General features: G+C 43.4%; 2 protein-coding genes across 2 annotated transcripts; one reads left to right on the forward strand and one right to left on the reverse strand.

Moving 5' to 3' along the window:
- The first annotated feature begins 1,582 nt into the window (after window positions 1-1,582).
- Window positions 1,583-25,943, forward strand: GCNA (germ cell nuclear acidic peptidase). The gene is made up of 11 exons (XM_058536170.1): window positions 1,583-1,669; window positions 3,843-3,897; window positions 11,098-11,144; window positions 11,550-11,586; window positions 15,278-15,360; window positions 17,894-18,262; window positions 19,270-19,345; window positions 22,571-22,715; window positions 23,926-24,064; window positions 25,142-25,346; window positions 25,649-25,943. Exons 2-11 carry the CDS (start codon window positions 3,851-3,853, stop codon window positions 25,896-25,898), a joined length of 1,398 nt encoding a protein of 465 aa, XP_058392153.1. The 5' UTR covers window positions 1,583-1,669; window positions 3,843-3,850; the 3' UTR covers window positions 25,899-25,943.
- Window positions 25,944-28,663: 2,720 nt separating this feature from the next.
- CXCR3 (C-X-C motif chemokine receptor 3) lies at window positions 28,664-31,061 on the reverse strand. Its single transcript, XM_058535228.1, has 2 exons — window positions 30,914-31,061; window positions 28,664-29,922 (listed from the first exon to the last, which is right to left on the reverse strand). Exons 1-2 carry the CDS (start codon window positions 30,923-30,925, stop codon window positions 28,825-28,827), a joined length of 1,110 nt encoding a protein of 369 aa, XP_058391211.1. The 5' UTR covers window positions 30,926-31,061; the 3' UTR covers window positions 28,664-28,824.
- Between the last annotated feature and the right edge of the window lie 41,028 nt (window positions 31,062-72,089).

Here is a 72,089-nt window from a genome sequence, read left to right on the forward strand (position 1 = left end):
CTGACGGCTCTGGCTTCACCTACCCTTGTAGTCTGATTCTTTATGTGGACTATTCCTTCCTGCTCTGTATGGTGGTTGAACTCAGCCACGGGTATGACGGAGGAGGATATCAACGCATCAGGGACCAGAACAGGCTCTTTAGCTGCCTGTTTTCTCAGATATTAATGAGAATATTTTTCAATAAAATTTCAGGTGATTTACCTCTCAACTTCTGTGGGTTGTGACCCTCAAAGCCCTAATGTGAATTAGTGTTTGTTTCCTAAAAGATGGTGGGGGAAGAAAGGTGTCCAGTAGCCTCCTCATGAAGGTTCTTACCCCCACCCTCTTCTATTTGTTAGGAATCAGCATCAGTTATTTCCAGTCTACTTCAGCTCCTCCTGCCTTCAGTCTAAAGGAGTTGCTTGTGCACCTTGAATGAACTTGTAACTTATGATTCGATTCCAGTCCTAACTCACTCTACTTGAAGCACATGCCTCTTAATATTAACTGCAGCTAACATTCAGGTTCTTTGCCCAAATGTCTGAGGCACACAGTTACATCATCCCCATTTTTATAGAAAAGGCTCATGGAGGTAAACTTCCAAGTTTGTTGTAGAGATAGGGTTATAATGGTAAGCCCGTTTTATCTAATTCTCTCTCAGCTCAGAAAGTACTTTTACGTATGTATGTAGGCAGTTTGGTGCTTAACAGTTTAGGTTTTGAAACTAGTGCTGCTGGAGTTTGAATCCCAGCTCTGCTACTTTCTAGCCACGTGAGCTCTGTAAAATGAGTGCTAACATTCCCTACTTTTTAAAGTGTCATAAGGATTAAATCACTTGGAATAAACACATCAAACACTTGGAATAGTGCCTAGCATGAAATAAACTAAATATTATTAATAACTTGAAATGCAGGGACATTTTATTTGTATTCTGGTGGCCAAATGCTTAAATTATGAAATAGGTGTCTGCCAGAGAAATGGGCACAATCTAAAAAGCATCTGCTTTCCCCGTTTGTGTTTTTCTTGGTGTGTTTGGAGCAAGTGCCAAAAATCTTAAGTAACAACCCCTCTTTATCTTCAGGGTTCCAGCGAATGTCGTAGCTCCGCGTTGCTAGGTGCTGTTGGGTTGCTGCCTTGGTCTAGGTGGCCTCCCCCGTGTGTCATTCCCCACCCCCACCACACCCCCCGCCCCACCTCAGAGTAGTTTGGAGGGCAGGCAAACGGACGTAAGGGTTTGCACAGTTCAAGCAAGGAACGGCCCGCTTATCCAAGTCCTCACAAGGATGGAACTTTGTTGGGGAGGACTCAGCTGAGTTTTTCCCTGTCACCCAAAAAGTTAATTTAGGGATCGCCGAAGTACAAAAACAGGCTTGGGGCCCTGAGCTCTGCATGAAATGGCACTTTTGGAACAAATAAGCAATACCCGGTGGAAGTGAGACATTCTGGAAGCACTGCGGCTGAGCGCTAAATTTGAGTTCATAGTTGCGAAGTTTAAATTTGCTTGGTGACCACGCTGTGATTGGTGGGTACAGGGAGGGCGGGAACACGTCAGTTCCTACGTCACACTGAGCTTGGGCTCTATAAAAGGTCTCGCGATTGCCGCCCCTCACAGTTGCTCGGGATCTCGCACTCCTTCCACGCGCAGTGGGAGTTGAACGGCAATCGGCCACGCCAGAGGCGGCCAGAGCAGGTAGGTGACTGGTGGGGCTGAGGTGGGTACTGAAGCGGGAACAATCTTGAAGCTCATCCTAGTTGAGCGGACTTAATTAAAACCAGGACCGCCATATGCCCTAGACACTCTGATTGTCCGTGAACCTTGGGACAGATTCTGACAAAATATTTTTCCTGTTTCCACTTAAAAGGGCTTTCGGAAGAAGAGATTTTTTTTGTTAGGGATATTAACTCTGCTAAAGCGAAGATGGGGAATGGGGGGGGGTAGAGGGTGGGACGTGGTGTGTGGTTTTGGGGTGTTTAGGCCTGAGGGGTGGAAGAACAGCTGGCGGAGTGATTTGGGAGTGTAGGGTGGTGGAGGTGGAGGGCTGGTGGGGGTGTGGGGGTGGTGGGGGCGTAGAGGTGGTCGATGCCTGATGGGTGGAAGGCCGGCTGGCTGACTGAGGTCAGAGTAGAGAGTAGAAGCCAGGGCAGGTGGAGGGCAGGTAGTGGTGTGTCTGTGGGAGGTGGACGCCTTATCGATGCCTGATACACTGGGAGGGAAAGGCGGGCGTGGGGGGGGGCCATGAGTGGAGGTGTCGAGGCCTGATTGGTGCAAAACTGGCTGGGGGTGGGAGGTGGGAGTGGGGGGATGGGTCTGGACCTAATGATACGAGACCTGGGGACGAGAGGTGGGCGAAGGGGGTGGAGGCTTGGGGGGGTTAATGAAGGTTTCATGGTCTGATTAGTGCAAGACTGGCTGGGGGCAGGAGTGGGGGCAGGAGTCTTGGCCTGATCCCGCGAGACTTCCTGGGGACGAGAGGCGGGAGCAGGGTGGGTGGAGGCGTGGGTGGCGCGAGTGGAGGTGTCCAGGTCTGATTGGTGCAAGACAGGATGGAGTGGGGGCAGGGGTCTTCGCCTGATCCCACGAGACTTCCTGGGGACGAGAGGCGGGAGCAGGGTGGGGGGTGGAGGCGTGGGTGGCGCGAGTGGAGGTGTCGAGGTCTGATTGGTGCAAGACAGGCTGGAGTGGGGGCAGGGGTCTTGGCCTGATCCCGCGAGACTTCCTGGGGACGAGAGGCGGGAGCAGGGTAGGGGCTGGAGGCGTGGGTGGCGCGAGTGGAGGTGTCGAGGTCTGATTGGTGCAAGACAGGCTTGGGGTGGGAGTGGGAGGAGGGGTCTTGGCCAGATCCTGCAGGACTTCCTGGGGACGAGAGGCGGGAGTGGGGGGGGCTGGAGGCGTGGGTGGGGTGACTGGAGGTGTCGAGACCTGATTGGTGCAAGGGAGTGGGGGGAGGGGTCTTGGCCTGATCCTGCGAGACTTCCTGGGGACGAGAGGCAGGAGGGGGGGTGTGAGGGAGGGGGGTGAAGAGGTGGGGGGGGGGAGTGGAAGCGTGGGTGGGGTGAGTGGAGGTGTCGAGACCTGATTGGTGCAAGACTGGCTGGGGCAGGAGTGGGGGCAGGGGTCTTGGCCTGATGCTGCAAGACTTCCTGGGCACCAGAGGCGGGGGTGGGGGGGTGGTGAGTGGAGGCGTGGCAGCGTGAGTGGAGGTGTTGAGGCCTGATTGGCACAAGACTGGCTGGGGGTGGGAGTTGGGGGCGGGTCTGGGCCTGATCACACAAGACCTCCTGGGGACAAGAGGCGGGAGCAGGGGGATGGAGGTGTGAGGGATGAGTAGAGAGGTCGAGGCCTGATTGGTGCAAGACTGGCTGGGGCGGGAGGCAGGAGTAGGAAGAGTGAAGGCGTGGGGAGAGTGGAAGGCTGGTGGCAATGTGAGGGGTGGGAATCCGTTTAAGGGCAAGAGAGCACTGGACTGGTGACGCAGTGGGGGTTAGTGCATACAGAAGCCTTACAACGGGGAGAAAATTTATCTGGGGGCTAATGAATGAATGTCCTCCTTGCACATCTCCATAACACGTGGTGGTCGAGATGCCTTAACATCAGGGGCCACCGTGTGCTTTGGGCTTTCTGATTGATCTGCAAAGAACTTTGGTGGGGCAAGGTGAGAGAGGGGTGGTATGCCTTGTCTCAAGTTTTCTCCGTCCAGGAAAGTTTGCAACAAACAAATTTAAATTTCTCACTTCACAGAGCAAAGTTTTGGCTTTACATTAGGATGAAGAAGCTGCTCAAAGATAAGCGCAGAATGTAGAAATGTCTAATTGGTTCTAGGTTCTGGTTTTCTTAAAAAAGTATTTCTTTGTCTTGACTACAGACGTGGACATGTCTGCAGAAGAGGCTAGCCAGTCGAAGATCCAGGATGATGATTGGTGAGATTTGAAAAATTCTCTTTTCTCTTAGTTTAGTCCTACTCTGTTGGCAAAATGACTTTTCTTAAAAAGTGTACGTTTATTTCATTTAGAGTCTGTGGAGTGTATGACTTGATTAGTTATAAAATGAGAATTATAAAAAGGGATTTTAGAATCATAGGAGTCCAGCCTCCTACCCAATGCATGAATCCTCTGTATAACATCTCTGTTAGTGACCAAGAGTGCACAACTCCTTGCAATGCATTGTTGAATATGTGTAATTTCTAGAAAGTTCTTCATTTTGATGAACTTTGAACCTGTCCTTATGTTACTTCCACCTTATAGTTTACAGTGCTGCCCTCTAGAGGTACACAATGAAGTATTTTTCTTCTTGTAACGTGGTATTTTAAGAGAGTTGTCTTCTCTAAGTCTTCGCTCTCCTGGAACACTGACCTGTTTTCCTCCTTCACAGATAAGCATGTAAGTGTATGATATGGGAGAAAGTGGAAACCATAGAACAAAGAGTCTGGAAATAGACCCAAATACATATGAAAATTTAGTTCATGGTACAAAATGACATTTCAAATCAGTGGGGGAAAGATTAACAACAAATAATTTGAAGATGATTGGCTGACCATTTGGAAAAAAATAAGAATTGGATTCTTACCTAAACACTCCTTATACCAAAATCAATTACATGTGGATAACATATTTAAAAATAAAAAAATGAAGCTATTAAAAATGTTAGAAAACATGGGTGGATTTTGTTTCCAATAATTTTGAAGTGGGGGAGGTCTTTCTAAGTTTGATATCAAACAAAAGCATAAAAATGACAAATAACAAACTGGAAAAATATTTGCATTACCTATGATAAAAGCCTATTTTCCTTAATCTAAGGGAACTTTCACAAATCAACAATTAAAAGGTGAAAAAACAAATAGAAAATGGACAAAAGATATTAGAAGGTAGTTCTCAGGGAAAAAATACAAATGGAGCACAGACATTAAAATTTATTCAACTTTTGATTATATTACTTATATTTAAAGAAATGAAAACATTTTAAATGAGATACAATTTTTCATATATCAGATTGTCAAAGATTGAAAAAAGTTTGATAATATCCAGAGGTGGCAAATTTGTAGGGGAATAGGCAATTTCATACAGTCATGGCGGGAATATAAATTGGTACAGTCTTTTTGGAGGCAATCTGGTAATATCAAAATTTTAAATGCCCATGTCCTTTGACCCAGTAATTCTACTACTAGGACTTTTTCTTTCACTTTTAGAACAATTTTATTTAATTTCTTTATACATATACTCACATATACGTAAGTGCGTAAATGTGGTTAGTATACATGCTCTTTTTGTAGTTCACTCTTATTTTCTCTTGACTCCTTTTCCCCTTCTCCCTGTAACTCATGTTCATTTAGTCATATATAGACGTATACAGGCTGTTTTGATCTTCGTTCAGTTCTGTGGAAGAAGGATTTATGACTTAATTAGTAGTACACAGAGAAATACATACAAAGATGTTCATTGCAGCATTGTTTGTAATAGCACAAGCTTGGAAGGAGCTTAAATGTCCTTAGGGTGTAGTTGAATAAATTAGGGTTCATCCAAAAAATGTGATAAGAGCTATATGTACTGATAATGGGAAGACCACCAAGATATATAAAATGAAAAACTTCAAGCTGCAGAACAATTCATATAGCATAATACTATTTATTAAAAAAAAAAAAGGTGTGTATACTTGATGCTTATGCTGGTATGTGCTTATGCTGGTATGTGCTTATGCTGGTATGTGCTTATGCTTAAGAACTTTTGAGAAGAATAAATAAGATACGTTGTTGATCTCTGGAGAGTGGGACTGTTGGAAGTATAGGGACAAAGTGTTCTCTTCCTCACTCCTCTTTTCAGTGTTCAGTCACAAAACTATCTGGTAAACATTATTTTGTGATAGTCATTAAAATGGGAGGGCATTAGGAAAAGAATGCAGAAAACAAATATTGGAAAATATACATCTTAGGCAGTAATAAAAAGAAATGCTAACTAAAAAATTATTTACCCATTAAATTAGCAAATTTAAAATACTTAGTCCTGTTTTAATAATGCTGCTGACATAAACTGATACAACCCTTTGGAAATGGTTAAGCAAATATACTAAGAGTTATAAAATTGGTCATACTTTTTGAGGAAGTTTGGCCATGAGCTAACATCCATTGCCAATCTTCCTCTTTTTGCTGAGAAAGATGGGCCCTGAGCTAACATTTGTGCTCATCTTCCTTTATTTTGTATATGGGATGCCACCACAGCATGGCTTGATGAGTGGTGTTTAGGTCCGCACCCGGGATCTGAACCTGCAAACCCTGGGCCGCTGAAGCAGAGCGTGCGAACTTAACCACTACGCCACCAGGCCAGCCCCTAAAATTGGTCATACTTTTGGTTGAATGGTTTGACTTTTGGAAATTAATCCTAGGAAAATCCAATTTATGAAAATAATTAAATGCACAAAGATGCTTGTTGCAGCATTCAACCAAAAAGTTAAAGTAATGTGTGTGTGATCAGAAGTGCACAAGGTAAAATCCTAGCTCTCTCATGACCCTCAGTCACTTGTCCAGGGTAGATGTTTGGCATTAGTTCTCCTGAGAAGTAAACAGGCACTCTGGTTAGCCCCTTGCAAATTTGGTTAAAAGGAGTTACTCCTCTAGCATTTGATGAAGAATTGAGAAACCTGAGTTCCTGCAGCCACAGATGCAAAGACCAGATTTTGGACTTCTCATTGGAGATTGCCCTTGAGGCTGGGCAACAACCTGCCAGTCTCTCCATCCACCCTCACTGCAAGTTGGGACCATTATGTTTCAGGATCCGGGCACTGTATTTTCATTAATGCAGACAGTATTGTTAGTTTTTTGTTTGTTTTTACTTTGGGCTGACTCTGTACCTCACACCTTCACATAAATGGGCATATGTGTGTAATTAATTTTTTAAATGGAGAAAATTAGTACTTAATGAGATCTGGTAGGCAAAATCCTTTAAAAACAAGGTTCTATGGGGGTGTGGGTGGGAGGGTGGGAAATAATAAAAGGGGTTCTTGGAAGCACTTTTTGAGATCCATTCATTCATTTATTCAACAAATATTCATTCAGTACTGACTTTGTACCAAACAGTGTGAAACGGATATACTTCCAAATCCTTGCATAGCTCACCATCTGGAATGGGAGATAAAAACGTGTAAACAGGCTATTACAGTATAGTGTGATAGATGCTGTGATGGGGGAAAAGTACAGGATCCTATAGAAGGGTGATATTATCTTGTTTAATTATTATTTTTTTAAATTTTATTTATTTATTTTTTCCCCCAAAGCCCCAGTAGATAGTTGTATGTCATAGTTGCACAGCCTTCTAGTTGCTGTATGTGGGACGCGGTCTCAGCATGGCCAGAGAAGCAGTGCGTCGGTGCGTGCCCGGGATCCGAACCCGGGCTGCCAGCAGCAGAGTGCGCGCACTTAACCGCCAAGCCACGGTGCCGGCCCAATATTATCTTGTTTAATTTTCACAATAGCCCTATGAGATACGTGGTTCTTTTACAGTTGAGGCCCAAGAACTTGATATACAGAAGTCTAGGTGAGAAGTGATGGTGGCTTAGACTAGGGTGGTAATAGTGGAGTTGGAGAGATTTGGATGAATATAGGATATTTTGTAGTTCATCAATTCTGAGACTTTTTTACATGTTAACATTTCTGAAATTGGGGTGGATCATACATTTGATAGCATATCATCATTTGGTAGTGTTTTTTTTCTTTCTGAGAGGCACATATAATAATGTCTTAGGTTAGGTGAAATGTACTCTAGAGGTAGAACCAACAGGTCTTGGTGATGGATTGGATGTGGGAGGTGAGAGAAAGAGAGAAATCAAGATAACTCCTAAATTTTTGGTTTGCGTTACTGGGTGGATGGTGGTGCCATTGACTGAGATGGGTAAGATTGGTAAAAGAACAGGATTGAGGGAGGAAATTAAGAATTCTGTGTTGGCCATGTTACGTTTTAGGTACTTAGTTAATGTCCAGGATGTCATGTAGACAGTTGGAGTTCAGTGGAGAGTTCAAGGATAGAAATATAAAATTGGGAGACATGGGGTCTAGGGATAGTAGAATGAATGATCCAGGAGAGACGGATCAGTAATGCAGCACAGAATAGAAAATTGCAGGAATAAAATCCTTGAGAAGGCTAGAGGGGGATGAGATCCAAACAAGGGAGGGCTTGGCCTTAGATAGTGGTAGGGACACTGTTCCTTGTTACTGATAGAGAAGGCAGAGAGTTGGGTGTAGTTACACGTAGGTCGATAGATTTGTTGGGAGGATGAGGGAGTTCCTGTCTGATTGCTTCTATTTTCCCAGTGACTTATGAGACAAAGCCATTAGCAGAGTGAAGGGAGTTTTGTCAGTTTGAAGGCAGAAATGCTACTGAAATACATAATGCAAAGAGTGGGGGACTAGTTTTCATTGATCAATCAAAGCCTAGTTAGTACTCTCTGATGCCTACTGACTAGTCTTTTTTAGCCCAAGATTCTTGGTTTTGTTAATACTACCATAAGAAAAAGTATATTTTAAAAATTACCGTTATACTCAGTTTAAAACAATCAGATCACAAAAGCAAACGGGTCACCTACTGGGCTGGCTGTTGTAGACGTTCAATAAATGTTGAATCAGTGAATGAATGAAGCACACATGTACCTTTCATATTTACTTATAACATTTATTGAGTTTCAGAAATTACCAAGGGAATACAAGCCTGTGGTAAAGATAAACAATACAGAAGCATCTAAAGTAAAAAGTGAAAATCCACCCTCACGCGTACACAACCTCTCATTCTTCTGAGGTAATAATAAGTTGGTGTTGGTTCTTGTAGATCTTTTTCTGTAATCATATAAAAGGATACATAGTCTCTATGGTTTATGGCCCCGGTTTTAAAGGGGAGATCTTCTTTGGATCCTTTACTTTAAAGTTTTTGAGGGTTTTTGTTTGGTGTATCTTCAAAACCTTCTAATGTGATTTCTTAGTCCTTTCATGATAGAGTTAGGGTTAAGCCAACTGGCTTTTCCTAGGTACATATATTTTCTAATAACAGCGACATTGAGCCTTGAAATACTCTCTAGAGACTTGTACTCCTGGTGGTAAATTTTATTTGGAAAAAGTATCTAACAAAATCTGCCTCCTTGACCACCTATTTCTTCCTTAGTGCTTTCCTCGGACCACTTTTCCTGTTGGTTACTATCCAACCTGGAATTCGATATTTTGTCTTTAGGGATTAGAGTGGGGCTCTTTGTCATGTAACTTTTTGTGTCATGTCTCTGATCCCTTATTCCTTTTGCCTGACCTCTAAAACAATGTGTGTGTGTGTGTGTGTGTGTGTGTGTGTAACACAAAAGTATGTAAGAATATAGATGAAGTATGAATCACATTTTAGTTTGTATGTAGTGCTATTTAATTGATAATAGGTTTCAAGATAACCAAGGTCACATTTTGACCCATACCTGGGAAACCTTACACTCAGCAACAGTTTGTTTCCTGAAAAAAAAAACCCAACAACTTGAAGTCTACTACTGAATAAGTCTGGTGTGCAGTGATCAATAAATGAATAGGAGATTTAATCGAGGGGGTGAACTAGCATGTGTCTTGAAAGTATATAATCAGTTCAGTTGTTACTGAGCAATGGCCTTGCTCTGATAGCCTTGATCTGAGCCAATTAATCACAATGAGTTAGGGATTAAGAAAGGAAGTTTTAATTCGATTAGCTGGCATAATCAGGAAGATGGCAGATGAATGTCTCAGAAAACCATATTCAAAGATTACAGAATCTTAAGGCAGTTATATAGGGAAAATGGGCAGTAAGGAGGAGGTCCAGGGATGTTGGTCTCCAGGCGTGATGGGCTCCAGGCATCACATTGTTCCATTCTTCTCTCAGCTGATGGATACCTTGTAGGTGTATTTCCCACCTGTGGTCAGCCTGTTCCTGGAGAGAAACTCATAGAACGAAGTTTTTAATTTATCAAGCTATTGGGCAGTACATATGTAAGCAGAGGCCATAAATCAGGAGAGCATGTGAATTTTTTAGAGTACATGCAGAGCAGCGAGTAGTCACACAGAAGAGGGGCTGGGGCCATTGAGTATAACAAGATGGCCTCACTTATGCTCACTTACATGGGAATCAACCTCAAGGCCAAAATAAAAGTCCTCAAGAAGTGGTTAAGGCTAACTTTTTATATGTAAAACTTTATAAATATGTAAAACCATATAAATATATGTAAAACCTTATAGCTATTATTTATATCTACTTTCTTTAGCACTTTTGGTATCCTCTGTGAGCTCTGTGTCACAATAACTAATGAAAAGATTACCCATGATTAGGTCCTAGACTGTAGCCATGCTCCAGCATTGAAGTGATGCTTCTTGCGGAATGACTTCTCTGAGCTGGATTATGGATTTATGTCATGAGTGGCTGACATGGGATATTCAGTCGGCTGCTATCTGGTGAGCTGGAGGATCCCAAGCCAAGCCAGAATGTGCTTTGGCGTCACCTCAGGCAGTACTGCGCAGCCATAACAACAGGCCAAGCAGCCTGCCAGAGGGCAGGGAAGAATGAGTGCTAGGGCCTCTGGCAAATTGTGAGGCAGAGAAGTGGAGGCCCCAACATCATGGTTCACTGCAGGGAGCAGTTACCACTTTGAAATCATCCTTTGTTTGCTCCCGAAGAAATGGACTTCAGTATTTGTCCATCTACCCAGAGAGCAATCCGGGTAAGTAGGTCCTCTTCAAAGAGTAAAGCCCCCAAGGATGTCCTCCTTGCTCTTTTGCTCTTTCAATTTTTAACTGTCATCTCTTCATCCTCAAGTCCTCTCCCTTGTGGCCTCCTTCTCAGCATTCACTTTCATATCTTTAAATAGAAATAAATCACTTGGCAGAAAACAAGCTTCTCACTGATAGCTAATGAGACTCAACTACCATTCTGTCCCTCTCTGATCCTGCAGGAAGGACTGAGCAACTTGTTGCTTCTAAGTTTTCTTCACCTCCCCTATTGTGATCTTAATTTCATAAGCCCTTAAAACCTTTTTGCGTTTCAGAAACTCTGACTGGTGGTTCGCTTCCTTTGAGATTTTTGACGTTTGGTTGCTTATGATGTTAGTAGCCTTCCTTTAACCCAGGGTGTATTTTATTTTTGCAGTTACATTCTTACTGTGGACTCGAGCAGTGATGAAGAATTGGAATCCTGTAAGTAGAGTTCACTCAAAGCTGTAATTTAAATTTTAAAGTGTAATTTAACCATGTCTTTGTAGAGATGACTGAAATGTGATTTGGGACATTGGGTGTAAGCTGGTCCTAGGTTTGTCTCCTCTCGGGCTCTCTCTAGATTGGTGAAATGGAGTTTATTTCCCTATTGTTAAGGGCAGAGGAAGTTCTCTGTGCTTCTTTTCTAATTTGCTTCTTTTACCTTTTTCATTCTAGGTCTCCCTACTTTTATTTCCTCTCTCTATCTCACGGGGGATGTAAGAGTCCACCATGAATTTTAACCAGCTCTAACTTATGGACTTTGGTTTTAGGGAGTTAAAGACATGGTAACCAGATTTTATCATGCTTCAGATGCTTTCTGATGCCCTCTTTCTTTCTCTGATTTAGTTGTGGCCAGAAGGAGCATGCAAAAAGAGAACACCAGGTAAGTGGGAGAATTAGTGAAATTTGATTTTTTTTTTAAGGAATGATGTTCTGGGTAAGAAGATTTAAGAATAAACCATCGCTTTTCCTCTGTGAATGCTGTGTTCAGGGTCATAATGGGTGTTTGATCTCACAACCAGGTTCAAAATACTAGGTTCCTTATCCCTGGCCCATTATCTAATTGGTCAGTTTCTTCTTCAAAATGTCTCTGTGAACCATCCCTTAACTTGCGGTCTCTGCTGCTTAGGCCCTTATCAGTTTTTACTCTTGTATTAGTACAGGAGCTTTTTTTTTTTTTTTTTTTTTTTGTGAGGAGATCAGCCCTGTGCTAACATCTGCCAATCCTCCTCTTTTTTTTGCTGAGGAAGACTGGCCCTGGGCTAACATCTGTGCCCATCTTCCTCCACTTTATGTGGGACGCCGCCACAGCATGGCTTGCCAAGCGGTGCGTCAGTGCGCACCCGGGATCTGAACCGGCAAACCCCGGGCCGCTGCAGCGGAGCACGCGCACTTAACCGCTTACGCCACCGGGCCGGCCCCCACAGGAGCTTTTTAAGTGGGCTTCCACCCTGATCTCTTCCTCCTCTGGTCCAGTCTGCATCCCATTTCCAGATTAATCTCCTGAGGCACTGCTTTGATCATATTGATCCCCTGTTCAACTTGCTTGTCATAGGAAAATCAAACTATTTAGCCCAGTAGTTAAAGTCCTCTGTGATCCGACCCTAACCTGTCTTTCAGCATTATCTACTACTATTCCTATAAGGAGCCCTCTACTCTAGCCAGAGCTAGATGAAGGGTGTTGTCCGGGTGCCAGACTATAGGAGGTGCTAAAAAAATTACTGGAATAAATCTGAAATATGGTGCTAGACAGCTGTGGTTTCTACATCAACTCCTTGAATTACTGTGGAAATGTGAATTGGTCATTCTTGTTCCCTCATCAAGCCAAATAGTGCTGTCACGTGAGAAAACCTTTTTCTAGCTAGCTCTGATTTATCTCTGTTGATTATTTTGCAACATGTAAGCCACCAAGCCTGACACCAATGTGTGTGAAAAGTGACTTAAAGTTAGCAGTTGTACTCAGCTAAAATTCTAGAACCAAATAATGCATTGTGTAAAGCTATTTACTAGAAATGATTGGTTTTATTCTTTAAACTTTTTTGTTTGTGAGGAAGATTGTCACTGAGCTAATGTCTGTGCCATTCTTCCTTCATTTTGTATGTGGGACACTGCGACAGCATGGCTTGATGAGCGGTGTGTAGGTCCACGCCCGGGATCCGAACCCAGAGATCCCTGGGCTGTCGAAGCAGAGTGTGCAAACTTAACCACTGTGCCACTGGGCTGGCCCCCTATTCTTTTATACTTTTAAAGTCAAGTTTATTGAGGTATGATTTACATACAGCAAAATTCACCCTTTTTAGGTGTACAGTTTGATGAATTCTGACAAATGTATATGGTAATGTAGCCATCACCACAATCAAAGATGCAGAATATTTCCATCACTGTCATTTACATTTTATAAATGGTTTATCAAGGATCATTAGAAGTATTCTGATTTATAATATTATACATAATAAATTGCTTGTTTGGTAATAAATTAAAAAGTACAGTAGTCCCCCCTTATCCATGGGGGATATGTTCCAAGACCCCCAGTGGATGCCTGAAACCACAGATAGTACTGAACTCTATATATACTATGTTTTTTCCCATACATACATACCTATAATAAAGTTTAATTTGTAAATTAGGCACGATAAGAGATTAACAACAATAATAATAAAATAGAACAATTATGACAATATACTATAATAAAAGTTACTGCACATCTTAGCAACCTCAGCATATGATTCTTTTCTTTCCTTATTAAGTCAAGAACTTTCACATTTTCACTTAAAAGGAAGCACCTTATGGCTTCTCTTTGGCATATCTGAATTGCCAGCATCACTACTCTTGCGCTTTGGGGCCATTATTAAGTAAAATAAGAGTTACTTGAACGTAGGCACTGCGATATCATGATAGTCGATCTGATAACCTAGACGGCTATTAAATGACTAACAGGAAGGTAGCATATACAGCATGGATATGCTGGACAAAGGGACGATTCATGTTCCGGGTGGGACGGCACGAGATTTCATCACATAATTCAGAATGACGTGCAATTTACAACTTATAAATTGTTTATTTCTGTAATTTTCCATATAATATTTTCAGACCATGATTGATGTGGGTAACTGAAACCATGGAAAGCAAAACCGAAGATAAGGAGGGATTACTGTATCCAATTTTTAAATAGAAAAATTGGTTTCTTCCTGCCTTCACTAGATACGTGTTGAACAAATATGTAAAGAAAATCCGTTTTAAGGGGCCTGCCAGGAGTGCCCACAGATCTTGGTCTAGTCCCAGGTGGCTTCTATATATGGGATACTGAAGGAAGGGTGGATTTGGGAAAGAAGGTGATGAATTCAGTTTTGGACATGTTGAAATTGAGAGGCCTGTAGACAGGGCTGATATTCAAAACATTTAACAACCAACAGAGTACAAACAGGGCTTAGTCAGGACGGCTGCCTGACTGGTCAGAACAGATGCCATCAATAAATGGTAAGGTTATTCCTGTGCATGCTGACTAAAAATTGGCCCTACCCACAGGATATCCAGGAAGGAAGTTGAAACTGTGGAGCTAGAAGTCGGAAGAAAATTGGGCTAGGTATAACGGATTGGGCTGGCAGATAGATAATGCTTATCTAGTCCTTAGTAATTGATTGGATTGGTATGAAAGGGCTGTGGATAAACCGTGGGAATGAGTTGAGAAAGAGAAGTGAGTGAGAAGGAGTGGATGGAAAGGTGAGAAGAGAATCAAAACAGAAAGGTATCCCGGAAATCAATAAAAGAATTTTAAGGATAGAATGGTCAACAGGATAGCAAAGGCCCATCAACTTGGCAGCTTAGAAGTGGTGAATATGGTGGAAATGGATTAATGGATTTGTGTCTGTAACAGGTACAGACAAGTCCTCTAACAGTGTTTTAAATAGGTTTCTCACTCATTATAAAGGTATATCAGACTTATTGTACACTGTTTGGAAAATACAGAAAGGTGGCGAATTTCAACCTTCTGGAACCTCTGACCCAAATACAAGGGCTGGCCAAGAATGAGGGCCTCAGAGGGGTGTTCACCACCAGCACCCTGGGTGGCACAGGGGTACTGCTGAGGTTGACTCCTGCCAGAGCAGTCTGTCAATTAGAGAGGGTGGGGCTGGCTTCAGGCTGCAAAGAGTGGCGCCGAGGAGAAACTTCTCTGCTCTAAGGCTGCCTCTCTCCATCTGTGGCTCTCCACCCTTCCTAGGCAGCTGAATCTCAACATTGATAAAGAAAAATGGCAATTAACTAGACATTTCCCTAATCAGATTTCCCATTGCACCAGACTGTTTGAATACATACCCTCTGAAAGTCCATTTCACTCTCAGTCCTTTTGAAAGGATTGAAACAGATGGAAAGATTCAGTAGAAAGATGGAAAAGATGGAAAATCAAAAATAATGATTTACTAGTTCCAAAGAAGGAGAACAGAGTTACTGCAGGAAACAAACCAACAGAGCATTTCTAAGTGACCATGCGCATTATAGAAAAGGAAGAAAATGCCAGGAAAAGAAGAATGTTGCATTCATGTTTCTCTTTTGTTTTTCCCTGTCTCATCACTCAGCTACGTGGTGATTGACTCAGACTCTGAGGATGAATACTTCCCTGAGGAACAGAGAGCTAAGATTTCCAAAATAAGTAGCAAAGGCAAGTATACTACTAACTGACAGAAGTAGCTGAGCTCTGCAGCCTCATCACACACAGTTGTTTCAGGATAAGAGTCAACAAACATTCTATTCTGAATCACGTAGTAGTGGGCGCCACCACTTCTTTCCTCATATGTGCTGGATGTGGATATGGCTGGATTCCCGACACCCCCTGGTAAATTTCCTAACACAGCAGCCACTGTTCCTGCTGCCTTAGACCATGGACAATCCCCCTCAGAAGAGTTCTGACCTACCTAGCACTACATCAAGGGAGCAGAGGGAAGAAAGCCAACAACTGAGACTGAGAAGTATGAAGGCTGCTCTGCTTCTCCCCGTTCAGCTCTTCTCCTCCTCCTCCATGTGTGGGAATGACAAAGAGGGGGAAAGAGGAGTAAGAGGCACAGGCTCATTCTTTCCAGCCTGATGGAGAGAGACTTCGGTGTGTGATGGTTGTGGGCCAGCAGGCAGTGACTTCTCAGGGGATTCCTTGCTTTCTCCATCTAGCTGTTTGTCTTTGCCTTTCGCTACTCCCTTTATATTTTCTAGAGAGTCCTGTTTTTCTTGGGCCTGTTTCCCACAGCAGATCCTTGCCTCTTTTGATTCAGCGGCCCTTTTAATCTTTCAGGAGGTGTGGAGCTTTACTCTCAGTTCAGAACCTGCTCAGTGGATGTGAAACGTAGGAGGACTAGGAGTTTCTTAAGCATCAGGGATAGTATTTTATTGATCTTTGTTCGCTTAGTACCAGATATAGGGCATGATACATAGGCACCTAGTTAAAGTACTGGCACCCTTAAAACACTGGCTACTTCTTTGATAACTACTCAAGAGCTACCATTGGCTAGAGTTTCCTGGCTAACCTGGGATATCAGAGCAGGAAAAGGAGAGGTGGCTTGGAACCCTAGTCTCCTACTGTTTCATCACCTGTCCTCTCTAATTTCTTCTCTCCCTCCTTCTCTCTAGCTCTGAGTGGATTGCCTGAGCAGGCTAGAGGTCCAGGTGCAGAGTAGGGGATATGACAGGGCAAGCTACTGTAATGCAAAGAGAGCCGCAAGGGAGGTAGCTTTAGAGTAGGGCATGAATGACAGGGCCCAAAACCAGTTCATCACTCTGGGCCGCCAGTTGCTGACTCCTTGAATCAGAAGATCCATAGTCTTTTGAGGATAAACTTTCAACTAAGGCTGCTCTTACGTCTCTGACCAGTGGCCTCTAACTGTGGGCATCCATCCTGGTAATGGAGGGATGAAGAATGCTCCCCCAGGACTGTCTTTGTATGTTTCTTTACTGTTCTCCACATATCATTTTTTTTGTTGTTGTTATAATGAATTTATGTAATTTTACAGAAAAAAAGGCCTGAGGAGCTTTAACACATACTTCCAACCTCACTTCTAACCTTTGTCAATGTAGTGTGTCTCTACTTTTTGTTTTTTATAATTTCAATTACAGGTGAGAAATCTTTAAATTTTCTAGGAAGGATGACTTTTTACCATAGGAACACCCACTCCTTTCTCTTTCCCTATTGTATATCTGAAGTTCTTTGATAATTAATTCAAATAATAGATGAGACTCTCAAAATATATTATCCCAAATCTGCAATTTTAGGATAAAGAGTTTTTGCATCATAAATATATTTTCACATCTTTCCTATGCTGTGGTTTATACTTTTTACATCCAGAATCATAGAAACCTAGAAGTTGAGCTCTGAACAGACTCCAGAAAGCGTGTGGTGTTAGACATGCTGCCCCTCATTTCCAGATGGAGGGACCCTCATTGAGGGCGGTGACATTCCAGATGTTCCCTGGGCACCTAGCGCTGACATCAGGACTTAACTCCTCACTCTTATATCAGTGGTTCTGAGAGCTTTGCGCTTATGGACTAGTTAGAAAATTAAATTTTGGTGGCTAATGTAGAGTTGCCGATTTTTAATTTGTCTAGTGATGGAAGTAAATTCTAACTACCATCTACTAGCACCATAATTTCTTAAAGTGCACCAAAAGTTTAGTGAAGACATAATCGCAAAATAAAGGACAGTCCTTTAAATCATAAAAATTGAACTTGATGGGAAAAAACTTCACTTTATTATTCTAGTTTCTTTTATTATTCTGTGGACCAGTGAAAATATAAAAGTCTGCAGACGCATGTTTGGGAACCACTGAGCACGTACACTGTGCTGCTTAGAGAATGTAATTTGAAAATTGCCACTGGACTTGGATTGTAGTTTTATCTGTCACTGCTCTCAGTAAAATAAGAAAGTATTTGGGTGGTGAACATGATGTAATCTGTGCAGAAATAGAAGTATAATGATGTACACCTGAAATTTATACAATGTTATAAACCAATGTTACTGCAATAAACAAAAAATTTAAAAAAAAAGAAAGTAATAGAGGGAAAACCATCAAAAATAACTGATTCTTAACTGTGATTCATAATGTTGCAGTTCATGGCTTGTTTAATTTGTGCTCAATAATCTGAAGTTGAATGCATAAGAGTGGGTAGAGGGAGTATAATTATATGTGATTGTGTCTCTTGAATTTCAGATGAGATTCTGGAAGTGTTATCTGATACTGATGAGCAGCCTACCACACAGGAGCCTCTGATACTTGTTATTGATGATGATAAGAGTAATGATGTGGAGGGCCCTGTAATAATAGAAGACGATTCATGTGATCAGGGCCAAATTTCCTCAAATGAAAAAGAGATGGATGAGTTGCCTGTCTCCCAACGCAATTCATCTGGTGATGTTGGTGAGCAGAATGTTGGTGAAAATTTTGGCCAACCACTGAATGATCGTGAGGCTAACCTAGAGATTTCAGGTAGAAAATTGTCATCTGATGAAGAGCCTGCACCTGTGGTAGAGCAACCACGGAAAAGGAAAAATAAAACCAAAAATTTATCTATGACACCTGGTAAGCCAATCAAACCAAGTATGGTTGTCCCCCCGAATATGCTAGCCTGCCAAGTGTGCCAGCCATGCCTGCCGTGCCCTTTTCCCTGGATACGTCTATCTTGTCATGTCTGCCTGTCCTGCCTATCAACTCTATGGTATTTCAGCAGCTTCCTAGTGGCCAAGGGAGGCAGCCATCCCAGTGAAAAGGGTCTTTCTGGGAATAGGAGAGGAATGCCCATGTCTTAGTATTTGCCATTCCATCCACCTTTCTCCCTGCACTTTTTGTCCTGAGGATATCCCATTTTCCTTAGGACCCAGCCAAATTGTCACTTCTGTAAGAAGCCATAAGTCAGAGTTGCTCCTCCCTCCTGGGTTCCCAAAGTTCTTAGACTCTGTCTCTACTAAAGCACTTACACAACTGTGTTGGAATATGTTTCTGAATCTGTCCTCCCAGTAGACGGTGAGCCTCTTGATGGGAAGACTGTTACTCATCTTTTAGTCTCTCCCAGGGTCTAGCTGGTGTTTAGCATGTAATAGATGTTTAATAACTTTTTAAAATAAATGAATGATTGACACTACTGATACATGTCTCTGGCTAGAGCAACCAGCAGTATGGGTGCTGGACAAAGGTGGAAAGATTTGGCTTGCATATTGGGTGAAGGTGCTGCCTAGGATATGAGCCACTTTCCTCGGAGCAAGTGTGTGAGCTATGCCATACCAGTCCTTATACTGCACGTGCCTCAGTTTCCCCCACATTCTAACCTCCAATGGCATGCTCATGTAACCTCTACGGTCCTCCATACCTACGACAGAATCCTACCCAGCTTACTCAGCTGGCAGCTGTGACTCACAGAGGCAGAACCTTTCACGCTGACTGATGGAGCAGTATGCAGGCTTCAGACAGACAGTTTCCGTTTATAGACGTTGCTTTGGGTTTGGCTGTGGGGGCTCCTCCTTGGTTTAGCTTTCTGCCAGTTGGTCGATGGTACCAGTTTTCAGGGTACAAATGAACTGTTATCTTTTCAGCTGTTAGAGGACAAAAAAGACGTGGGCCTTCAGAGAAGAAACCTACTGCAGCAAAATTTGAAAAATGTGGAACTGGGTATGTACAACTGAACGGGAATTGATTGCACAATTATCACATGTTAAGCAGTCCACTGGGCGTGCAGGGGTGTCTTCAAGGGGATGAAGGAGTCTGGTGGGGGAGGGGAACAGGGTTTCCATCCCTGAATTGAGAGGGTAGAAGCAGAAGGCGGAGACACCCTGCCACTCCCCTCTTCCCGGTCCCCCAGCAGAGTCAGGCGTGGGAGCTCTGCAAAGATCCCTGCAGGGCAGACTGGAGCCCTTTTGCCCCCATAGCAGCTCTGGCCTCTTAGGTTTCCTTTGTCCTTAAACTCAGATTAAAGAATGATGTGTAGCCAAACAAGATACTTTTTTTTTCAGGCTAGATACAGCCTCATGGCCACCAGTTTGCACTAAACCAAAGCAAACGCAGTGGAAATGGTGAGAAGGCAGAACCGACATCCTGTTCCAATCCACTGGAATTGGAGGGAGGGCAGCCAAGACTGTCTGCCAGGTTTTTCTAGCGCGTTCAATGAACCCAGTTACTCTGACTACTTGTATATCTTCTTGTGAACTTTTCAAGCTTTATTAAACATTAGGGTGAAATAGATTGCTTGTAGTTCCTTTATTTTTATTAAACTGTATATAATTGATACTGAAAACAACAGGTCATTTAGACCAAAGACATACTAATACTTTAAGGAAGCAAAAAACTAACACGTTTTCTCATTTAGATTCCACGAACTTCTCAATTTTCCCTTAAAAATATGATGTAGTAAGCATAATTTTCTTTGTTTTCACTTGCATTCAGGAGTAATATATATTTACATCTTAATTATCTTACAAGAGAAGGAATATATTTGAAGGACTGTATGTTTATTTTTTTACCTGTATTTTGGGACAATAAATGCATCTTAAGGAGAGAAGGAGAATGATGTCTCAGGCATTGGGGCAACAGAGCGACGTGGACCCAAGCAGAGGCTCTCTCTGGTTCTGCACTTCTTGCTGGGTGAGGGAGCCGACAGCAGTTTGGCGTGTTCTCTCTTAGATGGATCCCCTTTCAGCAGAGTTTTTTCTCTGGAAATCTAGGTACATATTTAAGCTGCTTTGCCTATAGGGACACGTGTCTTGGGTAGCTCTCAGGTTGCTTTGCTAGAGAGTGTGACAAAAGAAGGAAGAAGCTGTCCCTTTGTGTCTTTGTCCTCTGCATCATCCAAAGGAGGCTAGCCTGTTTGGACCCCTCACTGTTGCCTTGGTACTTCCTGTTTCAGTCTATAGCCTTCCTATTGTGCTTAGCATTGTTCCTGTGTAGGGTGCTTGCTGGTCATGGTGTCTGATGTACCCATTTGGTGTCTTGTTGGTTCCTCTGATGTGGAGATGCTCAGCCTGCAGTAATAGCACAGACATTGAGGTGAAGGTATGCTAAGCCACAAGGCCTGCTTGACGTGAGCACAAACACACGTAAGGGTCATGTTCTCCGCTGAGATCTGCAGATGGTTTGAGTTTTCATCTGTCACCTTTTATGATGCAAATTTGCTTTCAGAACTAAGTAATTTGAGGCAGAAATGTTCATCACCTGTATCAGGCTTTGGGATGAAGACCTTTTAGCTGTTTTTGCCTTGTCTGGTACTTTTTCCCTCTGCTCACCCCGGCCACCTCACATAGGGTTTATTTTGTGACTTAAAGGTTAATGAGTGTCCTGGCAAAACCTCAGTCTCAGGAGTTCTGTTAAGTCAGAAACTCATTTCCCTGTGTTTGCTTCTGTTTTATCTTTCCAGCTCTGTGGGCTCATCTCTTTGGACTTGTGAATTGTCCCAGCCAAGATAAAAATGCTTCAGTTTAAATAAATAGTTATCACAAGTGTGAGTCCTTTATGTGTTCACCACTGTTCTTTGTGCATTTGAATTAAGCCTTGACAGATGGGGTAGCAATAATGGTCTAATGTTTCGAAAGATCAGGGGATTCAGTGTCTCTGTGAACTCTGGGTAAGTCACTTAACCTCTGAGCTTCAGTTTCCTCATCTGCACACTGGAGATAATAAGAATAGGAATAGCTTCTTTGGAGGGTGGTTGTGAGGATTAAATATGATAATGCAAAAGGAAGTTCTTTGCAAATGATAAAGCACTACACAGATGGTTGTTCTCAGTAGAGGTGGAGATGTCATTCTAGGCCATGGCAAATGGGTTGTGCCAAGGCATGAATGAACTGGGGGGAAATCACAGTTAGTGTCCAGGGAACTTTTAGGTTGCCCACTTTGGCCAGAGTGGAAATAGACATTGGGACCAGATTTATCTGGGCCTTGAATGCCAGGCCAGTCAGTCAGTGAAAAGCCAGAGAGGGACATAATTGGAACATGGCCAAGGAAAATTAATCTGGAGGTGTGTGTGTGGTTGGATTAGAATAAAAAGAGCCCTGAGGTAAGGAACACAGAGGAATGTGGTAGTATCAAGGCAGAAAGGGGAGGACAGGAACTTGATCTAGGGTGCTGACAGTGGGGTGGAGAGGAGGGGCTGGATGGAAGAGACAATGTGAAGGAGATAATGGTCGGTTTTTGTGCCTAATTCAATGTAGGGTAAGGGAGAAATGAATTAAAAATATCTCTGAGGGGGCTGGTCTGGTGGCATAGCGGTTAGTTCACGTGTTCCACTTTGGCGGCCCAAGGTTCGCGGTTCGGATCCTGAGCGTGGACCTACTCACCGCTCATCAAGCCGTGCTGAGGCAGTGTCCCACACAGAGCAACTAGAAGGATGTACAACTATGACGTACAACTATCTACTGGGGCTTTGGGGAGAAAAAAAGGAAAAAAAGGAGGAAGATTGGCAACAGATGTTAGCTCAGGGCCCATCTTCCCTCAAAAAAAAAAAAAAAACAAAGAAAATGTCTCTGAGGTTTTTGACCTGTTATAACAGAAGTTGGATCATTAAACACATTGAACTGGAGACATGCTCATGTTACTTAGTTGGAAATTTGCATCGGGCAATTGTAAACTCAGAACTACATCTCAGGAGAGAGATTGAGACTGCGGATACAGATGTAGGATCACTCCTGTTGAGGTTGAAACCATAGGCTTCACATCTCTGAGAATGTGCAAAGAGTGAAGGGAAAAAGGCTATGAATGGAACCTTGGGAAATGCCCTCATGTAAGGAGCTGGAAGGAAGAGGGACCAGCAAGCTTCCCAAGTCTCTCTTGACATGAGCTGTATGTATGCATTTCTTCTATTTATTTCTTTAGCTCTATAAAACTCAGTTGAATTTGCCTTTGCAGGAATGCTATGTGCAAAATACCTGGATGTTTCTTGCGTGACCTGGAAAACTCAAAGCAGTATTCCGGAAGGAAGTTCAAGCAAAATAAGGATGAATTGGTGCAGAGAATCTACACCCTGTTGAACAGTTCTGTTTTTCATAAAAAGGTAGTCACTGAATAAGCACTCATGGAACACCAGCTCTGTGCCCAGCACTCTTGGGTGCTGTGGGGTGTGCAGATGTTCTAACTGTGTATTTCCTGCCCTTGAGAAGTGTCAGTTTAGATGCGGAGATGAGACATGTGTACGTGAAAGAAATAGAGAATGTTTGTGGGTTAGAATATATGGTACAGACTGTCACTACCACAGGAGATCAGCAGAGGGAGAAATCACTGACAGCCTAAGTGGCCAGGAAATAGGATTGCCTGGAGGAAGTGAGACTTGTTCTGGTTCTTGCAGGATGGTAAGTGCAGAGAACAACAGTCTTGGGGGAGAGGGCATGTGTTGAGGCTTGATTATCTGGAAGAGAGGGTTCATGTTGAAGAATAATGGGAAGGAGCTATGTGACCTTGGGTAAGTTACTCCTATGCCTCAGTTTCCTCATCTGTAAAATGGGGACGATAATAGTACTTACTACTTCTTAGAATTATTGTCAGGCCTAGGTAAGTTAACACACCTAACGTGCCTGGAACAGGGCCTACAACATGGTAAGCAATACATGTTAGCTATTTTTTTTTTTTTGATAGCATAGGACTAGATAATGGAGGGCCATGGGATCAGGTTGGAGGAGCTTAAATTGAAATCAGTAGGCACCACTGCATGGGGATATGATGTGACATGAAATGGCTGCTGAAATAAATCAATTTGTCAGAAGCATGGGGGTGTAGACTGGATTGGAGAGAATCTGGAAGCAGAGAGACCCGGTGGTCATTAGGTTTTGCAGACTTTGTCTCTAGTGACAAAACTTCCTGCAGGGAAAGTTCTTATATCTTTCTAAAGGTTCCCCAGCCTTTGATGCCCTTCCTGATGACAGTGGTGTTACATCAGGTGACTCTGATTAGGGGAACCTGAGTGTTCTGAGTTGATGTTCCATTTTGCCTCATGGCTCTTATGCACAGGTTTCCGTCTCCTACCTCAGCAGGCTTGTACTTCTCTCCTCAGCTGCCCCTGACCTTTGTCTCCATGCAAGGGAGCACAAATCCTGCAGTCACCTGCTCTCAACAATCTCCCTTGTGTCCTGACTGCCTGTTAATTGTCTTAACTTGGGCTTCAACTTAGCTTTTATTCTCCCCAGAATGTTTAGATTTGCAAAACTCTTGAGTTACTGTTTTCTGGTCTGCTTAGAACTGCTTTCTGATTCACTGTTTTTCATTCTCAGCTGCCAGAGAAAATAGATATCAGCTGGAATAAAAAGATGCTGAGAACTGCTGGCTTATGCACCACTGGCGAGACACAGCACCCGAAGAAGGAGCGTTATGCTAAGATTGAGATTTCTCTGAAAGTCTGTGACTCTGCAGGTGAAGGCAGGAGCGTGGAAGCTGTCCCACTGTGCTCTTTCCTTCTGACACAGCGCCTGTTAAGTTATTCTCAGGTGCTGGTATTCTCTGGCAGCCTCTGTCACAGCTTTACCTGTCGTTCCTGGGGGAACAGGCCTACCGTGTGTTGCTCAGAGGACCTTATAATTGGATGTCTCACCATCGCTGAGAAGCCAACTCATCTATCTTTCTCTTAGGCCTAACTTTCTCTCTGTAGCTCTCTGTTGTCAGTGGCAGTATCTCCATTCTTCTAGTAACTGAGATTCAAGGTCCCCAGTCTCTAGCCAATCACCAGATCTTCATAATGACTCTCCTATCATCATTTCCTTTTCCATCTTTGCCTCTGCCCAGGTATGGGCCCACCTCGCTCTTTTCCCTGCTCTGCTCAGTCTCCTGCACCCCTCTGCATTGCTTTCCTGCTGAGAAACCTAGGGCTGGCCAGTGCCTGGAGCCTGGCTTTCAAGGCTGTCGTAGTCTGCCCCCACTCCGCTTGGCAGGTCTTGCCTCTCACTACTCCACCGCTAGCCTGTGCTCCAACGAGGCTTTCTTCACACTGGCTTTCAAAATGTACCACATGCCTTCCTGGCCCCAACCTTTGCTCATATTTTTCACCACACCTAGAATGGCCTTTCTAATTTTCTAAATCCCAGCAATTGTTAAGGACCCAGCTCAGATCCCAGTTTCTCCATGGAACTTCTCTTGACCAAATCCCATGGCCATGGTGATTGTTCCCCACCCTGTCCACTTATGTTCTTGGAGAGCGGAAACCAGGTCTTGGCTGGATGTGTTTCTAGCAGCATCTCACAAAAAGATGAGCACGTTGGACCTGCTCCAAAAAGACTTGCTCATCTAAGGCTCTCTGCCATTAACAAAATTGGGTTGAAGTAGGTAGAAATTTCAGGTTTACCATCCTGGGAAGATAACACTCATGCTTGCTGGCATATGCTTATATAAGATGGCATTGTGTCTGGTGGGATTGAGAGTCCAGGGGTGGTTGGGTAGCAGACCAGAAGGGAATTGATTTAAGTGCTCATGATTTCTTTTCATTCCTCTTCCAAGACCGACTCCGGGATACTTTGGTCCATGAAATATGCCACGCAGCCTCCTGGCTGCTCGATGGTATCCGTGATTCTCATGGGGATGCATGGAAGTATTATGCCAAAAAATCTAACATGGTGCACCCGGAGCTGCCCAGGGTCACCCGTTGCCATAACTACAAGATTAACTACAGGATTTATTATGAATGTTCTCAGTGCAAATCCAGGTAAGACCCTTCTCCTCAGACTTTTTCCAATTATGTTTTTACTACAGCCTCCAAGTAGCTTTTCAGTGATTTTTATTAGTAAGTACATGGCTATCTGACTTGAGGAGCAAAACCTCTCTACTCCTTTCCATGTCCTCTTTCTCCATTCTCTCCTGCTTTGAGCTGGCCTGACCACTGCCACTGCCTAGTGCCCTATTCTCTGAGAACCCCCTTGGGCTTTGGGCCCAAGACCAGCAGCTCAGAGAAGATGCTGAGGTACAGTGACTGATTCCTTTGCTGTGTGGTGTCTCTTTCCTCATTAGGGTCGGCCGCTACACCAGATCGTTGAACACCGAACGCTTTATCTGTGCCATTTGCAAGGGACCTCTGGTCATGCTGCCATTAACTCGGAAAGATGGAACTCCCATCGAGCCTCATGTGAGACCTTTTGCTAAGTATGTGCAGCAGTATTACACATTAGTTAAGGGGGAGACAGCAGGGATAAGCCATGGGGATGTGATGAAAAAGCTTGGCAAGGATTATGTTGCCAAGAAACAAAGGCAAGATCGTTGAGGTTATCTGAGAGTGCATTTGTGTGAGCAGAGTCCTCTGCTGGTAAAGAAGTTTTAGAAAAATATCTTTGTTTCTATGAATATTAGAATTTAAATCATTTTTAAAGCTTCATGTTCTTAATGACGATTGTTCTTAACCAAGGGTTCTATTGCTAACCGTTCTGTGCCCCTGACAGTACTCAGAAGCCCTGTGGATCCACCTTGGGTTTAACTTAGACTCCATTTTTTAAGGTGTAGAACAAAATGCAAAAGAGAAATGAGTTTTCGAGAGTGGCACATTGAGAGAATGAGAGTAATACTGGAAAGAGAACAAATTTTAAAGGCAGCACTTCAAAACCAGGGCTGCTGGCAGATGTAACCTGTTTCCTCTACCTAGGAGTAAAAGACAAACACCTTTTATGAAGTAGTTGCTCTTGACGTTGAAGCCATCTGAGCCAGTGTAATTGCTCATGAAATAAAACAAATAAAATAAATGTTTTCTGGAATTTGCTTGTTAGCAATGTCTGTTCATTGACCCCCTGTGCCTGGAACAGAACAAACTCTTGGGTCTTTTGTCCAAGCCCCCGGACATCTTAAGCTCTCCAGGATGTGTCTGGAAGAGCACTCTTCGTTCTGGGTTTCTCTCTGATTTTTACGACTGCCCATAAGCACTTCAGCCTCCCTACTTCTGGGAGATATCCAGGATGTAGACTGGGATCAATGTTGTATTTGTTTCCTGTTGCTGCCATAACAAATTACCACGAACTTAGTGACTTAACACAAATGTATTATGTTAAGCTCTGGAGGTCAGAAGTCTGGCGCGGACCTCACTGGGCTAAAATCAAGGTGTGGGCCGGGCTTCGTTCCTCTCTGGAGGCCCTGAGGGGGCGGGGTGGGGTGGGGTGATCCGTTTCCTTGTCTTTTCCAGCTTCTAGAGGCCGCCTGCATTCCTTGGTGTGTGGCCCCTTCTTCCATCCTCAAAGCCAGCAACATCTCTGTCTCTGACTCTCTCTCCCCTTCTGCCCCACTCTTTCCCTTTCAAGGACCCTTATGATGACATTGGGCCCACCTGGGTAATCCAAGAGAATCTTCCTATTTTAAGGTCAGCTGAGTAGCAACCTCAATTCTGTTTTGCCATGTAATGTAACATTCACAAGTTCTGGGGTTTAGAGTATGGACATCTTTGGGGACCCATTATGCAGTCTGCCACAAACATCTTTTCTAGTCTAGCATCACTGATACTTTTTGTAGGCAGGATGTGTTATTCTGTCATTTTCCTTCCTTCCATCCTTCCTTCATTTTGCAGATGTTTAGAGTGTTCTTTTATAGTGGCCACAAACTGAAGCCTAACCACAAGTCTGAGGGATTGGGTATGTGCACAGGGTAGTACGAGCTTCCCCAGCTAAATCCTCAGGTCCCTCCCGACTCCCACCTCCAGCCGTATCTGGAGTCTCAGCAAAGGCCCAGCTGACCTGTGAAACTGGATCGTGGCACATTGGTGACTTAATTTGGGGGAACTGACGGTGCAGCGGTTCCACCCCTGCAAAGGGAGGGTCCAGCCCTCTGCCTTAAGTCAGTAACCCTGTCACTTGCCTTTCTGGGGAGCCCTGGTCATTTCCTCCACTCACTTCCACCCCAGCTTTAGCCATAGGAGAATGGAAAATGCTCCCTACAGCTGACCCGTGCCTCCCGGTGGCCTGTGTGCTAATGACTGTCGGGCAAGTCATCCAATCTCGTTGCTTTTCTTCAATCTCACTGCCATTTCCCTAGTAAGAGCCTGCATCACTTCTCACCTGGCTAACCACTACGGCTTTCTAACTGGTCTCTAGGATACCATCGCCTGATCCCAAACTAACTTGGAGTCTTATTTTCAACCCTTTCTCTACCTAAATCCTTAACTCTAGCTGGTTGGGACCACTTATAGTTCCTCCACTAAGCATTGCTGTTTTCAGCCTTCCCACCTTTGCGACTGCCCTCCCTTCTGCCTGCAAGTACCATCTTTCCTTTGCTTTGTCCTTGGAAGTACTACTTGCCCTTTAAGGTCTGCTCATTTGTGTCTTCAGAAAGCCTTCCCAAATGGCTCCAGCCACAGGGCCCTGAGCCCCAGCTTCACTGTCTCTGTGCCACACATTTGCCTCGTGGCATAGACTGCTTGGTATCATTACTTCTCACCACATCTTCCCTGCTGGCCTAAGCTTCTGGAGTGCAGCGACTGTCTTATTTATGGCTGAAGGCCCCTTCCCCAAATTATGCCTCGACAGTGTCCAGCCAGCCAGTTGACTGACTGCTTATCCTACACTCATGTACCTGAGTGCTTCCCTGTGAGCTACAGGCATGCCCAGGAGGGCAGAGAGGAGGCTAGACATAGACATCAAGACAGGTGGCATTGGTTGGCACAGATCCCAGGCCAGGCTGGGAGAAGCAGGAAGTGCATCCCCGGAGCCTGGGCAGGGCTGGCTGTAATGATACACTACGAACACACCCCGATCCTGATTATCTTGTTTATTGAAAAGTTTTAAGCAGAATTTTAGATGTAAAAATAAACATGAGCAAATACAGAGGTCTTGGGGACCACAGCCACAGTCACTGCTGAGCTGGAGGCTTGGGCCAAGGCGCCATAGGGGCAGCTTCTGCTATGCTGTTTGCCTTCTGCTCCCTGCATATGGGGAAGGCCATTACTGCATTAGAAGGGCAGGGGGGCTCCGGGCAGCTGAGGTAAGAAGGTCCTGAAGGTAGCCACCCCTGAAGTGGCAGAATGGGGCTTGGCAGCTAAGGAGCAGCAATGGCGCAGACCCCAGAGCCAAGAGGGTGACTCCCTGGGAGACTGGGCAGTGCTGGGGCTGCCAGGGAATCCCAGGAGTGGGTGTCTGGGGAGCAAGGCTTTGGGGAGAGGGAGGGAGGAACCTGGAATGTGGGGGGAGTCAGGCTGCATGGCCCCCATCCTAGCCTCACAAGCCTGAGTAGGAAGCCTCTGTAGTCTCAGACCAGGATGAATCCCGGCGGGAAGACGGTGGCTGCCGCTGATGCCCTCTCTGGTCAGGGCGGCCCAGGCGCATAAGTAGCATCCACATACGCTCTCGGAACTTGACACCCACAAAGGCATAGAGCAGCGGGTTGAGGCAGCAGTGCATATAGCCCAGGCCTGAGGTGACAGACTTGGCCACATCCACGTGGCTTTCTCGGCCACAGTTGCGAGCCAAGGCCCCCAGGTCCATGAGGGTGTCCACCAGCACCACCAGGTGGTAGGGGGTCCAGCAGAGGGCAAAGGCCACAACTACCACCACCACTAGCCGCATGGCTCGCAGACGCCGCTGGCCCCTGGAGACCAGCAGCACAGCCAGGATGCGGGCATAGCAGTAGGCCATGACCAGCAGGGGCAGCAGGAAACCAGCAACCAGCTGCAGTACACGCAGAGCTGTGCGACCCACCTGCGGGAAGTCGTACTGGCAGTGGGTGGCATTGAGGCGCTCGTCACGGTGGGCTGACAGGAAGATGAAGTCTGGGAGGGCAAAGAGCAGACAGAGTCCCCAGACAACTACACAAGTGAGGGCCACGCGGGTTGGTGGCCCCCGGCGGTAGAGCTGGGTGGCATGCACTATGCTCAGGTACCGGTCAAAGCTGATGCAGGCCAGCAGGAGGGCCCCTGCATAGAAGTTGATGTTGAAGAGGGCACCTGCCACTTTGCAGAGGCCAGAGCCGAAGACCCACTGGACAGCAGCATCCACTGCCCAGAGCGGGAGGGTCAGCACCAGCAGTGCATCAGCCACGGCCAGGTGGAGCAGGAAGGTGTCAGTGCTGCTCAGGGCCGCCCGCTGGCTCAGCAGCACAGCTGCCACTGCCCCATTGCCCAGCAGCCCCAGCACAAACAGGAGGCCATAGAGGGCAGGCAGGAAGGCCCGGTCAAAGTTCAGGCTGAAGTCCTGTGGGCAGGGTGGGGAGGCACAGCAGGAGTCGCTCTCGTTTTCTCCTAAGTAGTCATAGGAAGAGCTGCAGTTTTCCAGGAGGAAGGCAAGCTCAGTGTCTTGGAACACTTGATGTTCGCTGATCTGCAGAGGGAGGGAGGGAGGGCATGGACCGTATAAAGGCCTTACACTTCGAGATTTAGTCTGATGAGCCTTTCTCTGAGCTGCTCCTCTGTAAGGCAGGCCCAAGGCCCAGCCGGGGTCATACCCTGTGAGTGTCCCCGCCTTTCTTCCAAGGCCACGCCTCCCGAACGCCATCTGCCCAGACTGGGCGAAGGGATGGTAACGTCCCTCCTCAAAGGCTGCTTCTCTCACACCTTTCTGGGCCATCTCATTGGCCCCAGGATTGTGGGCCAAAGGAAGAGCTTCCCTCCTGTGCCAAAAGCCCTCCCCACCGCTCTCCTCTCTCTCCTTGCTCTTCCTTCACAGCTTGGCTGCCGTCTTCAGTTCCCGGCCATGCCTAGTTCCACCACTTTCCTCCTCAGGTGCCTCCCCACAGTCCCCTCTCCCAGTCACCGGCCCTCCTCTTCCCTCCTCAGCCCTTGTCCGGGGACCTCCAACTTCCTGGCCCCCCTGGGGCCCCTCTATGAATCACCATGGGCCCCTCCAACACATGCTTTCTCCTTCTGTTCTTCCCCTCCCCTACCTCACGGCCTCCTACCCACTGGGGGCTCCCCACCAAGCTCTAGCAGAAATATTCCTTACCCCTTCCCCTGCAAACCACCCCAGAGCTGCAGGCCACCCCAGTGTCAATTCAGTCCAGCATGGAAGAGTCAAACTTTCAAGTCAGAGCTGAAGGGAGCCTTGGAGGCTGTCGGGGTGAGCCTCTACGGCAGGCACTTTGCTGATGAGGCACCAAAGCCAGAGAGGGGAGGGGACTCGCCCATGGTCATTTACAAGTCAGTGGCCAAGGTGGGTTCCCAGTTCCCCATGCAGTGCTCCTTCTACACAATCCCTGCATTCTCTACTTAACCCTCTGCTGGCCCTGGCTTGTGGGCCAGCCCTGACGTCCCCTTAGTGTCCTGCGCTCTCCACTCCAAGCTGTGGTCTGGCGTGGCTGGGCAGCAGCACTTACCTCAGGGACCATGGCTGGGTTGGTGCTCTAGCCGCCGGGCTGCGTGCTGCCTGCCCCTCTGCTTTGGTGCTTGTGGTTGGGAACTTACACTACACAGAGGAAGTGAGGGTTTCACGCGGTTCTCGGCAGCAGCCTCATCCATGGGGTTATCTACACCAGACCTCTAGACCCAAGGCCACGGGGTTCCAATCCCACCATGCCCCTGGCTGGGGGAAAGCTGCTCTGGAGGATCTGGCCACAAGCCTGGGACCAGAAAGGGTGGGGCCTAGGGAAGGGCAGGGTGTGTCTGGGCAGGGGCAGGTCGTTTTAGGGGGGAGGTTTGAAGGAGAAGCAGAGCAGCTGGGAGTGAAGGGCAGTCCTGCTGCCAGGGAAACAACTGCTTCTCCTGCCCTTGGTACAGTCAATGCTTAAGAAATTGGAACTTGTGCTCATCTGTCCTGGGCTGGAGATGATCTTTGCATGATTGTAGACTGGATCGCTAAACGTGTTAAGTCTGTAAAGGAGATTAACATTCTTAAAACATCAAAATATTTTAAAGAAATCCGTCACAGTAAATCTAGTCCTTTCTTACTGTCCCTCCCCGCTAATCAACAGGGGCAAGGAAAGGGGACTCCTGGTAATGAACCTGCCATGTCCTAGATGTTGCTCTAGGTGCTTTCCTTTCTCTGCCCCTGCCTCGTTGCCACCACACAGCTCCCTTGTGAGGTAGGGGCTACCCCACGGCAAAGCCAGAAAGGGGAAAGGCCTTCACTAGATGGAGCAAAGCAAGGGTGGGCGCTGAGCTCGAACCCCGTCTCTCTGACTCTCCTTTTACCACTCATCACACTGCCTTCATTTTTTTTAAATGGATAAACTATGATACATTCATGCAGTTGAAAACAAATGAACCAAAGCTATATATTTTAATATAGATCCATCTAGAAAAGCCAATGATCACATGGTGGAATAGGCAAGTTACAGAAAACTGTGTATAGTTTGACACCACTTATGTAAATTCTAAAAACCACACACAAAAAACAATACCATTTTGTTTTGGATACAGCTGTTTTTTGTAGACGCTTAAAATGGGCACTGGAGACACCACAAATTCATGAAAGCAGTGGCTTCTGGGGCGAGAAGAAGGGGAATAGCGTTAGGGAAGAGCACATGGTGGCCTCCCGATTAAGAAAAGGCTGTAAGCAGTGTTTGTAGAGCAAATCAGTCCCTTTATGGCTGCTGCACTGTCACAGTTCCTCTCCCCACCGTGCCCTCAGCTTTCCCCTCTGCCCTCTTCTCTCTATCTCCCTGTCACCTTCTTCTCATTATCAGTGGGGAAAGGTAGCCCCTAACTTGCTTCTCCCAAGCAGTTTCCTCTTTCCCTCTCTCCCTCAAGATGAAAAGGAGAGAGAGAGAGAGAGACAGAGGCGATGCTAGCCCATGGCCTTGGGGTCTAGTTTTCAGCCAGAGTGCTTCACCAGAGCCCCCAGGCTGAGGCCTGAATTCACTTCACACTTATTGACAAGACAAATGCTTTCGAGGCAGTGAGGCCCTTCCCTGCCTTCTGTGGGCAGAAGGTGTGACTATCCTTGCTGTAAACAGCTTGTCACCTGCAAGGTCCAGGCCAAAGGGAACTAAGGGCCTGGAGGAGGTCAGAAGCAGTGTAAGTGGAAGGGACTGGGAGGATTCCAGAAGCCACGGCAGTTAGGATGGGTAGGACTTGGCAAGTGACTGCCTGCGGGGTGAGGAAGCAGGGTGGGAGCCAGGCCCACGGTATCCTGATGCTGGTCCATGAAGAGTTTCTGTTCACTGGGCTTCTACACTTGAGAGAAATGAGGACAACGAAAAGCTCTATTTGTTCAACTTAAAGGAGGGTCTTATATTCTGCAGTTATGTCCTTCATCCTCTTTTTGGTATTGGCAGGATCTTTTCTTTATGAAATGATGATGAAAATAGCTGATAGTTTTAGAAATATCTTGTGCTGGCAGAAGTTGACAACCCCAGTGCGGGTCCTCCAAATATATGTTGGAATATTACTGGCCCATGTGAAATTTTTATGTCTAGGGACCCCTGGTCTCCTTCCTGTGCCCCAGTCTCTTCACTTGTCACATGGGGACAGTGATCCCCACCTTCCCGGGTGGCTGGGAAGGAGAAATGAGAGAAGGTTGGGCAAGAGCTTTGGAAAGGTGCAGAGCTTTCCTTTCTGAGTTGGGCCATATCCTGATAGGCCAGCCTGGGCTGTGGGGCAGGCTGCTCTCACTGCTCCTGGTGTGGCTGTGATGGGGTGGGAAGAACGCTAACCTTGAACGCTGAACTAGCCCTGACTACACCCTGTTCGAGGTGTGTGACCTTGGACAAATGACATGACCATTTTGAGCTGGTCTCCCAGCAGGGTTGTTATGAGATGAACTGAGATAACCAAGGCTGTAAGGCCCCTAGCACAGGGCCCAACACTTGGGAGCACAGTGGAGAATGCTGAGGGCGAGGGATATTGGCTACAAACCTCGAGTCACCAAGAGCCTTTCATGTCAGGGGACCCCCGGGATAGAGTGTGCTGCCTTGTGGGGCATGCAGCTGTGGACCTGGCCAGATGGCAGGTCCTCCAGAAAGGCTGCCCCTTGCCTTAGCTGGGAGTGTTTGGCCAGTCCTGGCCTAATCCTCTGGCTGCCCAGCTGTGTAATCTCAGGCAAATCATTTTACCTCTCTGCCTCGGTTTCCTCGTCTGAAAAGTAGGGCTACATGTGATAGGGTTGCTCTGTGGACTTCAAGTGATACATGTGGAAAGTGTCTGGCACAGGGGAGGTGCCCAGTGAGCAGCAGTTTCCTCCCCTTCCTGTAACTTTCCAAACCAACCCCTCCCAGGCCTCAGAATGGCAGATCTGCGCTGGGCTTCTGCTGTCTTTCACAGCTCAGATGCCTTGGAAGATGCCTGTGTCATGGTGCCAAGGCAAGCCCTTGTCTGGCCCTCTAATTTGGTCCTCTCTTGTCCCAAGCAGCCCCCAGACCAGGTCAGAAGCAGGCCCAGCCCTTGGGGAGACCCACCTAGCCAGAGGCCTGCACTCTGAGTTCTGGTAGATGCGCACTCCTGCTTCTGCCCTCCCAAGCAGCCAGTGGGGAAGCTTGAGGAGGAAGTTAGTCAGAGTGAAGCTACTTCGGGCCCCACCTGTGGTCAAGGTGTGAAATGTGCACCTGTCTCTTCTCTGCTACCCCTCCCCTGTTTTTTTTTAATTTCTTTCACACCTCTAGGCTGTGGTTTGGGGAGATGGGAGGCTCAGAGGTCTGAGCCCTGGGCCTAGTCCCTCACAGGAAGGAGGGCCTCCACAGCTGTCTGTCAGGCCAGCCAGGGAAGGGGGCCGTTTCCCCCTCCTCCCTCTCAGTGTCTGCTGCCTCATAGCCTCTCAAAGCTCCTCAGAATGCACCTTGGAGCCCTGCTCTATAAGTCCCTGGACTCAGCTGCCAGCCCCAGGCTGTCAGGGGAGCAGCTTCCTATGGGGCTCAGGCAGTGGCCTAAGCTGGGGCAGAGCCTTTCTTACACAAAATTGAGAAGAGTCCTAGCCCCAGGAAGGGGTATGGGTCTACCCTAGAGAGTGCTGGGACTCTGGGCTTCCTTCTGCTGGCCCTGAATTTCCCAAGAGAAGGAGGGCTTAAGTCACAGTGAGGCCCAGGGCCTGGAGACCGCCCTCTCCGCTTCCCCTCTTCTGCAGCTCTGAGCCCTACTCAGGGAGTGGGAAGCAAGCTCGTTCTAAGTGCTGGGGCCATGGGCTGGGGCCTAGGCAGTCCAGGCGCATGAGGGTGAGTCCCCAAGCTATGGGGGCGCTCATTCTTTTTGGGACCAGGGAAGGAGGAAGTTGCTCCATTTGTCAGGCGGCAAAGGGAGACAAGGCAATTCAGGCCGGGAACAGCAGATACCAAGGCAAGAGCTTGTCAGCCCAGGGGCAGTAAGTCTGGTTGGAACAGAAGGTACATGTGAGAGCAGGAGGGTAGAGGGGGCTGGAGAGTAGTTCAGGATCTAAGCCCTTCCACCAAGCACAATGACCTTCGTGCCATCCTGTCCCCAGCAGCACCTGGGAACTATTAAACGAAAATAGCTTCCATTCAGCAAGCCCTTACTTTCATACACATGATCTCTTTTAAACCTTTCAGCCACCCAGGGAGGCAGAGGTCACCATACCCATTTTGCAGAATGAAGATGGGAGTTCGGAGAAGTGAAGTGACTTGTCTCAGGCTAGTCAGCCAGTAGGGTCTGTGACAAGACTCCTGTCCAGGCTGCTTTCTAATCTGCTATACTGATCGCTGGGGCTGAGACCCCTGCCCCCCAAGGACTGGTTCTTTCAGGAGCCACACCTTACTCACCACGTGGCCTCACATCTTGTGGGAGGGTAGGTGCTCACCCAGCGGGGCTTGTGCCATACAGGGGGCTTTGGTAAACCTTACCGCATCTGCATTCTTCTCGCCCTGCTCCTCCCCACTTACCAGGGAGAAGAAATGTCATAATTTCCAGGATAAGGGGCCTGGAGGACCAAGCAAAAATCTGCAGAGCGCCAGACCCCTTTTGCACGCCCCCAGGAGAATCTGTGGTGCTCCCAGAAGCCTCCATTCCATCACAGGTCCAGCTCCTGAAGGCCTGGCGTGGAAAATTCCCCATCTCTGTGATCAGCGTGCAGCTGTTCCCATTCCCCTTGTACCTGGGACTCCATCTCAGCTCAGGCCTGTCCAGACTCTCCAGAGGTGCAGGTGGCAACATTATCGAGGCGCAAAAATCCGAGTATGGAAGCGTGACCTTGATGGGTTCTTGAGTCCCAATCACTCCCACAGTGAACAGGTGACGTTTATTGATTACTTAACTATGTGTCAGGCAGTATTCTAAAAGCTTTATTGGGATGAATTCATTTACTATTGGACAACTATGTAGGAACTGTGACATCCTTACTATTATCATCCTCATTTTACAGATGACAGAAACACAGAAAGATTAAGGAACTCGCTCAAAGCCACACAGCCAGCAAGTGGCAGAGATTTCATGCTCTTACCCGTTACACCACGACACCTTTTAAGGTTAGAGGGACTGGGATCGAGGGTGGTGTTCAAAGAGGACTACTTTGGCCTTATCTGTAATGTTTTACATGGAGTCTGTATTCATGTATTAGCTGTATGATTAAAAAGCCATCAAAAAGGAAAATAAAATTGAGCTAAAAAACTGGAACAATTGATGAAATTTGAATATGGCCTGGGGATTAGATAAAAACCTTATATCCATGCTATTTTGCCAACTTTGACAATGTAAGAGGATGTCTTTGTTTGTAGGAAATACACATTGAGGTATTTAGGGGTAAAGGACTGTCACGACTGACTTCCACATGACTTGGAAAACGAATATGCAGAGCAAGAGGGGATGCACAGAGGAGAAAGCAAACGGAGCACCATGCTAATAATTGGTGCTATGGGGAAAGAGTACAAGGGAGTTCTTTGTATTATTCTTGCAAGTTTTCTGTCAGTTTGAAATTATATCAAGTTAAAAGTTACTGAAAGAATCTCTCTCACGCAGGATGGGTTTGGTGTCAGATGCTATTCCCAGGACCCACTTGGAGGCCTTGTGAGAAGAAGGTGGGGCCAAGGCTGCCTGGGAACAAACGCTCCCTGGCCGTGGCCTCTGGCCTCATCCCCAGGAAGCACTGCTTCCTCCCACAGCTCAGTTGCCTCCTCTACTCCCCGCCAGCCTCACTTCGCTTCTGTATTCCTGGGCTTCTCTCCTTTCTCATTGTCTGGCTAGCTCCAACCTCTCAGACTTGAGTTCCTCCCAAATTGCCCTGCAGCCTTTTGAACCAGGAAGCGAAGTGCTGCCTGCTCACCAGGTGGAAGGCATTAGCAGCCCACGTGCTCCTTCTCCAAGCCACTCAGGGCCCCTCAAGGAATATAGGTTGTGTCTGAGGTTCTCAGGGCGACTCCATCCTTGGCTCAGACTGGCTGAATAGAAGGGATTGGGGCTTGTGTCCTTCAGAGGGTGTCACCAGCTGAGAGCCTGGAGTTCTTTTTCCCAAATGGCAGTGGGTCTGCAAAGCCAGGTGGGCCCTGCCAGGAAGGCTGATGTCCCTGAGGAGCAGGTGGTCTGGGCCGGGGTTCTTGGCTGCTGCTGGGCTCCCATGAAGAGGAAAAGACACAGCCTGGAAACCATGGTGCCCACCCCAAAGTACTCCTTTCAGCAGAAGCTGCTGAGTAGTGTCCCTCTCTGGGTCCTTACCTTGGAGGGTTCCCAGTTGTGCTTTAAGCTGCCCTCCTGGGACTCTGCATAAGACCCCTTGATGATGGGCCTGACTCTGGTCTAGACTCTACCTGCCTACACTCTCTGGCCTTCTGGAAAAATTCCTCAGCCAGCCAAATGAACTTCCTAAATCCCAACAGAGTGTGGTGTTGGCCTTGGAGGCTTTGTCCACGTGTCCTTTGCAGGGCAGCCATGACCCAGGGCCCACCTCCTATTAGCCTCGAGCCCATATTTCTCCAACTAGTCACTAAGTCATCTGCACAGACACAGGCATGGGTGCTTGTCCAGCCAGAGCCGAGCTGGCCCCAAGGTAAGAACACGGACTCTGGAGCAGGCTGTCTGGATTGGATTCCTGGCTCTGCCGTTTATTAGCTGTGTGACGTTGTGCAGGTTATTTCACCTCTCTGTGCCTTGTTTTCTCTTTCCAAATGACAAGGGTCAGTATGCTGTATATGTAAAGGTACTCAGAACGATGCCTGGCACGTGAATTGTTAGCTAACCTCCTCACTGTGGCTGCTGAGGTCCTCCCGGGACTGGGCACACCCACGGGGGCAGTTTTATTTGCATTGAGGTACCACACACCCTAAACTGGAAAGCCTAAGCCTCGGCCCTGTCTGAGTTGCAGAATTAGTTAAAGTGCTGACGCCTTTGGCTGTGGGGCCTGAATGCCAGTTTGAGTTCAGTGCCCAAGACTTCATGAGTAATTGGGGTGGGAGGTCCCTTCCAGATGCAAACCCCAGCTGAGTGGGCTGTCTACTCTGAGCTGTGGGTGTGGAACGGACTGGGCCTAGAAGCTGGGCATTGCTTCTGTGGGTCAGGACTTAAAAGGAGCTTGAGGAGACACCCAACTGAAAACATACTTTCCCTGTGATGCCCACATGGTCCTCACTTGAAGAATACTGCAGTAACTGCTGACTCAGCCAAAATGCCTGTCGGTAACCTGACACGCGGCAGCACCAGCAGTAATAGTAATCCGGAACATTACGTAGCACTCACTGTGTGCCAGGTGCTGTTTGAAGCACTTCACACATACATATCCTCATAACAAGCCTTTGAGGTAGGTTCTATTTTTATTCCTAGTTTAAAGATGAGGAAACACACTCAAAAAGGTTAAGTAACTTGCCCACGGTTAAACAGCTAATAAGTGACAGAGCCTGGATTTCAAATCAAACAGTCTGGCTTCAAAGCCTACACTCTTCACCACCCTGCTGTATTGTTTTGGGTTTGAAAAGGCCACTATGTGACTTTAAAAGGAGCAGAGGAGCCTGAGGCTGGCCCTGGCGAAGGGGTGTGCTGTTCACTATACAAATCCCCAGCCATGGTTCCAGAGTGGCTGAGCCAGTGCAGGGGCTGGGGCGGAAACCACAGCAGGGCCTCTTCCTGGAACAAGGGAGTGCCTCATGCATTCCACAGTTGGGCACCAGGACAGAAGATGAAGGGCAGGAGTGCAGAACTAGGGGTGGTTACCATGGAAACCAACAATGTGGTAAAGCTCAAACCTGAGCCTGTCTGGGTCTAAAAAAAAAAGAAAAGAAAAGAAAGGAAAAGAAAAAAAGCAAACGATATTTTGAAAAATTCTAGATTTTTTGGAGGATGGCTTAGGACAAACCTTCTGTGGAACGCAGATGAGTTTTTGGCATATTTGCTAGTGAATAGCTGTCTTTCACATCACTATCCAGAGTATTTATAAATTACTGTAGCTTATAGTATAGCTAGAGAAACGCTTGCGTACAAAGATGCACAGGATGGGATGGGTGAGGAGGATGGAGGTGGTGAGGTTAGGGAAAGATTGGAAGAGGGGAGATAGTCTGTGGGCAGGTAGCTGCAAGGAGACAAGTTAGAGGGAGAGAGAGTGTTAGCTGAAGTGGGGTAGCAGGGGTGGCACGGAGGGGAGAGAGAAGGTGATTTAGAGCCGGAATCCACAGCACTGATTGGCCATGCCCAGCCCAGTCTGCCTCCAGTGGGTCTCCATCCATCTTTGCTGTGAGGATGGCATCCACTGTGGCCCCTCGGCTGGCCCTCCGCCCTCATGTCAGGTCTGGGAAGTCTGGCATAAAAGGGATCCATTTGGCCTCTGAACTCCAACTTATTGACAAGGAACCTTTAGTTTCTCACATAACACCCCTTCCTGTTACCGCTATTATTATCCCAAAACACATGTTGTCTGCAGGACACACTTTGGCAAACACCAGCCCAGAGAATGGAGGCTGTTCGCCTGGCCTGGCCTTCAAGACCTTCCATGATCTGGCCCCAGCCTCCTGCCCAGCCTAGTTCTCCACTCTGCTTTGTGCATCTTACATTCTAGCCAAACTGGGTCACATGCCGTTGCAAGCATACCCCGAGTTTCCACTGCCTGGCTGGTCTCTGCCAGAGTCCTATCCACCATCCAGATTCAGAAGTGCAGCTCAGAACCATGAAGGCATAAAAAGTCCCTTTAGCTGGACCCTGTAGCTCTGCCCTGAGGGCCCCAGGTGATGGGGCAGGACAGAAAGGAGAGGTGAGAAGACCCAAGGGAGGAAGCAGGAAGTTTCGGTACCTCTGCCTACCTTCCAAACATAGAAATAGGTTGAAGTAATTCTGCAGGGCAAGTCTCTGACTAGAAGTAGTACCCTTTGCTATCTGATCTCCTGCCTCCAGCCTTCTCACCTTCGGAACTATTCATTCCACTGGGAATCACTAAACAGGAATAGAAAGGCCAAGACGGGCTCTGGAGGATCTCAATGGGAGTCCAGCCGAGCACAGGAACCCTGTAGCATGGTAGTAGTAAATGGGCTTTGTTTGGTGTCTGACAGGCCAGGGTTTCAATCTTATATTGGCCACTTAATAGCTATATGATTTGGGCAAATCACTTCACTTCTCTGAGCCTCATTTTCCCCATCTGCAAAGTGGAGATATTACCTACTTCACATGACAAGGATGAGTTGGTTGTTGAGAGGATTACATGAGATTAATTTAGGCAAATCTGGTGAAATGCCTGGCCTTCTCTGACACTCACTGCAAAGTAGCCCCCATCCCTCTCTATCCCTTTAGCGCACTTTATATTCTTCATGGCATTCATCACAGCCTGCTGTTTATTTGCTTATTTGTTTATTGACTGATTACTCCATTAGAATAACTTTTCACAAGAGATATGATTTTGGTTTTTTTAATCACTATATCCCCAATGCTTTGAATAGTTTCTGACACATAGTCGGTGCTCAGAAATATTTATTGAATGAGTTCATAAATGAATGGATAGTAGGTTCTGAAAGGGTAGATACATGATGTACACATATGTATGGATATAACTCTCTCATGCATAACGGTCTTGCACGCATATGACCTGCAATGCTGTGAGTTTGGGTCATAGCTGCTGGTTAGCATGTGACCTAGCATAAGGCGTGTTCTGGGAGCACTTGTCCAGGGCCTGTGTGTGGGAAACAGTGCCCGTTAGCATCGGAAAGTTTCGGGGAAGTTCTGCTATAAAGACAAGAGTCACCAAACTCATTTAGTCACCGTATTGGCTTCCTAAGGCTGCCATAACAAATTACCACAAACTGGATGGCTTAAAACAACAGAAATTTATTCTCTCACAGTTCTGAAGGCCAGAAGTCCAAAATCAAGGTGTTGACAGGGTGACATTCCCTCCAGAGGCTCTAGGGGAGAATCCATTCTTTGCCTTTTCCAGCTTCTGGTGGCTGCTGGTCGGCATGCCTGACCGTATCATTCCAATCTCTGCTTCCATCTTCATATGGCCTCCCCTTCTTCTGTGTGTCTAGTCTTCCTCGGTCTCTCTCTTATGAAGACACTTGTGTTGGCATTTAGGGCCCACCCAGACAATCCAGGATAGTTTCCTCATCTCAAGATCTTTAACTTAATTACATCTATAAAGACCCTATTTCTAAATGAGATAACATTCACAGGTTCCAGGGTCTAGGACCAGACAGATCTTTGGGAGCCATTATCAGCCAACCACAGTCACTAACTCCCCTGTTTCCCACAACTCCCCCACTATCACTACAGAGTATATTTTGAGAAATGGTGACTTGAGAAAAATGGGCTTGTAGAAAGAATGGGGGTGGAGATGGAAGTAGAGTACAGGAAGAAACAACTTCTTGAAAATTTAAAAGGATACTACAATTGTCAGGCCTTCCTCAGGATGGGAGGGATGGGGCTGGATATTGACCAAGCTCTTCTGCTGATTCTTTTTGTGTGTCAAGGACTGGTACCCACTGCATACAAAGACATGGAGAGGTAATTACCCCTGATGGAGGGTAACGACTGCACTTTGCTTCTCATTTAATTAGGCTAAGGAGGGTGTCTGGTATGGGTGGTTTGCAAGAGCTCTCTAGGTAATTGTAATGTGTAGCAAGAGTGGAAAACCACTAGTGTTGAGGCAATGAGAATTTCAAAATACAGCTGTTAATGAATATTATCTTTAAGAGTAGTAACAAGGTTCATAATGTTGACACCAATAATTAACCCTCCTGACCTTCTCTGTGAGATAATAACGAATGTGAAAGTGTCAGGAACACTGGCTGCCTCCGGGGTTGGGGTAGGGGGATGCTCAGCAAGTATGAGGTGCAGAGAGAAAGCAGAAAGCATCACTGGAGCCACCGAAATTCAAGGGCCTCAGCCCCAGATGGAGACTACAAGGCCAGGGTTGGGGGCACATAGGGAACCAGCAGAGAGCTGCAGAGTGTTGCCAGGAAGAAAGAGAAGGTGTTGTTTAGTTAATAAAGAAAAAAAAGGGAAAGCCCTTGGTCTGGGCCCAATGGTCAGCAGCCTCTCCTCCCTTCTGGCCCAGCAGGATGGGGCAGCCCTGCCATGACTACTGAGGCCAGAGTGGGGTCTTCAGCAATTCTGCTGGATCTCTGAAAGAGAAGTTGGCCTTTAGGATAGGCCAAAAGCTTTTGGTGCCAAAGTATTAAATGTATGTGTGAGGTTCAAGCTAACTGGTATGAGACCTCACAAAGGATGGACTAAACCTTTTTGAGATTGGGGCTTCCAAAAAGGAATACTCCTTCCTTTCTCTAAGGGGTCTTATCCAGGGCTTTCCTGTCCATTATCTCCCTAAGCCCCCCAGCTCCCTGGAGAGAGAAGCCAGGCAGGCATTATTGTTATTTTTTCTCATTTTAAAAGTTGTAGTAAAATATATGTAACATAAAACTTACCATTTTAACCATCTTTTGGACGAGGAATCATAGATACATTTTTATGATAGGCAATGTATTCTTCCTGTATAGAATATCACATTTAACCTCAAAATCCCAAATCATTTCACATATTGAAAGGATAAAATGGAATGATGGCTCTGAAGCTGCTTTTTGGAAACTTTCAAGTTCTAGATTATTTTGAATAATTATAAATATCAGGAAGAATATACTATTTATTACATTTTGTGTCTGATTCTTAGCCTTCTCCCCCCACAATTATGGGGTGGAGTAAGAACTGTATGTCCACATGGAATCAGACTCTTTGTTTTGAGTCATTTAATTTAGACACATTATTTTAATATAAGTGCTTTTACTTTGGTTGCTGGCATGCAATTTTTAAAAATTGTAGCAAAATACACATAGCTTAAAGTTTACCATCTTAATCATTTTTAAGTGTCCAGTCCCGTGGCATTAAGTATATTCACAAGTCTGTGCAACCATCACCACCATCCATCTCCAGAACTCTTTTCATCTTCCTCAACTGAAACTCCACACTCACTAAACACTAGTTCTCATTCCCCTCTCCCCCAGCCCCTGGCAACCACCATTCTACTTTCTGTTTCTGTGCATTTGACTACTCTAGGTACCTCATATAAGTGGAATCATAGAGTATTTGTCCTTTTGTGACTGGTTTATTTCCCTTAGCATAATGTCTTCAAGGTTCATTCATGTTGTAGCATGTGACAGGATTCTCCCCCCTTTTAAAGCTGAATACTATTCCCTTGTATGGATATACCACATTTTATTTATCCATTCATCCATCGATGGACATTTGGGTTGTTTCCGCCTTTTGGCTATTGTGAATAATGCTGCTATGGACAGGGATTATTATTCTGCAGGAGAGGAAAGTGAGGTTCAGATAGGATCACACAGAAAATAAGTGGCAGGGCCAGGATTCAAATGCTGGCTTGACGTGAAACGTACTCATTGGCTGAGCTAGGTGGCCTCCAAAGAAACAGTTGTCCTGCTCTCCACCCTTTTACCTCCAACTCCCCTAGCTACCCTGCCACCTGGCCATTCACACACCCTGGGAGTTGGAACGGAGCCACTTAGTAAAGACTCTCATGGAGAAAGCCTTCTCTTTATCTTGCACAAGCCCCAGGGGCCAGGTGGCTGGGCTCCTCTGCTTGGGTTACATTTGTGCCTGTTTCTGACCAAAAAGAAAATGTTGAGGTCTCTCTCCTTTCCTAGTCTGTGTCCTGCCTCCTAGGGCTTCCTGACACACTGGCCTCCAATAGGGCACATTTATTCTTGAAGAAGCACCACCACTACAGCCCCCAGGAGGAGCTGGAGGGAGAAAGAGACCAGCAAGTTTCTGCCTGGAATTTTCTGTCCAGGCTAGGTCTGAGAAGCAAGTTTCTTACAAGCGGTATGGCCTTCACTTCTTCCATCTACCCCCTGTTGCTACCAGACATGTAGAAAGCAAGCGCTTCACCAAAGCTTTGCATGGCACTTGAAAACTCCTTTGCATCTAAGTGTGTAGGAAAACTCCTGAAGCTAACCTTATTTTTCTTGCCTGCCTTAAGGAATGCCACCCCCTGCAACAAACACAAAAGTTAGAGGAATCAACATTCTCTGAGGACTGACATGAAACCTTCAAGTGGTATTTCAGCCACAAGTCACACTCCATTTCATGTTTCAGCTGTGCCAGAACCCAGGAGGTCATCTTGCCAGGAGTGTGGGAAGGAGCAGAAGCAGCAAACTCACGACTCAGAGCGAATCCAAGTGTCACAGCTGGTGCAGGAGGGAGTGCGTGTCCACTTGAAGATGCTCCCAAGGAGAAGCAGGCTGAAGCTTGGGCAGATGGTGGTGCTGGCAGACTTTGTTGGTTGTCTGCCTGACAGCCATAACGCTCCCCTTCTTTCTCACTGGAAGAGCCTTTCTCCCACAACAGAGGTTGGAAATGCCAGGTACTCACTTTCCCAGCCTCCCTTGCAGGTAGGAGTAGCCATGTGTGATGGCTGAGTTCTGGACCATGATGCATAAGGGGAAATCAGCTGGAGGGCTTCAGGGAAAGGGTTACCTGTCTTAAAAAGAGAAACAGATGAGGAGTGTTCCCCCCCTAGTTTCTTGTCTTTGGACATGGTTGTATGAAGCAGCCATCTTACAGCTATGATGTGAGAAACCTGAGGACTAACGTCAACATGCTTAGCAAACTTGAAGGATAGAAAAAGTCTGGAGTCCTTGATGAAGTCTTTGTGCTCCTGAATAAACCCTGGGACCACTCTGGATTTATGAAGTGAGGTAAAAAAAATCCCTATCACTTACTTGTTTTACTTGCAGCCAAAAGCATCCTCACTGATACAATATCCCAGAGTAGACCGTGGGAAGGCAGAGGTTAGTCGGAGTCAGGTGAGGGCAAAGAGCATGAGGCTGGGGCCAGAGTCCATGTTGCACAAGTTTGTGCCTGAAGTGAGGAAGGCTCAGGCTCCATCTCTGTGACCACATGAGTAAAGAGGTTGACTAGAAGAGAGAGCTCCTGATGAGATCCAGGTTTGTCAATGCAGGCTAGACTAGGCTATGCTGTGATAACAAAAAAATCCCCAAACCTCAGAGGGTTAACCAAATAGAACCTTATTTCCCGCTCGCATTACATGTGCAACATGGGTTGGCCAGGGTTTCACTTACTGTAGTCACTCAAGGACCCAGGCTGATGGTGGCTCTATCTCAGCATGTTCTCTGGTGGTCACTGCAGCAGTGGAATGAAAACGATATGAATTGCACACTGTTTCCTAAAGCTTTATTGGCCAAGGCAAGCCACATGGCCACACCTAACTTCAGTGGTGACGGGAAGTGCAGTCCTGCCATGTGCCTGAAAGGACGACCTGTTTTTGTAGATCCAGCAGCTGTCAGCAGTCGTCTCTAGTGAAGACTTGGCTTTTAGATGGATTGGAGGGCGAGAGGAGGACATTGATTTCTAGGAGCCCATGTGGCCAGGGCCAGAGGTTGGCCATTAGTTCTAACCCCACCCTTCACCACCCTAGGCATAGGAGCAAACATGAAAGCAGCCATGCCCAGTGCTACCCTTGAGCCCTAGGATGAAAACAGTTACAATGGAAACAATGGTAGGAAATTAAAAAGCATTATTGTCCTCTTTCAGGCTGTATTCATTCCCTATTGCTGCCGTAACAAATTATGATGAACTTAAACATTGCACTTAAAACAACAGTGGCTTAAAACAACACAAATTTATTATCTTACAGTTCCGGAGGTCAGAAGTCTGAAATGAGTCCCACTGGACTAAAATCAAGGTGTTGGCAGGAATACATTCCTTCTGGAGGCTCTAGGGAAAAATCTGTTTCTTTGCCTTTTCCAGCTTCTAAACACTGCCGGCATTCCTTGACTCATGATCCCTTCTTCAATCTTCAAAGCTGACAGTACCAGGCTGAGTCCTTCTCAGACTGCTGTCTCTCTGGTTCTTTTACTCTACCTCCCTCTTCCACTTATAAGGACCCTTGTGATGACATTGGCCCACCCAAATAATCCAGGAGACTCTCCCCATCTCAGTCAGCTGATTAGCAACCTTACTTCTGTCTGCAAACCTTAGTTACCCTTTGATATGTAATATAACATATTCACCAGTTCTGAGGATCAGGACATGGACGTCTTTGGGGGTGGGAGGAATTATTCTACCTACCACACAGGCCTAAGAAGAGGGTCTCCGTCCTAGGAGCAAAAGTGTCAACATCACATGGGAGATGGCCCATGAGTACATGATTGTGAGGCTGAGGCCCCATTTAGGTGTTTTAAAGTTAGAATGGATGTTGGCATTTTCAAATTATTTTTTTTGACCATAGCTCTAATATTGCTTTAGTCTGATATTGTATCATTTTAATAAACCCACTCAGCAGCTAATCAGCTCATCCCTTTAGGTGCCATAGGCTGAAGGTTGTATTTTTTTTCTTGTATTTTCCCCTTTCTCCCTATACACCACCAAAGTGAAGCCCACTCTGCACTACACTGCCTCAGGGGAGGTATATAGCCTGATAGAGGGAGGAGAGAGAGGACTGTGGGTCCCTGTACCCTGCTTCCTAGTGATGCCCTTAGAAGCTGGTGATTCCGCAGAGTGGAATGGCCCCTCCTCCCTGGTTCATCCAGAAACATTAGGACTCCCAGCTGTCTGGCAGATCTCCTCAGCTTCCCACAGATGCAGCAATGGACTGGGGACAATGAATGGCTTAGTGGCAACTTACATACTATAGACAATCGATAACCAGATGGGACTCCCTTAGATGTCTGACACTGTGGAAGGTTCCAAGACCTAGTTCCTAGCCTCAGGGAGGCAGGAACTGCAAGAATGACTCAGATAGAATTTCCCCAACACTGCCAAGATGGGGTGCAGAATTGAAATTAAGTTGATTTAGAAAAACAATAAAGAGAGGCAATATTTATTGCATACCTAGATTTATGGTCTGGGACTGATAACAAGAAAGAAACACACCTTTCAATCTGCCGAGGAGCTCAGGCACAGTGGGAGAGAAGGCAGAAGGGAGCCCTGCGGTTACATGGGAAATCACATGCTTAAAATGAAGCTTTTGATTTTCTTTATCCACAATTGGAGAATATGATCTCCTTCGTGGGGCAGTTTATATGAAATAGCATTATAGGAAGACAGAATGGAAAATAGTTGGGGTGATCAAAAGAACATCGCCGATATAAATTGGCCAGCCTTTTGAGAGAGCAATTGGGCAGTATCTAGTAAACAGGTGCATCCTCTATGATTCAGCAACCCCAATAGCATAAGTACTCCAAAATATATGTACAAGGATGTTCTCAAGTAGATTTCCTCCTCTGTAGCCTTCCTCCTGGGGCTCAAGCTGGCATCTCTCACCTGGCCCACTGGGACAGCCTCCTATCTGATTTTCCTGTGCTTAGTCTTGCCTCTCTATGGAAAGACTGCTCAGAATACAAACCTAATCATCAAAAACTCATCATCACTCAAAACTCCTTAATGCTTTTCTCCACTGCCCTCTGCATATAGGCCGATGCTCTGAGCTTGCCACACAAGGCTCCATGACCTGGTTCCTTAACAATGACACCACTTTCCAAGCATGCTGCAAAGTTCACCAGACAGGCCAACAGGCTCCCTTCTGTGCCGCTGTGCATGCTGTTCCCATCTGCTCTGCCCTAACTCAGTTGCTTCCGTATCCATCAGGAAGCTCTTCCTTCAGAAGCTGGCCTTAAACGCCCAATGCAGTAGTAGTTGCTTCTCCTGTAGGCTTCCACAATACAGCATGCACCAGGATAGAAGAGAAAGTAGGACATTGGATTGTAATTTTAAAAACAATTCTTTCTCCTCCACTGATGAGTTATTTGAAGGTACAGGCTATGCTTGTTATCTCTATATTTCTGCCACTTTGTAAGATTCTCAATAGTTCTCTCCAAGGATATGGTTTCAGGCACACGGAGCTCCTCATTCTCCCCGACTACCTCTTCTAGTCTCAGTCACCTCAGGCTTGAGGTGCTGGAACTAGAGATTTCTTCAACTCCAGAGGGATGGCGGGAGGCAGTAAATTCTACCTTCACTGAGATGGCTAAACAAAGGAAAACAATATTTGGACCACACACCTGTATCTGTTACTTCCTGTGTGATCATGGGTAACTCATAGTCTTTGAGCTTCTGTTTCTTCTCAGTAAAATGAGCATAATAATAATAGCTACCCTCAGAGACTGTCATGAAGGTACTGAGAGATGAAGTGAAAGTGCTCTGCAAATTGTTATGTGCTACATGTTAATAATCTCCAAAGAACCACTTTAGTTAAATGTGGCCCAGAAATAGATAGAAAAAAATTAAGTCCCTAATTTAAGAACCTGCTTCATACAGATGAAACCCTCTTTATTCCTTTTCCACTGTTCAAACTAACTTCCTGCTTAATTCTGCCTTAACTTGCCTTCGCCTGCAGGACATTGTCCTTCTCTCTCCATGCCGTCTTTTTTACTCTATCCCCAGTGACAGAAAAGGACCACGTCTGTTCCATGACATGGTCAACTGGATATTGGAGTCACAGATCTGGGTTCAAGTCTCAACTCTGCCATATCCTAGATGCATGACTTTGGACTGGCTACATAACCTGTCAGTGCCTCAGCTTCTTCGTCTTCTATTTCCTAGGTTTGTAATGAGGAATAGATGAGACCATATAACTGTTCCTTTCGATTTCAGTAATCTCCATCTCTACTCTTATTCAGCCTCCCACGTTTAATCACACGTTTGATGACTTCTTCACTCAATCAAAGTTTCATTTTCAAGATTTAAAACTTGGAAATCCTCTTTTTCTGAGTATAACCTCTGGTTCTTTCAGTTCTCTTCCTTCCACCAAAGTCACTCTGTCTTCAGCTTGGCTTCTAGCTCCTCAAGCCATTCTCATTCTCCAAGACCACCTTGGTCTGGTCTCAGTCACCTCTCTGCAAAGCCAGAACCACATAGCTAGCCATGTCACTATGTTCTGACTGCCACCTTGCACTTACACACTGTCTTTCTCGGGATGACTTCCCAGCCGGGATAACCCTCAGCTTACTGTTTTAGCTTCCAAATGTCCAAGTTTTCAAGATAAAAAATATTTTCCTCCTATGCTATGGGAGCACCTTCATCACCAGAAAGTCTGTCTGCCTCTCCCTGACTTCTTCTTGCCATGGCTGAGGAAGAATTGTCCTCTTCCTTGCCAACAGTCTCCTCTGACGGGCACCCTGGCTCCTACCCCAGAGCACCTCTGCCAGGCCTTGCTCCAACAATTATATCATTTGTCTCATCAGTTTTTCTTTCTATATCTCCTACCCCTCATCATATAACAAACTCAGAGCTCCTCCAATCTAAAACCACCTTCTCGGTCTTTCATTCCAGATATCACTCTATGCCTATCCATCCCAACATTAAACTTCTTCAAAGAATAGTCTACATGTGCTCCCCACCTACTCATCACCTACTCAGTTGTTAATCCCTTACAATACGACTTCTGCTTCCACTACTCTATTTGGTTGCCAACCTAACAACCACTAAGAGTCTCCTAGCTGCCAAACTCAGATGGCAGTTATCATTTTTCATAGAGCACTTGGCACTTTGGCCTAGTTGTCTTTTTTATTATTTTATTTTATTTTATTTTGTGAGGAAGATCAGCTCTGAGCTAACATCCATGCTAATCCTCCCCTTTTTGCTGAGGAAGACTGGCTCTGAGCTAACATCTATTGCCAATCCTCCTTTTTTTCCCCAAAGCCCCAATAGATAGTTGTATGTCATAGTTGCACATCCTTCTAGTTGCTGTATGTGGGATGCGGCCTCAGCATGGCTGGAGAAGCAGTGCGTTGGTGCGCGCCCGGGATCCGAACCCGGGCCGCCAGTAGCTGAGTGCGTGCACTTAACCGCTAAGCCACAGGACCGGCCCTAGTTGTCTTTTTTAAAGCACTCTCCTTCCTTGATCTCCATTGCTACTTTACTATGGTTTTTCTTTTGTCTGTTTTATTCATTACTCATGATGTGCTTCCCTCAACACCACTCACACCGTGAGCACCTCTGTTCTCATGGTTTCAGCTGGGGGTTGGCAGACTTTTTCTTAAAGGTCAGAGAATAAATATTTTTGGCTTTGTGGGCCAAGAGGCAAATCAAAGCAATTATGTAAATACTTATATAAACATTTAATGTAAAAACTGTTTTTAGCTCACAAAAAGTACAAAACAGGTTGTGGGTTTGATTTGGTCTGTGGGCTATAGTTGACCCCTGGTTTCAACCACCACCTCTAAGCAGAAAACTCCGCAATTGATACCTCCAGCTCCCACCTCTCTGGAGAAAACTCTCCAGAATTCCAGACTTGTGCTTCCAATTGCCTACTGGACATCTATACTTTGCTATCCCATATACACCTCAAATTCAATGTGTTCAAAATAAAATTTATCTCCTTCCAAATCACTTCCTTTTTCTGAACAAATGAAAAAAATGAGAAGTTCAACAAAGAAATAGAAACCATTAAAAAAAGCCCAGATATTGTAGAGTTGAAGATTATGACTAAACTGAAAAATTTAATAGACAGATTCAACAAAGCAGAAGAAAGAATTAGTGAACTAGATAGAAGACAAGTCATTGGAAATCATCCAGTCAGAGGGGCAAAAAGAAAAAAGAAGGAAAAAGAGTGAAGAAAGCCTATGTGAATTACAGGATAGCATTAAAACAAACAACCTGTGCATTATTGGAGTCCCAGAAGAAGAACAGATGGGAAAAGGGGAAAAAAGCTTATTTAAAGAAATAACAGCTGAGAACTTCCTAAATCTGGGGAGAGATTTGGATATCCAAGTTCATGAATCTAACAGGTCACCCCAAATTTCAACCCAAACAATCTTCTCCAAGACACATTATAATAAAACTGTCTCAAATCAAAGAAAAAGAGAAAAATTTAAAAGCAGCAAGAGAAAAAAATTCCTCACATATAAGGGAACTCCAGTAAGGCTATCAGGGGATTTCTCAGCAGAAACCTTGCAGGCCAGGAGAGAATACAATGATATATTCAAAGAAGTACTGAAAGAAAAAAACTGCCAGCCAAGAATACTTTACCCAGCAAAGCTGTCTTTCAGAAATGAGGAGAGATGGAGACTTTGCCAAACAAACAAACAAAAGCTGAAGGAGTTCATTACCACTAGACCTGCCTTTCAAGAAATGCTAAAAAGAGTTCTTCAAGCTGAAATGATAGGATGCTAATTAGTAACATGAAAACATAAGAAAATATATAACACACTGGTAAAGGTAAGTATACAGTCAAATTCAGAATACTCTGATACTCTAATAAGGTGGTGTGTTAATCACTTACCTGTAGTATAAAGGTTAAAGGACAAAAGTATTAAAAATAACTAGAACTATAATAATTTGTTAATTAATGGATACACAATATAAAAAGAGGTAAATTGTGACATAAAAATTATAAAAGGGAGGATAAAATGATGGAGCCTTTGTAAGCAATTGAAGATAAGTGGCTATCAGCATAAAATGGACAGTTTTATCTATGAGATGTTTTATGTAAGTCTCATGGTAGCCACAAAGCAAAAATCGAGAGTAGATTTACAAAAGACAGAAAAGGGGGAAACAGAGCACACCACTAAGGAAAATTACCATTTACAAAGGTAGGCAAAAGCAGAGGGAAAAAGAAATGATGGAAATACAAAACAACCAAAAAGCAATCAATAAGATGGCATTAGTAAGCCCTTAAATATCAATAATTACTCTAAATTTAAATGGGCCAAATTCACCAATCAAAAGGGATAGACTGGCTGGATAGATAAAAAACCAAAACCCAACCATATGCTGCCTACAAGAGACTCACTTCAGCTTTAAGGACACACACAGGCTCAAACTGAAGGGACTGAAAAAGGTATTCCATGCAAATAGAAAACAAAAGAAAGTGGGGGTATCCATACTCATAGCAGACAAAATATACTTTAAGCCAAAAATGACAATGAGAGGCAAAGAAAGTCATTATATAATGATAAAGGGGTCGATTCATCAAGATGATATAACAATTGTAAATGTATACGCACCCACCATAGGAGCACCTAAATACATTGAGCAAATACTAATAGATCTGAAGGGATAAACAGACAACAATATAATAATAGTAGGAGACTTCAATACCCCACTTTCAACATGGATAGATCATACAGAAAGAAAATCAACAAGGAAACGTTGGAATTGAAACATACTTTAGACCAAATGGACCTAACAGACATATTTAGAACATTCCATCCAATGGCAGCATACTACACATTCTTCTCAAGGGCACAAGGAATGTTGTCCAGGATAGATCATATGATAGGACACAAAACAAGTCTTAGCAAATTTAAGAAGACTGAAATCATACCAAGTACCTTTTCCAATTACAATGATATGAAACTAGAAATCAACTACAAGAAGAAAGCTGGAAAATCTACAAATACATGGAAACTAAACAACACTCCCCTGAACAACCAGTGAGTCAAAGAAGAAATCAAAAGGGAAATCAAAAAATATCTTGAAACAAATGAAAATGAAAACACAATATATCAAAAACTATGAGATGCTACAAAAGCAGTTCTGAGAGGGAACTTTATAGTGATAAACACATAAATTAAGAAATTAGAAAGATGTAAAAAAAAAAAACCCCACCTAACTTTACACCTCAAAGAACTAGAAAAAGAACAAATTAAGCCCAAAGTTAGCAGAAGGAAGGAAGTAATAAAGATCAGAGCAGAAATAAATGAAATGGAGACCAGAAAACTAGGAGTAAAGATCGACAAAATGAAGAGCTGTTTTTTCAAAAAGATAAACAAAATTGACAAACCTTTAGCTAGACTAAGAAAAAAAGATAAAGGACTCAAATAAATAAAATCAGAAATGAAAAGGAGACATTACAACTGATACTACAGAAATACATAGGATAATAAGAGAATACTATGAACAATTATATGCCAACAAATTGGAAAACCTAGAAGAAATGGATAAATTCTTAGAAACCCACAACCTACGAAGACTGAATCATGAAGAAAGAGAAAATCTGAATAGACCAGTAATGAGTAAAAGGATTGAATCAGTAATGAAAAACCTCCCAACACGGAAAGTCCCAGGATCAGACAGTTTCACTGGCAAATTCTACAAAACATTTAGAGAAGAATTAATGCAAATCCTTCTCAAAGTGTTCCAAAAAATTGAAGAGGAGGAAACACTTCTCAACTCATTTTATGAGGTCAGCATTACTCTGATACCAAAGCCAAATAAGGACACTACAAGAAAAGAAAGCTATAGACCAATACTCCTGATGAATACGGATGCAAAAACTTTCAACAAAATATTAGCAAACCAAACTCAACAGCACATTAAAAGGATTATATACCATGGCCAAGTGGGATTTATCCCTGGGATGCAAGGATGGTTCAACATATGCAAATCAAAAAGTGTGAAACACCACATTAATAGAATGAAAGATAAAGATCTCACCTATTGAGATCATATCAATAGATGCAGAAAAAGCATCTGACAAAATACAACATCCTTTCATGATAAAAACTCTCAACATATCTTAACATGATAAAGATCATGTATGCCAAACCCATGGCCAACATCATACTCAATGGTGAAAGGTTGAAAACTTTCCCTGTAAGATGAGGAACAAGACAAGTGTGCCCATTCTCAACACTCTTATTCAATATAGTACTGGAAGTCCTAGCCAGAGTAAGCAGGTAAGACAAAGAAATAAAAGGCATCCAAATAGGAAAGGAAGAAGTAAAACTGTCTTTGTTTGCAGCTGATATGATCTTATATATAGAAAATCCTAAAACACCAACAAAAAACTGTTGGAACTAATTAACAAATACAGTAAAGTTGCAGGATATAAAATCAACATACAGAAATCAGTTGCATTTCTATATGCTAATAATAAAACACCTGAAAAAGAAATAAAGAAAATTATCCCATTCACAATAACATCAGAAACAATAAAATACCTGAGAATAAATTTAACTAGGTAAGTGAAAGATCTGTACAAGGAACACTACAAGACTTTGTTAGAAGAAAGGGAAGAAGACAGAAACAAATGGAAAGAGATCCCATGTTCATGGATTGGAAGAATTAATATTGTTAAAATGTCCATACTATGCAAAGTAATCTATAGATTCAATACAATCTGTATCAAGATTCCAATAGTATTTTTCACAAAAGCAGAAAAAACAATCCTAAAATTTGTATGGAATCACCAAAGACCCCAAATTGCCAAAGCAATCATGAGAAAGAACAAAGCTTGAGGCATCACATTTCCTGATACCAAACTGTACTACAGAGCTATAGTAATGAAAACAGTATGGTACTAGCATAAAAATAGAGACATAGGCCAATGGAACAGGACAGAGAGCCCAGAATTAAACCCCAACATATGCAATCAACCAATATTTGACAAGGGAGCCAAGAACACCCAATGGGGAAAAGATAGTCTCTTTAATAAATGGTGTAGGGAAAACCAGGTAAACACATGCAGAAAAAAGAAATTGGACCCCTATCTTACATCACTCACAAAAATTAACTTGAATTAAAGACTTAAACATAAGACCTGGATACCAATAAACTCTTGGAAGAAAACATAGGGAAGAAGCTCCTTGACATTGGTCTTGGCGACGATTTTTTGGATACAACACGAAAAACACAAACAACAAAAGCAAAAACCAACAAGTGGGTTTACATCAAACTTAAAAGCTTCTGCACAGCAAAAGAAACAATCAACAAAATGAAAAGGCAACCTGCAGAATAGAAGAAAATATTTGCAAACCATATAAAGGGTAAAGGGTCAATATCCAAAGTAGACAAGGAACTCATACAACTCAATAACAAAAAAACAAATAATCCAATTAAAAAATGAGCAGAGGAACTAAATAGACATTTTTCCAAAGAAGAAATCCAAATGGCCAACAGGTACACGAAAAGATGCTCAACATCACTATCAGGGATATGCAAATTAAAACCACAATGAGATATCATCTCATACTCATTAGAATGGCTATCATCAAGAAGACAGGAGATCAGTGTTGGTGAGGATGTGGAGAAAAGGGAACCCTTGTACACCGTTGGTGGGAATGTAAATTGGTTCAGCCACTATGGAAAACAGTATGGAGGTTCCTCAAAAAACTAAAACAAGAACGACCATATGATCCAGCAATCCCACTTCTGGGTATATATCCAAAGGAATTGAAATCAGGATTTTGAAAAGATATCTGCTCCCCCATGTTCATTGCTTCATTATTGACAATAGCCAAGACATGGAAGAAACCTAAAAGTCCATGGATGAACGAATGGATCATGAAAATGTGGTGTATATGAACAATGAAATATTATTCAGCCTTTAAAAACAAGGAAATCCTACCATTTGCAACAACATGGATGAACAGGGAGGACATTATACTAAGTCAGACACAGAAGAATAAATACACATGATACCACTTATATGACAAATCTAAAATAGTCAAATTCATAGAAGTAGAGAGTGGAATAATGGTTGCCAGGGCATGAGGTGAGGGAGAAACGAGGCCTGAGGTATTAGTCAAAGGTTACAAAGTTTCGGTTATACAAGATGAAAACTTCCCCACTTTTGCTAATGGTGTCAGGATTCTCTCAGCCACCCAGGTTTAAAATCTTAGCCACCTCTGACTTTTTCCTCCCTCTCTAAACTACTGACAGTGTTACTTCCTAACCATCTCTTGAACACCTCACCTCTTCTCCATTCCATTCAATTTGTCCTGATCCAAGCACTTAGCATCTCTTTCCTGGACAATTGTCACAGCTCCCTCACTGGACTCCCTGTCTCCAGTCTGTGTCCCCATCCAACCCAGGCTCTATATGGCAGTCAGGGATTTTATTTTTTAGGTCATTTTTTTTTATTGTGGTAAAAAACACATAACATAAAACATAAGACTTACCATCTTGATAATTTTTAGTGTATATTTTAACATTGAGTTAAGTATATTTACATTGTTGTAAAACAGATCTCCAGAAATTTTCATCTTGCAAATCTGAAACTCTATACCCATTAAATGACAAATCCCCTTTTCCCCTTTCCCCCAGCCTCTGGTAGCCACCATTCTACTTTTAGTTTCTATAAATTTGACTACTTTAGATACTTCATATAAGTGGAATCATGCAGTTTTTGTCTTTTTGTGACTGGCTTATTTCACTTAGCATTATGTCCCCAAAGTTCACCCACATTGAAGCATGTAATAAGATTTCCTTCATTTTTTAGGCTTAAGAGTATTCCACGTTATGTTTATACAACATTTTCTTTATTCATTCATCTGTCAGTGGACACCTGAGTTGCTTCCACCACTTGGATACTGTGAACTGTGCTACTATGAACATGAGTGGCCAAATATATTTTTGAGACTCTGCTTTCAAATCTTTTGTATATATACCTGAAAGTGGGACTGCTGGATCATGTGGTATTTCTATTTTTAATTTTTTAAGGAACCTCCATACTGTTTTCCATAGCAGCTGAACCAGTTTGGAATCCCAACAGTGCACAAGGGTTCCAATTTCTTCACATCTTCACCAACACTTGTTATATTCTGTTTGCTTTGTTTTTTTATGGTAGCCATCCTAATGAGGTGATATCTCATCCTGGTTTGGATTTTCATTTCCCTGATGATTAGCAACATTGAGCATCTTTTCATATGCTTGATGGTCATTTGTTTATCATCTTTGGAGAAATGTCTATTCAAATTCTTTGTTCATTTTTAAGTTGGGTTATTTGACTTTTTGTTGTTGAGTTTTAGGAGTTCTGTATGTATTCTGGATATTAGCCCCTTATCAGATATATAATTTGTAAATATTTTCTCCCATTCTGTGGGTCGCCTTTTCACTCTGTTGATTGTGCCCTTTGATGCACAAAACTTTTTAAGTTTGATGTACCCCAATTTGTTTATTTTTGCTTTTGTCGCCTGTGCTTTTGGTGTCATATCCAAGAAATCATCACCAAGTCCGATGTCATGAAGTTTCCCCCTATGATTTTCTTCTAGGAGTTTTATATTTTAGCTCTTACATTTAGGTCCCTAATTCATTTTTAGTTAATTTTTGTATATGGTATAAGGTAAGGGTCCAACTTCATTCTTTTGCATGTGGATATCCAATTTTACCAACACTGTTTGTTGAGGATACTGTCCTTTCCCCATTGAGTGGTCTTGGCACCCTTGTTGAAGATGATTTGACCACGAGTGAGGGTTTATTTCTGAGCTCTTTATTCTATTCCATTGGTCTATTGGTCCATCAATATGTCAGTACCACACTGTTTTGATTACTGTAGGTCTGTAATATGTTTTAAAATCAGAAAGTAGGATCCCCCTAACTTTGTTCTTTTTCAAAATTGTTTTGGCTATTCAGGGTCTCTTGAGATGCCATGTGAATTTTAGTATGAACTTTTCTATTTCCGCAAAAAAATGCCGTTGGGATTTTGATGGGGATTGCATCAAATCCGTAGATCACTCTGGGTAGTGTATTAGTCAGGGTTCTCCAGAGAAACAGAACCAATAGAATGTGTGTGTGTAAATGTGTGTGTGTGTGTGCGCGTGCACACACGCATGTGTAGAGATAGACAGATAGATAGAGATTTATGATAAGGAATTGCCTCATGCAATCAGGGAGGCTGGCAAGTCCCAAGATCTGAAGGGTGAGTTGGCAAGCTGAAGACCCAGGATAGCCAACGGTTTAGTTCTAGCTCAAGTTAGAAGGCCTAAGAACCAGAAGAACCGGTGTTTCAGTTTGAGTCCAAAAGCAGGAAAAGAAGCTGATGTCCCAGTCCAAAGGCTTTCATGCAGGAGGAATTCTCTCTTACTCAAGGAAAGTTTAGGCTTTTTGTTCTGTGCAGGCTTTCAACTGATTGAATGAGGCCCACTATTCACATTAGGGAGAGCAATCTGCTTTACTCAGTTGACTTTACTCAGTTGACTCAGTTGACATGATTACATGATTTAAATGTTAATCTCATCAAAAAACACCATCACGGAAACACCCAGAATAATGTTTGACCGAATATCTAGGCACCCCCTGCATGGCCCAGTCAGGTTAACACATAAAATTAACCATCACAGGTAGGATGGACCTCTTAACAATATTAAGTCTTCCAATCTATGTACATGGATGCCTTTCCATTTATTTGTGTCTTCTTTAATTTCTTTCAGCAATGTTTTGTAATTTTTAGTGTACAAGGCTTTCAACTCCTTGCTTAAGTTTATTCCTAAGTATTTTATTCTTTTTGGTGCTATTGGAAATGGAATTGTTTTCTTAACTTCCTTTTCAGATTGTTCACTGTTAGTGTATAGAAATGCAACTATTTTTTGTTAGTTTTGTGTCCTACAACTGTGCTAAATTCATTTATTAGTTCTAATAGGTTTTTCTTTTGTGTGTGTGGAATCTTTAGGGTTTTCTACATATAAGATCATGCCCCCTGCAAACAGAGATAATTTTACTTCTTTCTGATTTGGATGCCTTTTATTTCTTTTTCTTGCCTAACTGCTCTGGCTAGGACTTCCATTACTATGTTGAATAGAAGCAGCAAGCATGGGCATCTTTCCCTTGTTCCTTATCTTAAAAGAAAATCTTTCAGATTTTCACCATTGAGTATGATGTTAGCTGTGGGCTTTTCGTATATGGCCTTTATTAGTTGAGGTAATTTCCTTAGATTCTTAGTTTGTTGAGTGTTTTTATCATGAAAGGGTGTTGAATTTTTCAAATGCTTTTTATGCATCTATTGAGATGATCATGTGATTTCTATCCTTCATTCTGTTAATGTGTTGTATCACATTGACTGACTTTCGTATGTTAGACCATCCTTGCATCCAAGGGGTAAATCCCACTTGGCTGTCGTGTATCATCCTTTTAATGTGCTGTTGAGTTCATTTTGCTAGTACTTTGTTGAGAATTTTTGCATCTATGTTCATCTGGGAAACCAGCCAATAGTTTTCTTATTGTGTCTTTGTCTGGCTTTGGTATCAGGGTAATGCTGGTCTCATAAAATGAGTTTGGAACTATTCCTTCCTCCTCAGTTTTTTGGAAGAGTTTGAGAAAGATTGGTATTAACTCTTCTTTAAATGTTTGGCAGAATTCTCCAGTGAAGCTGTCTGGTTCTGGTCTTTTTTTTGTTTGTTTGGAGGTTTGTGATAACTGATTCAATTTCCTTATTTTCTATTGGTCTATCAGGCTTTCTTTCTCTTCTTGATTGAGTCTTGGTAGGTTGTGTGTTTCTAGGAATTTATCCATTTCTTCTAGGTTATCCAGTTTCTTGGCATACAACTGTTTATAGCAGTCTGTAATAATCTTTTTTATTTCTGTGGCATTGGTTATAATGTCCCCTTTCATTTCCAATTTTAGTTATGTGAGTCTTTTATCTTTTTTTCTTAGTTAATCTAGCTAAGCATTTGTCAATTTTGTTGATTTTTTTAAAAAACCAAATCTCAGTTTTGTTGTTTTTTCTATTTTGTATTTCTTTCATCTCTGCCTTAATCTTTATTATTTCCTTCCTTCTGCTAGCTTTAAGTTTAGTTTGATCTTCTTTTTCTAGTTCCTTGAGAAGTAAAGTTACATTGTTGATTTGAGATCTTTCTTCTTTTTTATTGTGTGCATAGACAGTTATAAACTCCATCTTAGCATTGCTTTCACTGTATCCCATAAGTTTTGGTATATTGTGTTTTCATTTTCTTCTGTCTCAAGGTATTTTCTAATTTTTCTTGTGATTTTTTCTTTGACCTATTGACTGTTATAGGGTGTGTTGTTAAATTTCCACCTATTTGTGGATTTTCCAGTTTTCCTTGTGCTATTGCTTTCTGGTTTCATTCCATTGTGATCAGAAAAGATACTTTGTATGATTTCAGTTTTCTTGAATTTGTTAAGACTTGTTTTCTGGCCTCGCATGTGGTATATCCTAGAGAATGTTCCATTTGCACATGAGAATGTATATTCTTCTGTTGTTGGGTGGAGTGTTCCACCTATGTTGTTTAAGTCCAATTGGTCTATAGCGTTATCAGGTTCTCTATTTCCTTGTTGATCTTCTGTCTGGTTGTTTTATCCCTTACTGAAAGTGAGATATTGAAGTCTCCTACTGTCATTGTGTTGCAGTTTATTTCTCCTTTCAATTACGTCAAGGTTTGCTTCCTATATTTAGTATGATAAGCTTTTATTTTTTTGAGGAAGATTGGCCCTGAGCTAACATCTGTTGCCAATATTCTTCCTCTTTTCCTTTTTTCTCCCCAAAAACCCCAGTAGATAGCTGTATGTCATAGCTGTACATCTTTCTAGTTGCTCTATGTGGGATGCTGCCTCAGCATGGCTTGATGAATGGTGCGTAAGTTTGCCCCAGATCTGAACCAGCAAACCCCGGGCTGCCAAAGCAGAGTGCACAAACTTAACTGCCATGTCACTGGGCCGGCCCCTTGCTTCCTATATTTAGGAGCTCCGAGGTTTGGTGCATAAATATTTATAATTGTTATATCTTTTTGGTGAATTGACCCTTTTAACATTATAAAATGTCCTTGGTCTCTTGTTACTGTTTTTGATTTCAAGTCCATTTTGTCTGATATTTGTATAGCCACTCCTGCTCTCTTTTGGTTCCATTTGCATGGGATATCTGTTTCTGTTCTTTCATTTTTTAGCCTCTGTGTGTCCTTACATATAAAGTGAGTCTCTTGTAGACAGTACATAGTTTGGTCCTGTTTTTTTTTCTTTTTATCCATTCAGGAAATCTCTGTCTTTTGATTGGGGATTTTAACCATTTACATTTAAAGTAATTAGTTATAAAGAAGGACTTACTATTGCTATTTTGTTCATTGTTTTCCATATGTCTTGTAGCTTTTTTGTCCCTCCTATACTCTCCTATTGCTTCCTTTGTGTTTTGTTGATTTTCTTTTTTCTAGTGATATGCTTTGATTCCCTTCTCATTTCCTTTTGTGTATATTCTATAGATATTTTCCTTGTGGTTACCATTGCAATTACACAAAACATCTTAAAGTTATAACATTCTATTTTAGACTGATAAAAACAACTTCAATCCTATACAAAAACTCTACTCCTTCACAGCTCTACCCCCCTTTTATGTTATTGATAACATACATCTTTATGTCTTATACACCCGTTAACATAGGTTTATAGTTATTTTTATGTTTTTGTCATTTAATCCTCTGCACCAAGATTACCATAGTACAGGCTATTATATTGGTCCATGCATTTACCTTTACCAGAGAATCTTATATTTTGACATGGCTTCATGTTGCTGTTTACCATCCTTTTGTTTCAACTTGAAGGACTCCCTTTAGCACATCTAGTAGAACAGGTCTAGTGGTAGGTCTCAGCTTTTGCTTATCTGGGAAAGTCTTCCAGCCTTGTTCAACTGGGGCCCAGTACCTGAGATGGCTGTGCAAGGGCAGTAGTGGGCAGCTGAGGGGGTGAGGGTAGCTTCCTTTCATCTCTCTTTCAGTCTCTGTTTCTCTCTTTGTATCTGTCTCTCTCCTTCTCCCCTGTATCCTCTTGGATGATAAACCCTTCTAAGTGGAAAGATTAAAAAGCACATACAACTTTAAAAATAACATAACTGCCCTAACCTACAATTTTGGTCGGCACAGAGTCCACTTTCTAGAGTACCACAGGCAACAATTTGACTAGATGTTTTGCTACCACATAACTAAGGGTGACAACTTTCCAGTCTGCCATAGCTTTGCCATATGGATCCAAGCCCAAACCTCTCTATTCAGCCAATTCCAAAACGTTAGATTCTGTAACTTGCAGCTCCCACTTTGAGGTACCAAATGCTAAATCAATTAGAATCTGGATTTAGCTCCAGTAACTGGGACTCCAAGAACAGTGGCTTGAACAAATGAGGTTAAAAAAATTTTTTTTCCATCTAAGGAGAAGTCTGAAGATAGGCAGTCAAGGGCTGAAGTGGTATCTTCATGGTGTTTTCAAAAATTCAGACTCTTTGTATTTCTGCTCAATGTTAGAATGGTCATTTAGCCTTCACAAGATGGCTGCCTGAGCTCCAGCTTTATATCTGCCTTAAAGCACCAGAGAAAAAGAGAAGGTAAAGCAAAAGGAGGTTGGTCAATTGATTCAGCTCTCCTGCCCACGTTTCTTTGCTATAAAATATATTTGTATAAGCATTTAGGCACTTTTAAGTGGGGAAGATGATACTCAGATTTCACTGCTAAGTTCAGCAGAATATAATGTCAAAGAATGATATATCCAGTGTGGAATAGGCAGTGGCACATGGAAACGAAGGTTTAGCAAAGAACACTTAATCTACAATGGAATTTACAATAATAATTTAAAGCTTCATGAATTAGGATTATTCCAATTTAAAACATGAAGAAATAGGACCATCATGAAAAACAAAATCGACTTCTGAGGGTGTGAAAAGGGATGTAGGGCACACAAGAAGAAAATTAGCATTTATTGAGTTATAAATATGAGCTTTCCATAAGATGGACATTAATTATTATTCAATGGCAAACCTTGCAAATACAAAATAAAATCCAAATCAGTGGTGATATAATAAGAAAAATTTACCTGCAATAAATGCAAGGCAATAGACGCAGGTTCTGGATTGTCAAATATTTCCTGCACCAACATTATCTACAGAAGCCTCTAGTCAATTTCTACTTAGTGACTCCTTATGCACGCTGAATGGGGTTCAGGTAAAATGACGCTATGTACAAACCTGTGTACAGATCTGAAAGAGCGTTCTCCATCTCCTGCGGGAGTTGTCAGTACATGGCAGGAGATCCAAGTTTTCCTATGTTTGTTGCCTTATCATAATTCAAATGCATTTCAGGGTGCGATTTTGATTTTCCAAAATGAATATGTGCCCTATGGTTACACTCAACAACAATAACAAAGTAAAACTTTAGCTTTGAGGCGCTGACACACACCACCTCAGCTGCAGGACATTACCTTGTGGGACATACTGAGATCACCTTGCTTCTTGAGGAATTTTCCTGAAAGCTCTATGCACCAATATCTGCTTACATCGCACTGGCCAGAATGTAGTTACGTGGTTCTCTACATGACTTTGAGGGAGCCTGAGAAATGTAGCTCTTTAGCTGGCACATATTGCTGCTCCCAACAAAATCAGGGTTTGTTAACAAGGAAGAAGGAAAGAAAAGATGTCAGGTGGGCAGCTCTAACTGGTCGGGGCAGAAAGGAATTTATCCCCTGCAGAATTGTTAGAAGGGTTACAGAAGGAGGTCTAGGCAAAGCTCTTAGAAACAATGCTGTTCAATTGGTCTGATTTACCTCAGAAACACTGCCTCTTCTGCCATCCATGCCAGCGAAACAGATGACCTCTGCCCAGCTGTTTCCCCACGTCACTTCCAAATCAAAGTCTTCATTGAGTGCATCTTATTGGTGTAAACTAGGTCACAGGCCCGCAAGGGATGCTGGCAAATGTAGTTCAAGAAAATTCTATATAGACTGCTTCGTGTTTACCACCAACAGCCCATTTTTTTTCTGTCACCATAGAAATGTGCCCCTTTATCCCTTTCGCCCTCCCCCTATACAGAAACCGAAATATAGTGTACATCTGAAATTTACACAATGCTGTAAGCCAATAGGACCTCAACAAAATAATTTAAAAAAAAGTAGATGTGCACTAACCTGAAATTTAAAAAAATATTTTCCAAAAGTAACGATAAACCATATTCTGAAAGAAAAAAAATCTATTTGAAGAAGGTGGGATTCACAGCAGTGGTGAGTAAGCATATTTCATTGATTCTAAGACGCATTTTCTCACATTTTCACGTTTCTGAAATCAGCATACTTTTGACAGTCAGTCATGGCCATTGTCCATCTGGCTGTTTCCTGATGTGGTTGTCATTGCTTGTACATACAGGAACACCCTTATACGATCGATCGAGAAAGCATCTCCACAGAAAGGGTGCAGATGGGGTCTCGGTAGCTTGGAAGGAAATCCTGGACCCAACAGTGAAGCATTCTGTTTATAAATGCTGTGCCACCAAAGAATCGCATAGGGTGCAAAACCAGCAACACAGACAACTCTTGAGTTGAAAAGGGATTCATAAGAGTTCTACACTAAATACAAAGAACTTCTAGAAATAAACTAACTGACTTGTTTTGCTTTTTAATGTATTCATAAGAGATCTACACCTAAATAAATATAAATGAGATCCTTCAATGAGAGCAAAATAAAAATTCTAAATGATAAGAAAAAGATACCCTAACTATTGACCTAGTGACACCACTTTCAGGAATTTAGCCTGAGGAAATCATCTAAAAGACAGAAAATTCTCTATGTACAAGGAAGTTTGTTCATGGCGGTGTAATTTATAAGGGCAAAAAACCTGATAACAACTTAAATGTTCAATAACAAGAATAACAAAAGCTACTGGTATCTGTTGAAACTTTCCTATGTGCCAGGCCCTCTTTGGGCAGAAAAAAAAGGAAAATAAATATGTATCTACACTCTAACCACAACTTTGTAAAATATGTATAGGAAAGGTTAAAAACTCAAGAAGTCTGCAAAATATCTAGAAACATGTTGCAGTAAAACATGAATGTCCAGGATGGGTTTCTGGGGACCAGTGGGTCCGGTGGCTCTGAATCTTTTTTGGGTTATACAGGACCTGTATTAGCCTGTTTGGGCTGCCAACACAAAATACCACAGGCTGGTGGCTTAAACAACAGAAACTTATTTTCTCATAGTTCTGGATATCAGAAGTCCAAGATCAAGGTGCCAGAAACCTTAATTACCTCCCTGAAGGCTCTATCTCCAAATACAATCACATCAGTGGTTAGGGCTTCAACACAGGAATTTTGGGGCAACACAATTCAGTCCATAACAGGACTCCCTTCAGAATCTAATGAAAACTCTGTACATCTTCTCTAGGAGACTGTATACACCGCCTCCCACAACTTTGCACATCATTTCAGGAAGTTCATGGACCCCAGTTGAGAGCCACCGTTCCAGGCCGCCTTCCTCTTTTCGCAGATGGAGAAATGGAGATTCAGAAAGGGGAAGTGATTTTCAGCAGGTTAGGAGAGAGCCAGGTCTCCTGATTCCTCATCTATTGCTTGCCCTACCTAACTCTGCCTTCTGTCAGACCTGTTAGGGCAACCATCGTGGGTGACCCCAGCACAGCACAGGTCCTGTGGACAGGGTAAAGGTCACAGTCGCTTCTTCACCTGGGATGCTCATGTGGGTTAACAACACTCTAAGCCGTAACTGGCCGCAAATGGGATAGATTTCAGTGCTTCAAACTAGTCGGCAGGTTGGGAAGAAGCTGCACCAACCTTGGTCGATATCCACACACAAGAGGCCTGAGTGTGAGGAGATGGAGGGGCTTCTGTACTGCTGAAGGACAAAGTGGAGACTGAAGAGGCACAGCCTTGAACTGTCTGGTGGCCCTGACATGGCACAGCTCCTCTAGCTCTCAGATTCTTCACTTGTACGCTGCCCAGGAGTTGGCCTATTAGATTTCTCCAAGAGTTATAGCCCTAATATTCTATACTTCTATAAGTCTTGTGGCAGGAACCATGAGGAAAAGATCAGTTGAGGCATTTGGGTCCTAGAATTATGGGCAAAATAATTTTTTTTTCAAAATGTCTTCTAATGGTATAATAGAATTGGCAATAAAGAAAATGTAGTTTGAAGAGATGAAAAATCCCTAACGAGAATCCGAAAAGACCCTTTAAATACTTAAATAGTCATTTAAAGTAAAGTTTCGACATAAGTGTTTCCTTTATTTCTGTTTCAGGCCCATCCTTAAGTAACGGAGGTGGTAGCGGGACTTCTCAATAATGGGGCCAGAGAATGGAGCAGTATTTATAACGGGAAATGCTACTTATCTTTAGGCAGAGGGAGTGGCCCTGGAGAATCATTTTCGTTTCATTTCATCAATCAATGAAATAAAGAACCATGACATTCTTCCTACTAACCCTATCAATGCCACAAACCAGTGTGGAGCCTTCATTTGGGCCACCTGGGGGGAACACAAGACTGGAAACCAAAGCAGGGGAAACTCACTGTGGGGTGGGGGCTCACTTTTCAGAAAAAATCTTCTAGCTTTGCTCCCTACAAACAATAAGGCCTCGAAGGGCTGAGCACACACACCTGCTGTTTCGCTGCCTGTCGGGGCCCCACGCCTAGTCTAGCACATCAGTGGTCTCAGTTTCTGTCTGGGGAGAAGAAAGAGGAAGAAAAGAATTGCTGCTGGGGGAGCAGGGGTGAAGGTTGGTGTGAAGATGGAAGTGTCAAACAGGCAAGGGAGATGCAGCCCATCAAAACCACCACCACCACCACCTTTATTGGCACAAGTAACCCCTTCAGTCCCAGTGGCTAACCCGCTCATCGCAAAGGACGGGAGGAACTCCAAAGGCATGGCATCGGCCCCTTACTTCCCGACTAACGGCCTTAAACGGCACTGCCCTCAGCTGGTCAAGTAGGTGTATTACAATGCAGGCACATTGTTTTGGATCGTTTGCCTTCATTTCCTTTTCTCAGGGTCTTGGTCCTCCACCTCTGAGAAGACGTGGATGGCGAGGGGAGAAACCTCCTCCGAGAAATTGTAACCATAGTGCAATACTTCTGTGAGTTTTCAGCATAAATTCACAATTAAATTCTGAATGAAAATGTACTACCCAAAAATGGAATATTTACGAGAAATCGAGATTGATATTATAATTATGTAAGCATCATTCCTATTATTTTTAGTAAAATCTATGAGTTTTCGAAAATAAGGCTTTTAATATAGATGAAATTAGATTACTGATCTCAATGAGATCTGTTATAAATAAAGGAAATAATTTTAGTTCTACTTCTGGTTATAACACAATTACAATAGGTTTATACTGGGGTGTTATTTCCCTTAGTGTTATTTTTTTTCTCCGTCGATGGTGAAAGGTAACATAGATAGAGAAAATGTCACAATATATATGCATAGTTTAATAAATGATTATCAAGTGAACCTCTATGTAAACACCCCCAGGTCACAGAAGAGAACACTGTCAGCATCCCCCAAGACTCCTGAAGTTTCCCTGCCTGATCTCAGCCCCATTCCTCCGCCAAAGAGGAAACCCACATCTTCACTTTCGTGACTCCCCTTTCCTCGCTTTTCCTTGCGGTTTTATATCCTACACAGGCATACTTTGGAAATATTGTGGGTTCGGCTTCAGACCACCGCAATAAAGAGAGTCACACCATATTTTTGGTTTACCTGCGCATATAAAAGTTATGTTTACACTACAGTGTAGTCTATGAAGTGTGCAATAGCATTATGTCTAAAAAAACAATGTACATACTTTAATTAGAAAATATTGCTAAAAATGCTAACCATCATCTGAGCCTTCGGGGAGTGATAATCTTTTTGCTGGTGGAGGGTCTTGCCTCAATGTTGATGGCTGCTGACTGACCAGGGTGGTGGTTGCTGAAGGTTGGGGCGGCTGTGGCAATTTCTTAAAATAAGACAACAATGAAGTTTGCCACATAGATTGACTCTTCCTTTCACGAACGATTTCTCTAGCATGTGATGCTGTTTGATAGCATTTTGCCCACAGTAGAATTTCTTTCAAAATTGAAGTCAATCCTCTCAAACCCTGCCGCTGCATTATCAACTAAGTTTATGTAATATCAAAATCCTTTGCTGTCATTTCAACAATCTTCACAGCATCTTCACCAGGAGTAGATTCCATCTCAAGAAGCCACTTTCTTTGCTCATCCATGAGAAGCAACTCCTCATCCGTTAAAGTTTTATCATGAGATTGCAGCAATTCAGTCACATCTTTAAGCTTCACTTCTAATCCTAGTTCTCTTGCTCTTTCCACCACATCTGCAGTTACTTCCTCCACTGAAGTCTTGAACCCCTCAAAGTCATCCATGAGGGTTAGAATCAACTTCTTCCAAACTCTTGTTAATGTTGCTATTTTGACCTCTTCTCATGAATCATGTGTTCTTAATGGCACCGAGAATGGTGAATCCTTTCCAGAGGTTTTCAATTTACTTTGCCCAGATCCATCAGAGGAATCACTATCTATGGCAGCTATAGCTTTACAAAATGTATTTCTTCAATAATAAGACTTGAAAGTCAAAATTACTCTTTGATCCATGGGCTGCAGAATGGATGTTGTGTTAGCAGGCATGAAAACAACATTAATTTCATTGTACATCTCTATCAGACCTCTTGGGTGACCAGATGCATCGTCAATGAGCAGTAATATTTTGAAAGGAATCTTTTTTTCTGAGCAGTAGGTCTCAACAGTGGGCTTGAAATATTCAGTCAACCATGTTGTAAACAGATGTGCTGTCATCCAGGCTTTGTTGTTCCATTTATAGCACAGGCAGAGTAGGATTTAGCATAATTCTTAAGGGCCCTAGGATTTTTGGAATGGTAAATGAGCAATGGCTTCAACTTAAAGCCACCAGCTGCATTAGCCCCTAACGAGAGAGTCAGCCTCTCCTTTGAAGCTTTGAAGCCAGGCATTGACTTCTCCTCTCTAGCTATGAAAGTCCTAGATGGCATCTTCTTCTAACATAAGGCATTTTGCCTACATCGAAAACCTGTTGTTTAGTGTAGCCACCTTCATGAATTATCTTAGCTAGATCTTCTGGATAACTTTCTGCAGCCTCTACATCAGCACTTGTTGCTTCACTTTGCACTTTTATGTTATGGAGATGGCTTCTTTCCTTAAATTTCATGAACCAACCTCTGCTAGCTTCAAACTTTTCTTCTGCAGCTTCCTCACCTCTCTCAGCCTTCAGAGGATTGACGAGAATTAGGGCCTTGCTCTGTATTAGACTTTGGCCTAAGGGAATGTTGTGGCAGGTTTGATCTTCTACCCAGACCACTTAAAGGTGAAAATATCAGCTTTAAGAAGGCTGTTTTGCTTTCTTACCATTCGTGTGTTCACTGGGGTAGCACTTTTAATTTCCTTCAAGAACTTTCTTTTACATTCAAAACTTGGCTAATTGTTTGGTGCAAGAGGCCTAGCTTTTGGCCTATCTTGGCTTTCGACACGCCTTCCTCCCAAAGCTTAATCATTTCTCCCTTTTGATTTAAAGTGAGAGACGTGCAACTCTTCCTTTCACTTGAGCACTTAGAGGCCATTGTAGGGTTATTAATTGGCCTAATTTCAATATTGTTGTGTCTCAGGGAGGGAGGCCCAAGGACAGGGAGAGAGACGGGGGAATGGCCAGATGGTGGAGCAGTCAGAACAAACATAACATTTATCGATTAAGTTCACTGTCTTACATGGACGCGGTTCCAGTCACCCCAAGAAAATTACAATAGTAAAATCAAAGATCACTGATCACAGATCACCACAACAAATATAATCATAATGAAAAAGTTTGAAATATTGCGAGAATTACCAAAATGTGACACAGAGACATGAAGTGAGCAAACGCTGTTGGAAAAATGGTGCCGATAGACTTGCTTGACACAGGGTTGCCACAAACCTTCAATTTGTAAAAAACACAATATCTGCAAAGTGCAATAAAGCGAAGTGCAATAAAATGAGGTATGCCTGATATATGCATCCTTAAATGATATAAGTTAGTGTTGTCTGTTATTTACAGTTATATGAATGGAATCATTAAATATGTTTGTATTGTTTCTTGCTTCTTTCACTCAATGTTATACTTCTAAGATTCATTCCTATTACTCTTTGTAGTGGTACTTTGTATATTTTTGCTGATGAAATAGTATTCCTTCACATGAATATGCCACAATTTGTTGATCCAGTCTATGAAAGTGGAAATTTGAGTTGTTTCCATATTTGGAACAGAACAATAGCAAAAATACTACTCACAAATCATTGTATGATGCAACTAAAGGAGTATTTTTAAAGGCATATATTTAAAAGAGGATAGCTGAAAATTAATGAGAAGAAGTTAGAAAAAGAACAGCATCATAAGCTCAAGGAAGGTATAAGGAAGTAATAAAGGTTAAAGAAATCAGGGAAAGAGGAAACAAGTATACAATAGAAAGGATCACAAAACCAGATGTTGATTCTTTGGAAAAATAATAAAATTGGTGAAACTTTAATGAGATTGGCCAAGGAAACAAGGAAGCAGGCCACCAATATCAGGAAAGAAAGGGTAGAAATAACCACAAAGCCAAATGGTCAAAGTTAACATCAAGTTGTAGGACAAACTGACGTCAAGAATATCCTGATGTAGGGCCGGCCCCGTGGCTTAGTGGTTAAGTGAGCGCGCTCCACTGCTGGCGACCCGGGTTCGGATCCCGGGCTCGCACCGACGCGCTGCTTCTCCGGCCATGCTGAGGCCGCGTCCCACATACAGCAACTAGAAGGATGTGCAGCTATGACACACAACTATCTACTGGGGCTTTGGGGGGAAAAATAAATAAATAAAATCTTAAAAAAAAAAAAAAAAGAATATCCTGATGTCATGTGCTGAGAAGGACAAGACACCACCTAGGTAGTATTCCTGCCCAACATATTTAACCTGAATGTAATCAGGAAAAAGTAATTAGAAAAATTACTGGAGAAGCTTTCAGAACTACAGAAAAGTAACTGGAGAAGCTTTCAGAAAAACAACTGGACTGGATCTTCAAATGTCAACGTCATGCAAGACCAAAAAAAAGTCGGGGAAAATGTTCTAGTTTAAATAACACTAAAGACTTGACAACTGAATGCAATGCATGATCTTTATATGCAAACACGATTTTTTTTAAAGCAACGAGGTACAAAGAACAATATTGGGACAATTGGAAATTTTGAGTGAGGCTCATATACTAGGTAATCGTATTGTTTCAATGTTAAATTTTCTCAGTGTCATAACTTCATTAAGATTTTGAAGCAGACAATTCTTTTTCTTAAGAGATACATGCTGAAGTATTTAGGGAAAATGTACTGTAATGTCTTCAAGTACTCAAGTGATTCAACCAAACAATTAAAATACACACACAGGTAGAGAGATGAGGAGGGAGATAATATGACAAACATGACAAAATGTTAACAATGGGTGAGTCCATGTGAGGGATATATGGGTGTTCCTCACAATTTTCTTGCAACTATCTGTAGGACACACATTTTCAAAAATAAATTTTGGAGAAAAAGAGGATATTATGGACCATTTGATGCCAATCAATTTGAAAACTTAGAAAAAGGTGACTGATTTCTAGTAGAACAGAACTTGCCAAAACTGACTCAAGAAGGAACAGCCAGCCTGAATCGTTCCATAAACATAAGGAAATATATCAGCACTAGTCAAAATGCTTTGCGCACAAAACTCCATGCTTCCTCACTGAATTCTGACAAACATCCCAGGCATAAATATTTCCAATTTGACACAAACTCGTAGAAAACATAGAAAAGGAGGAACACTCCACATCTCATTTTGTGAGGACAGAATAACCTTGATCCTAAATCCTGTCAAGGACAGTTTGAGAAAGGAAAATCACAAGTCAATCACAGCTCGTGACATAGAAACAGGAACCAGAAACAGAACATTAGCAAACTGAACCCTACAGTTATAGGAAGGAGAATACATACTATGCCTTGAAGAAACTGGATTCATCCCAGGAATACAAACTTGATTTAACCTTAGATATAGGGAATATAATATTCCACATTAACAGATGATGGGAGAAAATTACGATCCTCATGTTTAGAAAATAATAATTAGTAAATATCCATATCCAGCTGTGATGCTCTTTTCACAATTCTTTTTAAAAGTTGGGATTATTGAGATGCAGTAACACACACAAGGTCTATGAGTTGTTATAAATGCATACTGTTACAGAACCACCTCCACAATCAAAACATAAAACATTTCCATCATCCCCAAACTTCCTTCATGCTCTTTGGTAGTTAAACCCCTTCTCTCAACCCCCACACCCTGCCATCCACCGAACTGTTTTCTGTCCCTAGAGTTTGGCCTTCTCAAGAATGTCATAGGCAATGGAATCATGGAGTATGTAAACTTCTGCATTTGGCTTCCTTCACAGGAAGGGACACACGTGGGACTCTTGGAGGTGCAATGTACCCTTTCTTCACCTGGGTAGCAGTCACATGGCTTGATCACATCATAAATTATTTGTCAAATTGTGAGCTTCTGCTTTCTACAATTGTGTATATGTAGTGTGTGGTTTATAAATATAATTAACATTTAATTTCATGTAATTTAACTTTTATAAACTTGTAAGAGTTATTGATAAAATAGCAAGTCTTGTCCTTTCAGAGAGTGAATGACTCTTGGAGAAAACAGGACAGCGGTTACCTCAGGAAAATTTGGGATGAAGAAAGTCG

This window comes from Diceros bicornis, chromosome X (genome assembly GCF_020826845.1).
Source record: "Diceros bicornis minor isolate mBicDic1 chromosome X, mDicBic1.mat.cur, whole genome shotgun sequence".
Lineage (NCBI taxonomy): Eukaryota > Metazoa > Chordata > Mammalia > Perissodactyla > Rhinocerotidae > Diceros > Diceros bicornis.

Coding starts and splice junctions, on each gene's coding strand:
- GCNA (XM_058536170.1), top strand. CDS start 3,851: ATGTCTGCAGAAGAGGCTAGCCAGTCGAAGATCCAGGATGATGATTG. Junction 11,587..15,277: donor ATGCAAAAAGAGAACACCAG/GTAAGTGGGAGA, acceptor CTCATCACTCAG/CTACGTGGTGATTGACTCAG. Junction 18,263..19,269: donor AAATTTATCTATGACACCTG/GTAAGCCAATCA, acceptor TTATCTTTTCAG/CTGTTAGAGGACAAAAAAGA.